Source organism: Archocentrus centrarchus, chromosome 16, assembly GCF_007364275.1.
Source record: "Archocentrus centrarchus isolate MPI-CPG fArcCen1 chromosome 16, fArcCen1, whole genome shotgun sequence".
NCBI classification, from domain to species: domain Eukaryota; kingdom Metazoa; phylum Chordata; class Actinopteri; order Cichliformes; family Cichlidae; genus Archocentrus; species Archocentrus centrarchus.
The window spans coordinates 35,346,285-35,418,373 of record NC_044361.1 but is presented as its reverse complement, the minus strand read 5'-3'; the positions used below and the strand labels follow the sequence as shown (position 1 = coordinate 35,418,373).

The 72,089-nt window shown below is 41.8% G+C and overlaps 2 protein-coding genes, 1 non-coding gene and 1 pseudogene across 4 annotated transcripts; 2 read left to right on the top strand and 2 right to left on the bottom strand.

Annotated features, from left to right (window-relative positions):
* Nucleotides 1-3,108: 3,108 nt before the first annotated feature.
* Nucleotides 3,109-4,902, bottom strand: LOC115794237 (protein NLRC3-like). Its single transcript, XM_030749612.1, has 2 exons — nucleotides 4,782-4,902; nucleotides 3,109-4,658 (listed from the first exon to the last, which is right to left on the bottom strand). Exons 1-2 carry the CDS (start codon nucleotides 4,900-4,902, stop codon nucleotides 3,307-3,309), a joined length of 1,473 nt encoding a protein of 490 aa, XP_030605472.1. The 3' UTR covers nucleotides 3,109-3,306.
* A 4,752-nt stretch (nucleotides 4,903-9,654) lies between these two features.
* On the top strand, nucleotides 9,655-21,904 carry LOC115793793 (uncharacterized). 2 transcript variants are annotated; one of them, XM_030748906.1, is made up of 10 exons: nucleotides 9,655-9,706; nucleotides 10,909-11,002; nucleotides 11,194-11,340; nucleotides 19,389-19,552; nucleotides 19,824-19,960; nucleotides 20,079-20,172; nucleotides 20,280-20,621; nucleotides 20,955-21,135; nucleotides 21,323-21,456; nucleotides 21,555-21,904. In XM_030748906.1, the coding sequence occupies exons 2-10, from the start codon at nucleotides 10,921-10,923 to the stop codon at nucleotides 21,876-21,878; spliced, it is 1,605 nt and encodes a 534-aa protein (XP_030604766.1). In that variant the 5' UTR covers nucleotides 9,655-9,706; nucleotides 10,909-10,920; the 3' UTR covers nucleotides 21,879-21,904. The 2 variants fall into 2 exon arrangements, with proteins under 2 accessions (XP_030604766.1, XP_030604767.1); XM_030748907.1 differs by lacking the exons at nucleotides 9,655-9,706; nucleotides 10,909-11,002; nucleotides 11,194-11,340 and adding an exon at nucleotides 18,698-18,952.
* Nucleotides 21,905-38,563: 16,659 nt separating this feature from the next.
* LOC115795156 (5S ribosomal RNA) lies at nucleotides 38,564-38,682 on the top strand. The gene has a single exon (XR_004021230.1). It is a non-coding gene; the product is annotated as a 5S ribosomal RNA (ribosomal RNA).
* A 2,179-nt stretch (nucleotides 38,683-40,861) lies between these two features.
* LOC115794236 (NACHT, LRR and PYD domains-containing protein 12-like) lies at nucleotides 40,862-66,478 on the bottom strand (annotated as a pseudogene).
* Between the last annotated feature and the right edge of the window lie 5,611 nt (nucleotides 66,479-72,089).

The window sequence follows — 72,089 nt, the reverse complement described above, 5'->3', positions numbered from 1 at the left end:
TGTAAGGCCCATTTGGAACATCCTTTGTCCAGTGTAGTATGTTCTATGGAGAATCTTATATTGTACAAGTTGTATTTGGGGTCTTTTAGTCATTTTGAAGATATTTAAACATATTTCTGTCCATAAATTTTGATCCAGGTTGACAGAAAGATCACGCTCCCATTTTGCAATTGGGAGGGAAACTGAATCATCAGTTTTTATTAATAATTTATATAATTTTGATAACAATTTTGGGGTACAGAGGTTAAGAAATTCTGTTACCCAAGTAGGCATTTCTAGATTCAATTGATTAAGGTTAAATCTTCCCTGTAGGACGGACTTGACTTGTTGATATTCCAGAAATCTACCGTTGCCAATTCTATATTTTGATATAAGTTCTTGGAACGTGATAAAATTTCCATCTTGGATAATATGTTCTAAGTTATTTATACCCTTATCACGCCATAACGGAAAATTCAGCATTTTCTTTTTCTGACAAATATCTGGATTGTTCCAAATGGGTGTTAGTTTACAGGGGATAAGTGAAGACTTAGTTATTTTTAAAAATTCCCACCAGGCTGTCAGAGAGGTATTTATACTAAGGACTTTATAGCAGTTATGATGTTTAATACTGGAACTAATGAAAGGTAGATCTGAGATTTTTATTTTTCCACAAAACGCCTGTTCTAGATCCAGCCATGGGTTGTCTAATGAATTGGATTTGATCCACTTTGAAATATACTGTAATCTACTGCTTAAGAAATAGTAATAAAAGTTTGGTAATTCTAGACCTCCACTGTGTTTTGGCTTTTGTAAAGTTTTTAAGCTTATTCTTGACGGTTTGTTTTTCCATAAAAATTTTGAGATGTTTGAATCTAGTGACTTAAACCAAGGAAGAGTAGGTTTATTAGGGATCAATGAAAATAGATAATTAATTTTTGGTAAAACCATCATTTTAATGGCAGCAACTCTCCCCATGAGTGATATAGGTAAACTGTTCCAACGTGTGAGATCATCCTCTATTGTTTTTAATAAGGGGATATGATTTAATCCTACCAAGTCTGAGAGCCTGGCGGAAAAATTTATGCCTAAATATCTAATATTTCCTGACTTTAGTGGGGTCCTAGAGGTTCTCTGGAAATTACAATTCAGAGGCAAAACTGTTGATTTACTCCAATTGATAGAGTAATCAGATATAGATGAGAACTTATCTATCAGTGTGATAGTCTTCAAAAGAGAGCCTTGTGAATTCCTAAGGAAAAGTAATACATCATCAGCATAAAGGCTAAGTTTATGGTCCATATTTTCAGTTTGAATCCCTTTAATATTTACATTTTGACGGATTGCTGCTGCTAGAACATGTATTTTAACTATGTGATGTTTGTATTTCTGTTTTACATGATTATATTCTACTGATGCTTATCTTAGTCTGAACACCCATAAAAATAAGAGATTTTTAATCTCAATGGATCCTTTCCTTGCTAAAATATCACTTTAGTTTGATTTCACTATAGTGGACTTAAGTATTTTTTCATAGTATCATGTCACTGTTTGTTGATGCACAAAGTCTGCAACAAGATGTTTTTAAAATAAAAGTTTGTAATGCAGTACTGGTGAGACATCAGCGGTTTTATACACAAATCTGCACACAATTACCAAAACATAATGTATTTATATTTTTTTGGGTTTCAAGCGTGTGCTACAGATGAGTCATTGAGCTTAAAAGGAAAAAAAAAAGTCCACACAGCGCTGCTCATAAACCCTAAAACCATCTTTGTACTTCAGCACAGCTATTATCAATATTATTCTTAAAGATAATTACCCGTCTACTCATCTGCTGTTTGATCCGTAAAGACGTTATATGTTCATATATCACAGCAGACATTTCACAAACTCCATGTTGGACACGCAGGACTAGTGAACGTGTAGACACACAAAGTATTTTGTTTATCTCCACAGTTTGTATATCACTCCTATTGTGGTTTTAGTTTAAAGCAGCTATATAAGAGAGAGAAAAGCACGAACTATATTCTAACAGCACACTTGAAAGAAAGCTCAAAGGTTACTCAAACCAGCGCTGCACCGCGCACATCTACTGGGTGAATAATAGTTAGGATTAGCTACTGTACCAGGCGTTGTTTTATGAGTAAAATCATTTGTATTGAATTATATTACTTAAAACTATGAGGTGAAATTAACACATCACACAAGGTTGTGATGTTTATGTATCCAAAAATCAAAACATTCAGCGCTCTGAAAACATTATTGCAGCAGGTTCATTTATACACACTTTACAAGCTTTGTCCCAGTAAAGTTCACAGATTAAGCAAAATGGACTCTAAGCAATGCAAAATCCCACAGAGTGGAGAAGGAGATAACTCAGAAAACCTCATCCACACACATCAACAACAACTACCCCCACATTCACAAATCCTACCAACACCAACAGTAGGCCACCTGTTCTAACATTCTCCTATCACCCCCACCAGACCAACAACACCACTTCTCCCCCATCAGGCCTGTACTACCCCCACATCACCCCATGTCAGCAGTCCTGCGCGTGATTTAAACCTAACACACACAGTATCACCACACGGGTTTTTATTTTGCTCATGAATGGATCTATAACAACTTTTCATCAGTACAGACTATACCCAAAGAAATATGTTTCTCTCCACTAAACCCAAAAGCTTTATAGGAATGAAAGGCCTATGAATTTACCACTGTTTTAATTCCTTTTCACACCACCCATCATGAGCTATGATTGAGTAAATTAGTCACGTATGTTGCACGAGGGTTGCAGGCTTCACACTTACTTCATACCTGATAGAGCAATACCAGCCTCATGTAGTTGAAGAAACAATTTTAAAACATTTATTTAACAAGATACATTCACACATATTTTGTTGTAATTAAAGGGGTCTCTTACACTTAGTTTGTAACCACAAATTTATTCTGTAGTAAACATCATGAATTTTTACGTGTGTGACAGTTTTTAATGATCAGATACACATGAACAGATGTGTTTAATGTCTCTCTGACAAGAAAAGAATCGTTAGTTTGGACATTTGTAGCTGGGAAAAAGATCAGTAAGCACAGAAAAGTCCTTTTCTTTTTGGAACACAAAACTACAGTATAGCTTTTAAGCCGTACGCAAAACGGTGTATCACACCATCTTTATGAACGTTTATTCCATCACATATCATAAAAAAACAACATGAGGCATCAAATGATGACCGATTTCTCCATGACTCTGCTCAGAAAGATGTCCAGAGATGTGAAACACTGATCACTAAAACTGAGAAACCTAAAAATCTTCTCTTTAAATTACTTTGGGTTTGAGTCACTGTGTTTTTTTTCTTTAAAGACGTCCCCCAGGAAGTCCTTCAGCACCTTTGTCTTCCTGTTGGTGAAACAGTGGAACATGTAGACTGCAGCCAGAAACTCCTGAATGCTCAGATGAACAAAGCAGTAGACTGGTTTCTGGAAGATCACACACTCTCTTTTGAAGATCTCTGTACAAACTCCTGAGTACACCGAGGCCTCTGTCACATCCAGACCACACTGCTCCAGGTCTTCTTGATAAAACATGATGTTTCCTTTCTCCAGATGTTCAAACGCCAGCCTCCCCAGCTTCAGAAGAACTTTCCTGTCAGCCTCCATCAGCTCCTGTGGACTCGTCTCATGTCCCTCATGGTACTTGTTCCTCTTCCACTTTGTCTGAACCAGCAGGAAGTGTGAGTACATGTCAGTCAGGGTCTTGGGCAGCTCTCCTCTCTGCTCTGTAGTCAACATGTGCTTCAGAACTGTAGCAGTGATCCAGCAGAAGACTGGGATTCTACACATGATGTGGAGGCTCCTGGATGTCTTCATGTGGGAGATGATTCTGCTGGGCAGCTGTTCATCACTGAATCTCCTCCTGAAGTACTCCTCCTTCTGGGCATCAGTGAAGCCTCTTACTTCTGTGAACCTGTGGACCTGATTAGGAGGGATCTGATTGGCTGCTGCAGGTTGGGAAGTTATCCAGATGAGAGCCGAGGGAAGCAGATTCCCCTCGATGAGGTTTGTCAGCAGCACATTGACTGATGACTTCTGTGTGACATCAGACACGAGCTTCCTGTTGGTGAAATCCAGTGAAAGTCTGCTTTCATCCAGGCCATCAAAGATGAACAGAAGTTTACAGACAGCGAGCTTCTCTGCTGGGACCTTCTGTAATGTTGGATGGAAATCATGGAGCAGCTCCAGAAGACTGTACTGCTGATCTGGGATCAGGTTTAGCTCCCTGAATGAAAGCAGAATCAACACACTGACATGTTGGTTCTCCAAGCCCTCTGCCCAGTCCAGAGTGAACTTCTGCACTGAGAAGGTTTTTCCAACACCAGCGACGCCATTGGTCAGAACCACTCTGATGGGTCTCTGTTGGTCAGGGAAGGCTTTAAAGATGTCGTGGCACCTGATTGGAGTGTCATGGAGGGTCTTCTTCTTGGAAGCTGTCTCCAGCTGCCTCACCTCATGTTGGGTATGAACCTCTTCACTCTGTCCCTCTGTGATGTAGAGCTCAGTGTAGATCCTGTTCAGGAGGGTTCTACTTCCTGTTTCATCACTTCCTTCAGTCACACGTTCACATCTTCTCCTCAGACTGATCTTATGTTCCTCTAAAACCTCCTGCAGACCAGGATCTGCTAAACAACAAGAAAAACAATGAAAGCAAAGAGAAAGAAAACTCTTTAATATCTGAACATCACAACAAGAAGTCCAGTTTTCAGAAATGAGTCCATCAGCAGACAGATGTTCAGTCTTACTTTGTACACAGCTGCACTGACTGGCTGTCTGCAGTCCAGCTCTGGTTCTGGATCTTTCTCCACACTGGGGTCCAGGTTCATTACTGAAGACTGGAGGACGACCTTTGGACCGGTCACTCATCATAGACAGACAGCTGGATACTGAAGACTCTGCTGTGTGTCTGTGCTGCTGACCTCTGGAAACACAAACACAGAATAAAATCATAGCTGCTCTTTTACATGTTCATGTTGTTGGGCACTGAGCTGCTTTCCTGGCAGGAAAAAGGCTGTGAATCTTTTCCTGCTTCTAACAGCTGGTGTTTTTCTCCCAAATCCTGATGGTAGCTGTGAAAGAACTGATGTGTTTGAAGTGGAAATGTTGGAGTGAAGCACTGAGAGAACAGATGACACAGCCCCTCCCTGCCCTGTGAGCAAATCTCTCATTCACAATAGTTTGAATAGATTCAGTTACACAGTTCTTCTGTTTGCCATCAAATGTGTTTGTTTCTCACTTTATTCATATGTTCATGTTGGTAATGTTTGGAATTCAGACTGAATTGATTGTTATCTGCTGCAGCAGCCTCAGCACCCCTCCTGCCCACAGCCTCTCTGGGACGCTCTTTTTAGACCAAATCGTGTTAATAATTGACCTCATCAGCTGGGAGACGTTCCTCATTTCAGGATCTGCACATTCAGTCTCTGTTTCCAGCCTCAAGTTGTTTGACAGCAGAAACATCAGTGAAGAAGCTCAAGTTTCCTCAGTCTGATTTCAAACTGATGGAGCTGTAAATGTGAGCTTTAGCTTTCTATGAAGCCAGCTTTGGGCAGAAGGCTGTATGGTACAGCTGCACTACATGGCAAACATTTTTCTTTATCAAATCTTATAAAGGCTCATAAACTTTCTGATGGACTGGCTGAGGGCTTTCTGTGGACCAGACTGTATGTGGATCTATGACACTTCCATTGTGTGTCCAGTCAAAGTGTATGTGTGTGTCCCTGAATGTGATTCTCATTTCCCAAAGTGGTCCTGAGTGACCCTGATTGTGACAGCCCTGCTTTAACCTCCTCAGACCCTGCGTCCATATGGGGACGTTACATTTAGGCTCTGCTGCACCTCATACTTCATTCTGCTCAATAGTGTTTTAGACTTTGTTCATCCATGTTGACTTTGTTGTGTTATGCTATCAAATAAAGCCATCGTCCCATCTGAGGGCATTTTTACAAAAGTAACAACCATGGAACAAAATCCAACTTCCTGTTCAAAGAGGAAGTTGAGTTTATCTGCATATCAGGTCCATGAGATCACAAATATGTAGGAGAAATGAAAAATGCCTCAGAAACAGGAGCTCAGGTCTCAGGAGGTTAAAGTGTGAATGAGGTCTGCACATTCTCACTGCTCATTCCTCCTTCATGAACAACAGTTTGTGCACGGGAAAAGTCACACACATGCTTTTTGTCACACATCATTTCTACATCCAGCCCAGGTGATTTTTAGCATTACAAAGTTTTTCTCTCACAGCTTTCTTTGAAACGTGTTGCTGACATTAAATTCAGAATGAGGCTTCAGATCAATCTGTGTCTGTGCCAGTTTGAACTCAATATCAGCTTTACATGATTTAGCTTTGCATTTGTTTCTACTTTCATTTCTCACACAGAGAAACTCAGCGGTTGTTTACTGGTCAAATCTCCTTGAATCCAATCAAAGCATTCAGCATTACATTTGGACTTTTACAGGAGAATAAAGTTCCATTTGAGTTTCAGGCTTTTACTGTACTGAGCTTCAAGAAGAGCTTTTCCAAATGTTTAACCCACCATATTTACACAATCACAAGCATCATTTCACATCCTGTTCAACAACTAGAAACACAATCTCAATAAGAAGCACAATTATAATTATCTTTAATCTACAAATAATGGCTGATCTGTTTCTGATTGGATTAAACTGCACAGAGAGTTTATTAAAGGATTTGATGTCATTAGAATTAAACTCAAGTGTAAATACAACTGATTTGTGTGTCAATATTTATGTACCAACATGTGACATTAATATCTTTTTAAATCTGGGAGCTAAAACCTTTTGTTTTTATTATCATCAGTTTGTCTCATAAACACCAAGAATCAAGCTTAAGATGTGACCTTTGACCTCCAACATTGTGACTCTGTGCTCTGTAATAACTGTATTCCTCAGGTATTCTAATGTGGGATTTGATGGATCTAATATGTGACTCATATATGACTCCTCACAGAGACTGAGCTGCACATGTGTACAGATACATACAGGTAGAAGAACTCCTTCATGTGTTTCTCAGTGACTTTGATGATGTTTTCAGTCCAAACTAGTTTCTCTGTGGGAAAATAACCTGATGTTGATCCACACTGAAGCTTTGCTGTGTTAGTGGGAATGCAACAGTTCAGTGAAGCTGATCTAACAGACAGCAGCATTTTGATTCCTGCTCAATGAATCATCTTCACATTTACAGCACAAACAGGCTCTTACTTTGAGTCTGACGGTTCATTACTGAAGTCTGGAGAAAAACCTTTGGACCAATCACTCTTCATAGACAGACAGCTGGATCCAGCAACACCGTCTGAGAACAGAGCAACAACCAGACAAACAAGTCTGTAAAAGACACACACACACACACACACACACACACACACACACACACACACACACACACACACACACACACACACACACACACAGCCAGCACTCACACTTTAAATTAAAATGTTCTTATAGATCGTTCTCACGCAGCTGTTTGAACTGAATGGTTAATTAGGGCTCTACGTAGAATAGAACATTTATTAATGAAACTAGTAACACCTGGGTTTACTTACAATGCTGTTATACCTGCATCCTGCTGAAGTGTTTGTTGTAAAAAAGGTTTCAGTCCACAGAGACGCTCAGAGACTCTGACAGTAGAAGAAGAAGAAGGTTGGACTCACACTCACCTGGTTTTCCTCCTCCTGCTCTGACTGTAAGATGAAGTCTGAACTCTGAATACTTTCAGTTCTTCCTCACCTGTATAGAGTAGCTCCTCCCCTCTCCATTAACAGGTGAATACATGATCTCATCAAAGGTTGTTCAAGATTTTCACATCCATTTTTTCTAGTGAGTAAAGCAGCATCCTGACTGCATGCATGTCTATTCTGAAAGCTCTCAGGCCTTGTGTCATTACAGTTTTTCTCAATTGCCAAAACACTGAATCTTGTTGTCTGAACCAAATGCTCAGTGCCCTGAACCCATTTATTGAAATGGTCACCTTTTTGGCCGAACCTTAACCACTTTTCACCTTGTTAGACACAACTTGCAAACATATTTTCACTCACTAAAACAACATTGTTTGCTTTTGAGCTCTGTTTGAAGTGTTTTGAGGCAATAGTTTGGTTTTGCAGGAAGAGTCAGAGGTTTTGTGAACGTCATTTGAAAATTGAGTTTTGTGTTTACAGATTAGAGACATGGAGGGATGGTTTCAAGAAATGTGTCTTGGCACTTCAGAAAAACTGTAATCTGCATCTGTTTTTGTGTGTTGACCTCCATGCAGTCAGGCTGTATATTTCTTTAGTTTTGGGGGTATATGACAATATCTATCAATGTAAACATCTGAGCAGTTTTAGAGTGAATTTGGTTTTGTAGTTATTCCCATTGCTGCTGTACAAACTAAATTTGATAACAAGGCTCCTTTAAAGAGTGTAAAACAGCCTTTAAGTTGTAGCTGCTCTAATGACAGAGTCATAAACAAGGCAGAGAAGTTGTGGAGCCTGTTTTGTGTCTGATTGTCAGGCTCGTCAGCTTCATGGTGTGTGTTCTATTTGTAGGAGTGAGCTGCAGGGACTGATGAACTGTAGTGTGTATTGTGGTGAACAGCTACTGCTTGAATATCTGACTGTTAAATGTCGGCCACATTATCGGCCTCATGAGTTTGCGACAGTGTTTGTCATGGCTGTTTACATACTGCCGGGTGTTGAGGCTAATGTGGCACTGAAGGAGCGACACAACACCAACAGCTCCTTCAGAGCACCTGGAGGCATTTTATGTGGTTGGACTTTAACCATGGAAACCTGACAGACATTGTGCCAAAGTTTTACCAGCATGTCACCGTACCAACACGGGGGAATAACACACTGGACTGTATCTACACTAACAAATGAGACGCATACAAAGACATCCCCCGCCCCCACCTCGGCCTCTCTGACCACATCTCCATCATACTGGTCCCCCCATCACTCCCTGCTGTCTGTGAGGGAAAGCTGGATCTGGAGGACTATACTTCTGCTGTCCTCAGATACATAAACAAATGTTGGGGATGTTACCACCACCAGGACTGTGTCGTGCTACCCTAACCAGAAACCCTGGCTGGATGCAGAGGTTTGCTCTCTGTTGAAAGCAAAGGATGCTGCCTTCAGGTTTACTGACTCAGAGACACTCAGGAGGGCCAGAATAGAGCTGACTGTTGGCATAAAGAGGGTCAAAGCCACATATGCTCAGAAGGTCCAGGGACTCTTCTAGCAGGATCTACGGAGCATGTGGAAGGGCATCAAGTGCATCACAGACTATATCCCCAGAGATGCAAAATGCCCCACACAGCAAATTCAAAAGTGCTACTTTTCCAGAGTTCGAGTATGTAGAGTTGTTTTTTTTACACTGTGGAGTTCATTAGTAATTAGATACACTTCCAGTGTTGCAACAGTGTCTCCTATTGGTGTCAGGTATTTCTGCAGTGTTAGTGAAGAGTTTATATTAAACTCACTAACTCTCACGGTGTGTATTTGTGATTGAGTCTTCACGGTTCGCATTTTACGTACCGTGCGTGTGCACGTCGGGTGCGTATCTGTTGCGACGTACTCTGAATGCGCATGCACCAAACAAGCAGACGGCGGTTATTTTTCGGCGGGATTAACTAGTTTGGATATAATGCCTTTTCAGACAACAGAAAATACAGGTAAGTACATTGACAGTTATGTATGTACATTTAATTTTCACCAAATGTTAGTGGCATCAGCTGACAATTAAATGTATCGCAAGACGTGCTAAATGTCAACTCAAGGCAGATGTACAATTTATCGGTGCTAGTTGAAAATTTTTTTTTTTTAAACTAAGGAGACAGACATGTCATTATTCCCACTGATTTTCTCAAAAACTGTACTTTCTGTTCCCTCCATGTTCTGTTCGCTGTGTTTGCCCTTCTGTCCTGCTCCTTCACCGGTTGCTCTCGAGATCTAGCACCTGCTGCTGATTAGCATTTCCACCTTTAGTGGCTTCTTGTCTTGTAGCGTAACTTAGGATGCCTAAAGAGTACCAGTCATAGCCGATATAATGCAATGAAAGCCACTATCCCATCCACACCCTAGTTCTTCCGCAATTTTGAAAAACTTGCTACGCCATTTTGACCCAACCCTGTTGCACTGTTCTAGCTAGCGGATGATCGCCAGGCGCCTTGCTGAGATGCCCTTGCACTGGGCTGAGGATTTCACGCTTCACTTTCGGAACTCTGCTGTCACTGAATTTAATGACGAAACGCTATTATCGCTATTACTGCATTTCATTTTAATTCTGCAGCTCGAGTATCACTGTGTAAGCAGAGCATTCCATACTCTCTGTCGCTGTGACGGATTTCCATTATTTGAAAAAAAAACAAAAAAAAAACGACCCTTTAACACGAGTGGATCATCGCTGTTGTGCTGGCTGTGCTGAGAAGGTCAGCTGTTATTTTTTTTTCTTTATTGCAGCTGTAGCCACCAGAACAGGTTGCTATAACCACAGACTCTATAAACACACCTAGTCTCCAGCATGGTAGCCAAGCAGCATATTATTCGGCGCTGAATGGCTAATGCTACACACAAACTATATAAAACTTAAAAATTTTAAACGCAGCAAGAAAAAACAAACAAAAAAACAACACTTAATGGAAGCTGTCTCTCAGCCTTCATTGGGGATGGGCAAACATGGCATAGCTGCTCCCCTGCCTCAATTTTATTTTTTTTCTTAGTTAGATTAGGCATGACCACAAGGGTCTGCCTTTACACTCTATGAACCAGTGACTGTTAAAACCCATAACAGTTTTGCTCTGCTTGTATGGTGGTGACACTGTTAACATGACCAGGTCACCGTTTAAGTAATGTTGAACTTATATTTTTTTCTCAGATATCTGTGACAATGCTCTTTAAAGTCCAATATGCAGGAAAGAAACGCTACATCAAACTCAATGGAGCGTCATATTCAACATTTTTGAGACAAGGTAATGTTTTTTGGTTTATTCAAGTTGACCTGCTTAAAATCCTACATTATATTTTTGCCTGCATTTTTATATATTTGTTCACCTTTTGTCATAGAAGTAAATTTGCAGGAATATTAGTGATACATAAAGAACTGACAGAATTCTATATTTGAACAATTTAGTAATCTCCAAAAATGTAAGTGCATTTACAGCCAAAGAGAAGTTTGACATCCTTGAAGAAACAAATGTATATCTTGTGGATGAAACTGGGACGGAGGTGGATGAAGACGTCTTCAGTGACGTTCTGGAGGAGAAATCCGACATTGTCTGGACTCTCACTGATGCCTCTTCTGTTGAGGGTAACAGTAGCACTACAAAATTAGGCCTATATTATTTCGTACAACTAAAACTGAAGTATAGAAAGTTCAGAAGGTTTTGTTTTTATTTATGTTTTTAGTACTTTGTAACCCGGTAGAGAAAAGTGCTCTATTTCTCTTCTTTTATTTGTTTTATGTATACATTTTATTTTGAAAAACATTTTATTTTGAAAAGAGGAAGTGTTGATCCTCTCTCTTTGAGTTTACATCCTGTTTGACGGTCGTTGCTAATGATCGTGCTGCGTGAGCGAGGTTTTCACCCACACGTTGCTGACCGAGCATCGTAGAAACTTTCCAGTCTCTGAGCACGAAGCAGAGAGGCTGCACGACGATTCCTCTGTTGTGTTCTACTTATACACCATCTTGGCTAGGTTTCTAATGCTGATTTAGAGACCATCTGGTTGGACTGAATGGATTTCTCCTTGACTGGAGATGGCGAGCCTGAGCCCGGAACTGGATTCCTGAACGGAGAACCACATTCGTTTCTTCAGCACTGATTCATCTTGTGGTAACTACTCACCACAAGATCTGGAACACTATTTGACTGAAAAGAAAAAAAAACTGAATGGTACCAGACGACTAAAACAAAGACAGACTCTGACTAAACAAACTATGGGTACTAATGGGAACATGAACCAACCTGATGTGGACTTTTGAATACCAGTTTGTGAAGTTGAATTCTTGTTTATGCTTTTGTTCCATGTTTAAAATATACTAATTGTTTAACTCATTTCCTGGCTCCAGCTATTTCCTTGCGTATCACTCCTAGCTTACAATACCTCATCCGAACCTAGATGCTGGTCTGTTACTCTTACATACTTAGACCTAGTTTAAGTAAAGGGTTACATAAGAGCAAACGTGGCGAGCCAGCCAGGAGGTATTGGCTACTTAATCTGCAGTAGTAATTGCTCAAAATGGAGATTATTCAAAAACAATCAATTAAGATCCCAAATGCAGTGATTGTGAGTGGAATAGCTGGAGATGAGCGAGATGATGAGGTGGTTGACTTCTTAAAACAATATGGATCGGTTGCTAGAGTCATAACTGTAGATGACCACACCTCAAAGCTTTTCCCGAGTTTTATTGTGGAATACAATACAGGAGCCGCTGTTAAAGCTCTAGACCCATTGCCATGTACTCATGTGTCTGATAGTAGTGTTACCTACCAGATACGGTCTCTGGCCGATGTGTACACACAGAGTGTTGGTGATAGCACTACAAAGTCGTATCTCACTGATATTCACAACCTAGCTAAGATGAGTGGGAGGGAATATGCAGACGTCCTGAAGGATGTGATTTCCCAAATTAACGAGTCGATCAAAGATCTTGTGAATAATGTACCCGAACAAGCAGATGTACCTGATAACCTACCTGAGTCTCCACGGGTCGAGCCACAGCTCCCTGCAATGGCCACTAACATTAAAGGTGCACAACAAAATCCTGACAGTCCATCACATTCTGCTCCCAGTAGCTTTACTCGGAGTGTGCCAGCCCTCCTTGCACATGAGCTCAACCCACCTGAAGTGCAGCGTGTCGTGGTTGAGCATATTGTAAAGAGAGATGACTTCGCAGTGCAGCAGTCTTCTCACAGACTACGGCCTTTTTCTGGTAAAGAACCCCGTCTTGCTTCCGAACCTGATTTTGATTCCTGGCGTTCCAGTGTGGAATTAATCATGACGGATCCTGCCATAACAGAACTGCAAAAAACTCACCGGATTCTTGAGAGCCTCTTGCCCCCAGCAGCTGATGTTGTTAAACATTTGAGTCCTAACAGCTTACCTGCTGAATATCTTCAGTTGCTAGATTCAGCCTATGGTACTGTACAAGATGGGGGAGAACTGTATGCCAAGTTTCTCGACACCTTCCAAAATCCAGGGGAGAAACCATCAGCATATTTGCAGCGTCTTCAAGTAGCTTTGAATCTTGCTGTAAAGCGAGGAGGAGCCTCAGGCAATGACGTTGACCGGCATCTTCTCACGCAATTTTGTAGAGGTTGTTGGGACAATTCCCTTCTTACTGAACTCCAGCTAAAACAAAAGAGAACAAATCCCCCAAGCTTTCCTGAGCTTCTGTTGTCGTTGCGTACAGAAGAAGATCAGTATGCTGCTAAAACCAAGCGCATGAGACAACATTTGGGCCATCCAAAGCAAAAAGTGACATCATATGCGCAGTCTGCTAAAGGTTACTTGGAAGATGAGAATGACAACATTGCTACCCTAAGCACAGTTGCTCAAGAGCTCTCTAAACAAGTTGCAGAAATTCAAAGTCAGCTGGTAAAACTAACTGCAAAGCCATCAAGACAGAAAGCCCAAAACTCAAAAAGTATGTCTGCTGCGAAACTGAAAGAGAAACAGAAACTAGATAAAATCGCCAAAGACCCTACTGAACAAACGGTTAAAGCTCCAAGCTCAAAACCTAGACCGTGGTATTGTTTCCAGTGTGGCGAAGATGGTCACATTAAGCCTCACTGCGAAAACAAACCAAATCCAGAACTAGTCACAGAAAAACGGAAGCTACTTAGAGAGAGACAGAAGAAGTGGGAAACTGAAAACCCCACAGTTGCTACTGAACAGTTAAACTGCAGTCAGTCTCTGTTATGGGGCGAATGGAGGCTGTAGCAAGACAATCCAGTCCCAATAAAGCTAAACGCAGACTACATGCTAACCTTAAGCAATCTGTTGCTAAACGGCAAAATTATTTGCCAAAGGGGTTAGTTGGATCCAAATGCACAGCTTCAGTGAAGATAGCTGGTGTTAATGTAAACTGTCTTCTTGATTCAGGGTCACAAGTGACTACCATTTCAGAGTCATTTTACAAGCAGAACTTCCCAGACCAAAGCCTCAAACCCCTCTATAACCTATTAGAAGTAGAAGGTGCCGCTGGACAGCCTGTTCCCTACTTAGGTTATATAGAGATTTCTATTACCTTCCCAGAAGAGTTTCTTGAAATGGAGGCTGAGATACAAACCTTGGCTCTTGTCATTCCAGATGTTCACCCTGAAAGCCAGATACCAGTGTTAGTTGGGACCAACACACTTGATATTCTGTATGAGATGTATTTAGGCACTAAAACACCTGATCACTCACCAGGCCCTTATGGCTTCAAAGCACTTCTTAAGACCCTTGAACTAAGGCACGAACATGCTAACAATGGTACTATAGGGATAGTTTCCCTATCAGGCAAGACTGCAGCTGTCATCCCAGCTGGTCACACTGTAGTTTTAGAAGGGTCCGCCAATGTCCATTGTGCCTTTACCAACAGATGTGCCCTAGTTGAACATCCCGACCAGTCCTCCTTGCCTGGAGGCCTTTGTGTTAAGAGTTGTTTGATAACTCTTCCCTCTCGAGCTCCATACAAAGTTCCTGTGGTTATCACTAATGAGTCAGACCAAGATGTTGCTATTCCTCCTACTCGCGTTATTGCAGAGTTGGGAGCTTTTCAGTGCATTCTCACACAGCACAATGTCGTCAATGCAAGTGAGCCAAGCAGAGATAAAGAGTCCCCGCTGAGTTTTCATTTTGGTGATTCCCCTATTCCCCCAGATTGGAAGGAGCGAATAACCAAAAGGCTCAATGAGATCCCCGAGGTGTTTGCTCACCATGATCTTGATTTCGGGTGTACCGATAAAGTGAAACACCAGATAAAGCTTCATGATGAGACTTCATTCAAGCAGCGTGCACGACCTATACACCCTCAAGATGTTGAGGCTGTTCGCCAACACCTTCAAGAGTTGCTTGCTGCTGGTGTCATAAGAGAGTCTCAGTCCCCTTATTCGTCACCAATAGTTGTGGTGCGTAAACGGAACAATGATGTTCGTCTGTGTGTAGATTACCGCAAACTTAATCTACAAACAGTAAAAGATGCCTATGCACTTCCTCATCTGGAAGAAGCATTCTCAGCACTCACTGGTTCCAAGTGGTTTACGGTGCTCGATCTTAAATCTGGTTATTACCAGATTGAGGTTGACGAAGCAGATAAAGCTAAAACAGCATTCGTGACTCCACTTGGTTTTTGGGAGTTTAATCGAATGCCGCAAGGCATAACAAACGCACCAAGCACCTTCCAGAGGCTGATGGAGCGGTGCGTAGGCGACATGAATTTAAAGGAAGTTTTAGTCTTCCTAGATGATCTAATAATCTTTTCCAGTTCCTTGGAAGAGCACGAACACCGACTCATGCAAGTACTCTACCGTCTTAAGGAGTATGGACTAAAGTTATCTCCGGAGAAGTGTAAATTCTTCCAAACATCCGTCCGATACCTTGGTCATGTGATCTCCGAAAGTGGTGTAGAGACCGATCCTGAAAAAGTCAAAGCCTTAAAGACCTGGCCAAGACCCAAAAATCTCAGAGAACTGAGGTCCTTCCTAGGATTCTCAGGCTACTACAGGCGTTTCATTAAAGGTTACTCAAAGATAGTACGTCCACTCAATGAACTCACTCGTGGGTATCCACCATCCCGCAAAGGTGCCAAGACCAAATCAGTAACCAATCAGACCTATTTCGATCCCAAACTGCCTTTTGAGGACCGATGGACACCAGATTGTCAGGAAGCTTTTGAAACAGTCATTGACAAACTCACATCAGCCCCTATCCTTGGGTTTGCAGACCCCAAGCTGCCCTATATTCTTCACACGGATGCCAGTACAACTGGTTTAGGTGCAGCGTTGTACCAAGAACAAGAAGGTCAACTGAGGGCCATAGCTTTCGCCAGTCGTGGATTGTCAAGAAGTGAGTCCCGATATCCTGCTCATAAATTAGAGTTTCTGGCACTCAAGTGGTCTGTTACTGAAAAGTTTCATGACTACTTATATGGTAGCCAGTTTACTGTTGTCACCGACAGTAATCCCTTAACGTACATACTCACCTCTGCCAAGTTAGACGCCACAAGTTATAGGTGGCTAGCATCTTTGTCTAACTATTCTTTCAAACTTCAGTACCGAGCAGGCAAGCAAAATCTAGACGCAGATGGTCTGTCTAGACGCCCTCATGGTGAACTCATAAATGATGTCCAGTCAAAGAAAGAGCAGGAGCGTGTAAATCGCTTCATTGAGTGTCACTTAGTTGACACTGACGCCACAGAGCTTGTTGATCGCGATGTTGTTCAAGCCATTTGTCAAAGCCATCTTGTTAAGAACCCAGATGACAATAATGACTATGGCATTACACTCGTAGAGTCACTTACAATCTCAGGTGATGCAATTCCAGACATCTTTGGTAAAGAAGGTGAGCATGGCTTACCAACAGTTCCGGCTTTGTCTAAAGCAGAGCTAAAGGACAAACAAAGAACAGACACAACAATCAGAGAAGTGATTGTCCTGCTAGAAACCGGTCAAACTCCTCCACCAGCCATCAGAAAAGAACTCACAGATCTCCCTCTCTTTTTAAGAGAGCTGAATCGGTTGGTGTTACATGATGAGGTGTTATACCGGAAAAGACATAATGGGAATCAGGTGACTTTTCAGCTTGTTCTACCTGAGGAGCTCAGATGTTCTGTGCTCCACCATTTGCACAATGATATGGGCCATTTGGGAATAGACAGAACTCTTGACTTAGTCAGGACTAGATTCTATTGGCCTCGGATGTCTACAGATGTAGAACAAAAAGTAAAAACATGTGATCGCTGTACTAGACGGAAGTGTCTTCCTAAAAAAGCAGCTAGCCTAGTCAACATAACAACCTCAAGACCACTAGAGCTAGTCTGTATGGACTTTCTCAGTCTGGAACCAGACAGCAGAAATACCAGAGACATACTTGTAATGACTGATCATTTTACAAAGTTTGCAATCGCCCTGCCAACTCCAAACCAGAAAGCAAAAACGGTAGCCAAGTGTCTATGGGACCATTTTATCGTCCACTATGGCATACCAGAACGCCTTCATAGCGATCAAGGTCCCGACTTTGAATCAAAGTTGATAAAGGAGTTATGTGAGATTTCAGGAATCAGGAAAACAAGAACAACCCCTTACCACCCACGGGGTAATCCTGTCGAAAGATTCAATAGGACCTTGCTCAGTATGTTAGGAACACTTGACAACGAACAGAAATATCACTGGAAAGACTATGTTATGCCCTTAGTGCATGCATATAACTGCACGCGCAGTGATGTAACAGGGTTCACACCCTATGAACTAATGTTTGGTAGAAAGCCCAGACTACCAGTCGATCTTGCCTATGGACTTCCTTTGAACAAAGATCAGAAAGTGTCTCATTCCCAATATGTGCAAAATCTCAAATCTCGGCTAGAGGAAAGCTATAAGCTAGCATCAAGAAACGCACAAAAGGTTGCAGACAAGAACAAGGCCAGATTTGATCACAGAGTCACAGTTTCTAACCTTGAACCCGGAGATAGGGTTTTGGTTCGGAACGTGCGACTACGTGGCAAGAATAAACTTGCAGATAAATGGGAGGCAGATATACATGTTGTGGTCAGACGTGCAGGAGACCTACCAGTTTATGTTGTGAAACCAGAGTCAAAAGAAGGTCCCTCTCGCACACTACACAGAGATCTCTTGCTCCCATGTGGTTTCCTTCCTGTATCAATTGAGGAGACACGTGAGCCCAAATCTATTCGTCGACCTCGGACTCGTCAAACTGCCAATACAGAGGATACTGAACTCGAGGAATCTAATGAAACCGACCATGAGTTTTTCATCCCATGGGTTGAGGAATCCCCATGTCAAAGGATCACTCGATTTACCACAGTACATGAGTATTCCAAACCGTCACCGAACATGGACATCTTACCTGAACCTTCTGCTGGACAGGATGGATCAGAGGAAAATATTGAACCTGAAGAACTTGAAGATCACTCGCTTCTGGAACTGAGTGTGGCAATCTGCCAAGCCCTAATGAATCTGTGGATGAGGAACCAGGTACCTTACCTGATAAATCTCCTGAGGAGGCAGGAAAGGAACTAGGAGACCATCCCAAAAACTTACCTGAAGGATTACAAAGTGATGATCCTATTACAACTCAACCTTTGAGGAGGTCAGAGCGAAACAGACAACCACCCAGAAGACTTGACTATCAGGATTTGGGAAATCCTCTAGTGACTGTTGTGAAATCTTTGTTTCAGGGATTGAGTACAGCTTTTACAAACTCCCTGAATGACAGAAATGGACACTATGGAATATACATGCAACGAGACGTGCATGATATTCAACAGGGGAGGGTGTAACCCGGTAGAGAAAAGTGCTCTATTTCTCTTCTTTTATTTGTTTTATGTATACATTTTATTTTGAAAAACATTTTATTTTGAAAAGAGGAAGTGTTGATCCTCTCTCTTTGAGTTTACATCCTGTTTGACGGTCGTTGCTAATGATCGTGCTGCGTGAGCGAGGTTTTCACCCACACGTTGCTGACCGAGCATCATAGAAACTTTCCAGTCTCTGAGCACGAAGCAGAGAGGCTGCACGACGATTCCTCTGTTGTGTTCTACTTATACACCATCTTGGCTAGGTTTCTAATGCTGATTTAGAGACCATCTGGTTGGACTGAATGGATTTCTCCTTGACTGGAGATGGCGAGCCTGAGCCCGGAACTGGATTCCTGAACGGAGAACCACATTCGTTTCTTCAGCACTGATTCATCTTGTGGTAACTACTCACCACAAGATCTGGAACACTATTTGACTGAAAAGAAAAAAAAACTGAATGGTACCAGACGACTAAAACAAAGACAGACTCTGACTAAACAAACTATGGGTACTAATGGGAACATGAACCAACCTGATGTGGACTTTTGAATACCAGTTTGTGAAGTTGAATTCTTGTTTATGCTTTTGTTCCATGTTTAAAATATACTAATTGTTTAACTCATTTCCTGGCTCCAGCTATTTCCTTGCGTATCACTCCTAGCTTACAATACCTCATCCGAACCTAGATGCTGGTCTGTTACTCTTACATACTTAGACCTAGTTTAAGTAAAGGGTTACAACTTCAATTACATCACAGACAAAATCATTCTCTCACTGTAGGCACAGATTATGTAATGGTGGTCCACTATCTCTTTGTATTGCTGGTTTCTCCTTAGAATCTCCAATGCAGTCTTCATGCACAGACACTCTCTCTGTGTCATCACGTTCATCGGACAGTGATCTTTCGTTCATGTCCCCTAAACGAAGATGCATTGATGACACCTTGATGATGTCCCCAAGAAGAGATTCAAGTGATGACATTTCCTTACAAGCCAAAGAGGTGATATTTTCACTTTATTTATATAAAATTACTTGGTTTAATTATGTGGGAAATAGTTTCTGAATGGAGTGGGGCCAATCTAATAGCTGTGTGAGACACAGATACTGCATTTCTCCACTATTTTACCTTTCAAATTAAACTTTACATTCTTATTTTAACACAGTTGCATATATTAGCTGCAAACTGAAAAAATGTGAGTGGGTTGACAAATGTATTTGGATGACTGAATAAACCTGTATTTCAATAACTTTGGATGTTTCACACTTTTAAGCTTGTCAAAACACTCCTGGATGCTAAGCCAGGAGGAGAGAAGATACTCAAAGAATACACACAAACAGGGGAGGTTAAAGACCCATTACGACAAAAACTGGTCAACATGGTTGTAGCAGCAATGATTGAGCAGTATGGGTAAGTTGTTTTTGTTACACTTGTAAAGACAGGATACTCAGATACACATGAAAATAAAAATGTCAGGCCATGGAAAAAAGAAATCCTCATCAGAGTCTAATATTAAAATCATGTTAAGGACTGCTCCACCGATGGATGTCAGGACACGTTATGCATTGGGAATTGTCACCCTGTTCCCTTGTCTGAAAGATCCGTACTCTGAAAAAGGATATGTGAGTATTCCCATTGAGTAAAAAGTTTTAGAGAAATATTGTGATAAGTATTTAAGGATTAAACTTTTTTTTTTTTTTTTCCTGGCAAATAATGTTATTCACTGCAGGAGCACTTTTTTGATTCCAAAAGTAATGAAGGCTACATCGCTTGGAAACTGAAAAACATGCAGCGCGAACTCAGCAGTGGCAGCAGGAGGGGCAGCAACACCAGTCGCGATCCATCGAGCAACAGAGGACCACAGTTTGCAAGGGCTGTGACTGCGGAGCATCAGTTGGAGGGTGACCAGTGCAGAGAGGCCATTTCCCTTCTGAGGCACACCACAGATGAAAGGCAGATCTTCTTGAAAATGGAACAAACATTTCAGTACAGACAAGCACTGATTCACGATTCTGAGAAGTGTGAGACCCTCCTCAGCGTGTTCCCAAGATTCCTTGATACAAGAGGCCTGGTGAGTCCACTTTGAACAGAAAATCTTAAGATGAAGGCTTTGCTCTAAAATTTTTTTATTCTTCACAGCTGCTTTGATACATTAATAAATCCAGCAAAGCATCTCCCTTTTCTTAATGCTGACATGTACGCATGTGCACACGCCAATCAAGTTTGGCAGTTCCTTTTAACTTTACCTCCTTTAGGTCACATCAGTAATAGTGGCTAGCTGAACGTTATCTTTTCACCTCAACTCAGTGTATCTTGTCTTGTTTTCTCCTGCATTGATGTTCCATGTAATTTATAATTTAATGTAGATTTTTTTCTGTTCTTTTTTTGTTTTTTTTTCTTTAAGGTGCTGCAGGATTTCCAAATGATGTTTGGAGAGGAAATCTCATCAAAACTAATGGAAAAGTGGGAAACCTCTTTGAGGCAGAAAGTCATCAAAGAAGCAAACAACCTCACTAGGACGCCGATGCTGGAGTCTCTCCTTCAGTCTGCTCAGGAGAACCCAGAGGACAACGAAGAATCATCAGGTTAGTCCTAGCTTTGGCATACTTCTTTTTAAAATGTGCAGATTATTGGAATCACTTTTTCCATTACATTGACAAAATATCACAACTTAGTTGAATGATGCATTTTTTGCAAATAACCAACAAATGTCTTTTTTTATAGAGCAATTATGAATAGCATATCTGACAGTGTTTCATTTAAATCTTGTAGAGTCTGCCTGGAAGAGTGACATGGCAGCACTGTTGCTGTTGGTGTACCTTCTGCTTCCACCTCCTAGTGGGAAGAAGAGGGCTGTGAAAATCACTGTTCGAGAAGCTCTGAGCCACGTTGTCTGGTTTCACAAAGTAAATGGCCCCAATCTTGAGTGAAGTGTGTGTTTATAGTGAAGTTGGAAAGCTGTTATCTGATTTTTATTTTTGTTCCACTGAAAATTTTCTTTCAGTCATGCCGCAACCTTCAAGAGACAACAAGCTCAGTCCAGGGGAGGCAGCCCTACATTTTAGCAGTTGGAACATCGCGTCGCACCATCAATGACTACTACATTGTTGTGGATCGTCAACTCATTCCCTGCAAGGCTAAGTCTTCAATTTCAGCCTTTGATGAACTTTTCAAAGCACACTATGTGTTTGGCATTTCTTATGATCAGGCCCTGCACAATATGTACACATTTGTGCAGACCACCATTTACAATATTGATGTTGGTCTGTGTCATGAAAGCCCCAGGGTGAAGGATCTTAGAGCGAAGCTCCTTAACGGAGTGAACTAAATTAACAAATCGAACAAGATGCTTCAATGTTTTGTTTGCAAGTGTTTGTTTTGCTCTGTCAAAGATTTGGTTCGCCATCTTAAGTTCTCTCATGGCTTTTACCCCGGTTTGAAATTTAAACTGTTATGTGACCAAGACGGCTGTTGTCAGAGATTTTGCACATTTTCAGGCTTTCGAAAACATCTTCATAACAGGCACAGAGCTTGTATTGTGGATAATTTTGAGGTAACACGCCCTAATTTAGCAGTAGATCAGTCATTTGAGTGTTCTTCTGAAGAGCCACCTTGTTCTTCTGAAGAGCCACCACATAGTTTGCAAAGCAGTGAAAGAAATAGGCAAAATACTCAAGAGATGTGTGCATCTCTGATTGGAAAACTGCTTGGCTGCGGTGTGGCAACCACTGTAATAAAGTCTGTTGTACAAACTGTAGAGGAACTTGTAGATGAAGTTCAAACAAATATACAAGATGATGTTCTAAACATATGTTCTGACAATGAGAATTTGAAAGTCCAATTCGAGGATTATTTCAGAAGTGTAGGAAATCCATTCAGTGATGTTAACACAGAGACAAAATGGAAGAAACATTTTGTGGAAAAATGGGGGGTGGTCGAACCTGTCGAGATTGCCCTTGGCGTACGGTATGATGCACGAAGAAATCAAACCTCCTGTACATATGATCAGGTTCCAGTAACAGACAAGTTTGTTTACATTCCCATATTAGAGACTTTAAAATTTATTTTTTCCAACAAAGAGATATGTAGCCATTTTGTTCAGCCTTCAGGTCAACATGGAGTGTACAAAGATTTCTGTGATGGTAGTTATTTTAAATCTCATCCCCTCTTCTCCAACAACAAAAATGCTCTTCAAATTCAGATTTTCTTTGACGAGTTTGAAACTGCTAATCCACTTGGGTCTAAACATGGAATTCATAAAATTGGAAGCATCTACTTTGTTCTTAGAAACTTGAGTCCAAAAATTAATTCTGCTCTCATGAATATCCATCTTGTTGCACTATTTCACAGTCAGGATGTTAAAAAGTATGGCATCAACTCAATCCTGGAGCCCCTGGTACATGATCTGAAAATCCTTGAGTCCTCAGGAATCGGTGTCCCTTTTTCCAAAAATCCAGTTCATGGAACAGTAGCACAAGTCACTGGGGACAATTTAGGTTTGCATACACTGCTTGGATATGTTGAATCTTTCAGTGCTAACTATTTTTGCCGTTTTTGTGTGGCTAACAAAGATGTCTGTCAAAAGCTTTTCACTGATGATGAACCAGACTTGATACTGCGCAACAAAGAACTCCATGTTCAGCATTGCCTTGATATAGAGGACCCTACAGTGGCGTCATCATTTGGGGTGAAGCGAATTTGCTTACTCAATGATCTGCAGTATTTTAATGTCTTAATGTTTTAATGTTTAATGCATGACATACTGGAGGGTGTCGAGCAATTGGAGTTAAAGTTACTTTTTGGTCACCTCTCGGACAATAAAATCATATCCAAATATGAGGCCACTGAAAGAATATACTCATACAACTATGGATATCTTGAACGAAAGAATCGTCCCAACAGAATAAACTTGGAGCAGATGAGTAATTCCATAGGTCTAAATGCTCTTCAGACATTTTGTTTGATTAGAAATGTCCCACTAATATTTGGAGATGTCGTGCCAGAAGGCAATGCTTATTGGAGACTATTGCTGCTGCTGCTTCAAATTCTCAATATTGTGTTTTCACCAGTCATTACAGAAGGGATGACCATTTGTTTGAAGCATCTCATTATTGATCATCATCAGCTGTTCAAAGAGCTCTACCCACAGCAAAACTTGATACCCAAACACCACTTCATGATCCATTATCCCAGGATCATACGAAAAATTGGCCCAATTCTTCACTTTTGGTCAACCAGATTTGAGGCAAAGCACAAGTTTTTTAAGAACACTGTAAAAAATTTCAAAAACATCACTAAGACATTAGCCAAAAAACATCAAATGGCAATAGCGTACCACTGGGAGTCATTGCCTTTGAAAGGCGTTGATTCTGGACCTGTAAAGACAGTGAAAGTGTATGAGTTAACAAATGGGGACATGGTGGCAGATAACCTGCATGCTGACATGAACTGTGAGGTGGATGTGGTGTCTTGGGTTGCCTGTTATGGCACAGAGTATCGCCCTGGTCTCATTGTGTGTTCCAAGATTGAAGATGGAATGCCAATATTTAGTCAAATAAGTGACATTATTGTTTTTGCTGGGAATTATTTTCTTGTTGTTGAACACTTTGAGACGCTTGGATTTGATGAGCATTTTCACTCCTACCATGTGGCGAAGGGAAATGAGTTTGATGCTTCTCTTCTGAGGGTTGACCAGTTGCAGTTTTTCCAACCTTTTGACCTTCAGACAACATATGGTTTTGAGAGGAATGATCTGTATGTGGTTCTTGTACATGTGCTGTTGTAGAAGACATTGACAGAGAATTTGTTCTTGTTTTAGACTAACTCTTTCCACAGACTTGTTCAGTACAAACTTACTTTCCTCAAGTTGCTGTATATTTTGAACTCTGATGACATAATGCTATTTTTAACACTTCAGTTACCTGTTTTAAAAATAAAGTCTACTTGGACTTTCTGTTGTTGGTTGCTCATTCATGTGTAAAATTATCTTTAAAGTAAGAGTTAATATTTCTAATTAATGTTAAATTGTAGCTTTGTAGGTGTGCATAAATGAAAAAGAGGGAGTTGTTGGATTTTAACCCTTTTACTACCGCAGGGGTCAGGGTCATCGTGACCCCTGTGGTAGTAGAAGGGTTAAAGCTATAGTACGCAGTGATACAAGTGTCAAAGATCAAATCTATAAAGCTAGAATTCACTCTGTTTTGGTGATGAATAGGCTCTCTTTTCCATGGTACATTGTACTCCATATCATATAGATTAGACACCCTGTCAGAGTTTATTTTTATTCTCTGTCAGTCTGGAAAGAGTCGAATGATATCATTAAAAGAGTTCATTTATACTCTGAAAGTGAAAGAATTTTACACTATTCTGGTGTTATTTATTTAACTCCAATGTCCAGTGTGTTTTCAACACTCGGAATTTGGACCCAAATGATCACCGAGTTCGGTGTAAACTTTACTCTTAAAGTGTAAAATATACACTTCACAATTTGCTGTGCAGGGACCCCTCTCTGTCTGACACACTTAACAAGTTCTACGCCCACTTTGAGGACCCCACCACCTGAAGAAGAGCCCCTCAGCGTGACCCCAAAAGAGGTGAGGAGGATTCTACATCCTCACAAATCTGCTGGCCCAGACAACATCTCTGGCCAGGTGCTAAGGGACTGTGCAGACCAACTCTCTGGGGAGTTGACAGACATTTTCAACTCCTCCCTCACACAAGCAACTGTCCCCACCTGCTTAAAGACCCCCACCATCATCCAAGTGCTCCACAGTGACAGGTCTGAATGACTATTGGCCAGCAGCTCTCTCTCCAATAGTCAAGAAGTGCTTTGAGAGACTGGTTGTGGTCCACATCAAGGACACCATCGATGTGACTGTGGACCCACAGTAACATCGAAGATGCCAAATCCAGTTTTTAGATGTGCTTTATTTAACTAACAAGCTGTGTGTGTGTGTGTGTGGGGGGGGGGGGGGGGGGGGGGGGGGGGGGGGGGGGGGGTTTATGTGTGTTTCTTTCCTTGTGTGTTCTGTTTAGTTTTATTCCCAGTGTTGTGTCCAGTGTGCGTTCCTGTCTCCGTCTAGTTGTTTCCTGGTTTACTTTGTCAGTCTGTGTCTCTTTTGTTGTGTGTTTAGTTTTCCTTTCTTGTCTCATTGTGTGATTGTGTTCAGCTGTGCTCCCACCTGTTGCCTGTTCCCTGATTCCCCCTCTGTGGATTTATTCTCTCAGTCTTCCACTCGTCTCTGGTGGGATTGTTGCTGTGTTCCTCTCCTGTGCCCTCCGTGCTCCCAGTGTTCCGAGTTAGTTTTCCCAGTCTAAGTTTTCCTTTGTTCAGCTTTGTTCTGTTTGCTTCTGTTTCAGCTGTGATGAAGGCCAGTTTTTGTTATTTATATCCACCTGCTCCTGTGTGCTGTTTTTGGGTCCTCACCTCCACACACCCCACACAGCCTGCTCCCACACGGAGACACAACGGTGTTAAATTCCACAGTAATGTGTCAGACAGCACTGAGAGCAGCCCTTTACTCAGATACTAATTCTATATAACTGCAGTCAGACACAGTATGATGGTCTGTCTCTGTTAACTGTGTTCATCAAATCAACTCTAACTTCAGACGATCTCAGCCTGCATCTTTGACTGTGTCACTCACTCCAAGCTGGACACACACAGGACTCGTGACTGTGTCGTCACTTGTTGTATTTTGTTAAGCTCCACATTTGTGTAACACTCCTGTTTGCTTTGGTTTAAACTGCTGGATAAAAATGTTTAAACGTTGTTCTAACTCAGCGACTCGTTGAAAGGACGATCAGACCTTCACTCAGAGGAGTTTCACACCTTTCAGTCAAACATCAGATTTACTATAAATGCTGAATAACAGGATCTGGATTTGGGGCAGATTTTATGAGTAAATTATCATAATGAACTGCAGCAGTTAAAAGTTTTAGCTGAAATGAACAGCGTCACAGTAAAACTTCTGAATACTCTATTTTATTTGACCAGAATAAAACCTGACAGCTCTGTGAAAACATTATTGCTGCAGGCTCTTATCATCCTTTAATAACCACCTTATAAGTTCCCAAAGTTTGACTCAATAAAGTAAAATCCCTTTGAAACATCACAGGTTAGAGCAGCATTCCCTGTACTGTGTTCACTCTAATAATCAGCTAAAAACACAGGACGCTACTTTTCCATGTGAGCTGTAAACTGTTTTATTCATCAAAGAAACTCCAAACATCACAAATCTGTATTTTACGAAGTTTTGCTGTTTTTGCTCACTGTAACTTTGACAAACCCCCACAGACAGGCCGAGTTCACCAACAACATGAGCACTGCTGTTTTCCTGAACACTAGAAACCTTCAATCAGTAAAGATATGCAGGAGTGCAGCTGTCACACACTGTCATCATGCTGAAAACTGAAGGAAACATTTCTGTATTGTCCCACCTTCCATCAATACTCCTGTGTTTGGGTTAAATCTAGGTCCTGATGGTTAATCCCCACTTTGTTTGGATAATTAAACTTAAACCATCTTAAACAACGAGTTACCCTGCCACAGCTTTAAAGGTATTAACAAAGTCCAAATTCTCCCCCATTACATGCAGAAAAACATTATATATAGTTTTTGATCAACCATTGTCACTAACAAGGTATCCACCATATTCGTGATGTAGCTTCTCTAACTGAGTGTCATAGTGAACCAGCATGTGCAACGTTCGGATCAGTTGGTTTTCATTTTCTTATATACCTGTATGAAGAAACATAGGTTGATATAAGTCAGTATTTTTTAACTTTGTCTGTGTGAGACTCACACTTGTGCATTTCAAATGAGGCATGCTTACAGTTGCCCCCATCACATCCTCCTAGTGGGTCTGTGTTTATTCAAAAAAAAAAAAAAAAGGATTTTCATCAGCTTTTCTTTCAAAACATCAGTTACACCTCATGTCCATTTTTTCTTAAGCAAAACTATTCTGTGACAGTCCCCCTTACTAACATGGTTCCACTCTCCTCACATCTGCAGAAAGAACATAGATGTGAACTCACAGAAAGAGTCCTGCATTACTTCATCATCAAGGCCCGATTCTCTCCCCCTCCTCACAGGCAAAAAAAAAACATGGATAGTTTCTTGATCGGGTATTGCCACAAACAAAGTATCCAACATTTTCCTGATGGAGTTTCTCTCATCGTTTGTGTTTTTAAAAAACTCCAAAGTTGCTACATAAGCAGTGTGTTCATCAAATCACAGCCTGCATCTTTTACTGTTTTGTACTCACTCCAAGCTTGACACACAGAACTCGTGACTTTGTAGTCACACGGCGTATTTTGTTAAGCTACACAAGTTATATAACACTCCCATTCGCTTTTGTTTGTTTTTTGTTTGTTTGTTTTTTTTAAAAAATCAAGAACTGACTGGAGCATGAACTTTCAGCTTTAATTCCAGCTGGTTTTTCTTTTCTTTTAATTTTATTCATGATTTTATATAAATAAAAATACATACAGGTGCTGGTCATAAAATTAGAATATCATGAATCATGAATATCTGCCCACTGAAGAAGAGAAGTCGGAGAAAAAAAAAAGAGTGGGAAAAAAGAACATCAAGCAACAAAGAAAAGGAAAGAACCAAGGAAAACAGAAGGAGAGTGGCTACAAGAGCAGGATGAGGATGAGGGAGACTGAAGATTCATCACCACGCAACCTGCAAAACCATCCAATCAGGTGGGAAGCCAGCTAAGAGCGGAGGCAGAGGAGTTCCAGCCAAGGTCAGCTAACGAAAAGCTGTCACATGCTGTTGTAAGCAGTGAATGTCCAGAGGAGGGCGATGAAGTCAGACAAGAACCGGGTACAGCGAGGGAGGACATCACTGAAGTGAGGCAACATGAGTCATCTGAGGAAGCAAATGAAGGAAATCAAGAACAGGTGTCCTCATCTGATGAAGCAGATGAGAGAGCCCCTGAACCCCCAGCAGCTCTCACAAGAAAGGATCCTTTTTCAATGCAGAAACCCACCAAAGACACTTTCATATAACACCTTAGGTCAGCCATCAGTCATACAAAGAATCAAATAATGTCCACAGCTAAGAGTAAAGGACAAGTTCACAGTCACATGTTAAGTTTATGGTTGTGGCAGTTTATAGTGTTGATAGTCGCAAAAGTTAAGAGCAAAAAGTTGATTATTAAATACATGCAGCATTTAAGTGGAATGGTTCATGTGAATCAGACTGTGAATACCAGAACTCAGAATATTTACACAAAGACACTGGGATGTACGGAAGGCCTACAGTAGCAGATGTGTATCTGTGTATTAGTTTACGGGGTAGAGAGTAGGTGACTTTACAGACATTGCCTGGCCAGTAATGTCTGCTGCTGGAATGCGGCATAAAGCGGGAGTGTATGTTATGCCAAAGACTGTTGCTGTACAGAAAGAAAATCTTCAGAGACTGACTCCCAAATAAGCTGCTGCTGTAACCTTTCTGTCAAAGACATGTGTACACTGGGAAATCTGTAATGTTGGAGGGGAGGGTGTGGGACCCACAGTATTGTTTTTGCTTATTGTTACTGTGTTCATTTATCCTCACACTGACATATACTATTTTAGTAGGGTAATTATGATTCCGAAGAGTGAAACTCACACAGGCACAGCTTGAGGTCCCTTCAGTAAGGTGCAGGGGTCTGGTGTCGTTTAGTGCAAGAACAGCCTGTAGAGTGCAGCTTCTCACTGAGCCCAAGTGCTTGTGTTTCTGTGTTCACAGCACAAATGACAATAAAGTGGAACTGTTACAAACTCATGCACGCCTGGAAGTGTCTTCTGTCCAAGTGTGCAACAAAGTAAAAGATCAAAAAGCATTTTTTTTTCAGTATTTTCAGATCTTTCAGGTTTCCAATATGTGTCCCCTCCAATAGTAAACTCATTCCTGCACCCCTTGCCTTCAGGCACAGCGAGGATGAGTATGGAGGAGGCTCCTGCAATCAGAAGGGCTGTTATCAATAATATTTTTCTCCCAAAAATCTCCAACAGCCATATGGAGAGTAAAACTGACAGTATTTCAAAAACACCGAAAAGGAGCCGAGTCCAGAAGATGTTCAGGTTTTCCATATCTAAGTACATGCTGTAGATGGAGAGGCTCAGTGAAACCTTCAAAACGGGAGAAACACACATTTGATCAGAGAGACAAAGTCCTGCATCACGCAACCATCATTTACACCATGGCAACAGTTTTTATAAAGATCTGTGCCAACATAAAATTATTACAAATATACTTTAATTCCATTTTAATTAACTTATCCAGAGATGTTGAACTTACCATGAAGGTATTAAATACAGAAATACTTGGTCAGCAGTGATGATCTGAAGATGATTTTTATTCCTTCTTTGTTCACAGTGTCATTCATGTCAATCTGTGGCAGAAGTAATGCTTAATGTAATTTCATTTGAATATAATTAATATTAATGGGTCTTTCAAGCGATTTATTACACCTGCTGGCTTTGAATCCAAGGTAGAAAATTGTTTAGCGAAATAAAATTTTGTTTAAAATTGTGTTTTTAACTGTTTGTGTGTAACTGGGAATGAAAGCATGTTGGTTTATGTGGATAAATCTGCAGTTTTTTTCATGCGTCTGTTTAATCAAGATGCATTCAAAGCCCCTGTAAGAGCCGCTTTCCTTCTTTCTTTGTATTTTATGCATTTGGACACTAGGGGGCAATTATCGTGAGTTACTGCATTTATACAAGAACGGGTTCATTCATTTAGGTGCATTAATGTGGAAGCACAACAGTTTCTGATCGTGGTCTGTCTCAGGTATGTCTAGTGATGGTAGGATGAGGCCCCGTGAATGTGTCCAATCTTTCCAGCCAATTGGTTCACCAAAAGCCTGATCACATGATGCCCCTCATTAAGTAGTGCTGACATCTGCTGGACATTTGATGTACAGCATTCCTGCTGTTCTGTTACATGTTGGCTGGTGGATCTTTAAGCATAATTGTGCAGTCATTACGTCAAAATCTCCATCTGAGTTATTATAAAACCAGAATCAATAAATCTGTGCTGATCGTGTTATATCAAAGTATCAATAGATCACTTGTGGTATATCAATAAAAAAATGACAGTGTTGGGGGCTCAGGTAATTCCTTCTTCTTGGCATAAGTTCCCCACCCTTATGAAACTCTCTGTCACAGAGGACTGAAGAAGCAGGCGCGCTGAAAGTGAAGTTCAAATGTGTACAGGTGAGGATCCAGGTGTTTCTGATTATGCACAGTGGATAACAGTGGATCGGACCAGTGATGGGTCGGTCGTGAACTATCCGGGACTTTGATTCCTTTGATTGCCTGTCACTTCTTTTGTCTTACACTTTTTAAGAAGACACTGCACACCAGCTAGTAGCTCTTTGGGAATCACATTGTTGGTGCAAAAATACTATTTTATTCCTTTCAAACTGTGTTATCTTCATAGATTCAACAAAAGTATCGAGACAGATTGAAGCTTTTTTTCCTTCAGCTATTTGCCTGCAACAATGTTAACAAGCAAGCAGTCCAAGGTCAAGCAGATAGCTGTAAGTTACCTACACTACATGAATCCAGTCATGGTTAGTCTGATTTATCAGCCAGATCAGCCCCAGAGGGTAGTTAACCTTACTCATTAGACAGCTCACAATAATATGAATTACAGTAATCAAGTTTGTTTTCATATCACAGTAAATCAGTGTCGAAAATGCTTTACAAAAACACACGATACACATAATAAAATACAAACTGGAAAAATGTTAAAATAATGAAAAGCACAACTGGGCTGGCCTTCTTTTCTTATTGCTGGTGTCTACCTTTTTCAGGTAGCTAGTAGGTGGAGCTCACCCAATTTCAGATGTAGCACAACTGAGCATGTCAAGCTCAGGTGTGCTATCAAGCAGTCCTGCCTGAACCTACTGCAGACTCCTATTTGATCCTCTTGGCGGCTGCTTGGCTGACAGTGTTTTGGCACATTCTCACACATACATCATCTGTGCATTCAAACGTGGGATGCACACTGATATGCTGACAGTTGTTCTTTATCATTTTAATTTTTTAAAAAACTGTCAAATTAATGTTTCCAGAAGCTGTGATTGTTCAAATAACATTTTGTTTAGTTTTGTTTAAAAATGGCAGCAAATTGTAACTTTAAAGTCTTGTTGGTGGCGCACACAGACGCAGCGGCTCACGGCTCTTCCTTCCGCTGCTCTTTATTCAATTTTAACATTTCTGTAAAGGCTATGGACAGAAAAATTGACATTTCCATGGAGTGACTCTTAAATCAATTTATCTGAAAATCCAGTTTTTGGAACTTGTGCTTCTTTCCCAATACACACAGTTGTGCATATTTTCAAATATCTGCACCTGTCCAAGTGGTTACTCTTTCTGATTTGAACATTTTATTGTGTTAGACCAGGACAGCTCTGCTCCTAAATAGACTGCTCAGGATTTGATCACTAGACAAACATTGTGCAAACTTCTACTTAACTGTAAAACACACAGCAGGAAATGCTGGAAGATGTTTATGGTTCTTATCAGCTTTGCAGAGTGTAAATGCTGCTTTTGCTCATGTTCTTAAGTCCTGATAAATACACTGATGTCCTGCCATGAACAGAATTTCATTCTAGACACTAACAAAGAATTTACAATGTAACAGATGTGAAGCAAAGGTAATATTTATTGAAAACTTGTGTTTAGACAGAAGGAAAGTATAGAGAAAAAAAGTGGGTGAAAAAAGTCATAAAGATTGTCAGTCAGTTGTAGGATTGCCAAAGCAACAGCAAAGAGTTCTACGTAGTTTCTGGAAAAACCCCATTTCTTTCTTCTTTTTCTTTTTGGGTTTAATTTCTTCACTGTTCACTGAAAAACTGGAAACTGGTACAAATGTTTCACAAACTGACAGGAGCTGAGCAGGAGGTTCCTCTCTGACATCCACTTCAGATAGGGATGGATGTGAAGCAGGAGGTTCCTGACTGGCATCCACTTCAGATAAGGATGGAGGTGAAGCAGGAGGTTCCTCATGTGAATTTGCTTCAGATAAGGATGGAAGTGAAGCAGGAGGTTCCTCGCTGGCATCCACTTCAGATAAGGATGGAGGTGAAGCAGGAGGTTCCTGACTGGCATCCACTTCAGATAGGGATGGAGGTGAAGCAGGAGGTTCCTCTCTGACATCCACCTCAGAAAAGGTTGGAGGTGAAGCAGGAGGTTCCTCTCTGACATCCACCTCAGAAAAGGTTGGAGGTGAAGCAGGAGGTTCCTCTCTGACATCCACCTCAGAAAAGGTTGGAGGTGAAGCAGGAGGTTCCTCTCTGACATCCACTTCAGATAGGGATGGAGGTGAAGCAGGCGGTTCCTCACTGGCATCCACTTCAGAAAAGGTTGGAGGTGAAGCAGGAGGTTCCTCATTGGAATTCACTTCAGACAAGGTTGGAGGTGAAGCAGGAGGTTCCTCATGTGAATTCGCTTCAGATAAGGATGGAGGTGAAGCAGGCGGTTCCTCACTGGCATCCACTTCAGATAGGGATGGAGGTGAAGCAGGAGGTTCCTCACTGGCATCCACTTCAGATAGGGATGGAGGTGAAGCAGGAGGTTCCGGACTGGCATTCACCTCAGAAAAGGTTGGAGGTGAAGCAGGAGGTTCCTCATGTGAATTCACCTCAGAAAAGATTGGAGGTGTAGCAGGGGATTCTACAGGTACAATAATTTTTAAGCCATCTTCAAGCCTCGATGGGCTCTGAGCTGCAGGTGTGTGACCATCCAGCTCTCTTGGGATGTGGGCCTGAAAGAGCTCACATATGCGTTCCTTTGCTACAACAGCAATTTTAGTGAGCAGCGCTGGTGTGATGTTTGAAATGCTGTTGAGCAGAACATCAAGTGGAAATTGCTCTCTAATTTTTTTCAGGATGCTCTGGACCACATCATCTCTGATGGAGCGCGAGAAGATGGCCTGATTTTCTGTTGCTGCGAGAGTCTTGGAGATCTTGTCCAAGGTGGCTTTTGTGACACTAGTGCAGAGGATGCTTAAACTCTGGGACGCCATATTTAAGAGCGGTTGTGGAGGAAGCTCCCAGAAGCCCTGTAGGACTCTGGGAACTACCTCAACCACTACTTCCTCTGCTGTGTGCATTCTGGAGGTCTCTGTTTCCTGCTGCTTCTGTTTCAGGAGCTCAATGTAGCTCTTGACCAGGCTGCAGAGTTTAGGTGTTCTGTAGATTAAAGTTATATGTGTTGTTTTAAACCCAGAAATAATGAAACATGGTAGTTGAACTGTTAATGACTGTTTGTCAAATGGGACTCACTGAAATTCAGGAGGTGTGGCCTCTGGAAACTTGAGGAGCATCCTGGCCTGGAACTCAACGTCCCTCATTTTATTATTAACATTTACTGCCCACACCTGGAACAAAAACACAATAAAGTGTATTTTTCTGTTGAGGTTTTGTGAACATAACAAAAAAAAAGCATCTACAAATGATTACAAGTCTCATCACCTTTCTAGTCTTACCAGTTTGAGAAGAGGTTTGGCCTCTGTTTCCTCCAGATCCTGCAGTTTAAACTCCCAGAGCCTTCAAAGGAAACAAAACAGGTTTTATCTCCGCATTTACTCTTCATTACAACACTGCAAAACCGCATAACAGTACATCTTAATAAAAGAAGCAAGTTCATTTAACTTAATCTGCTGAAACAGTTGGAGCCTCTCGGTCCCATAAATTAAAAAGAATTCAAAATGAATTGTTGAAGTTCAAAGTCAGTTGTTTTGAATACACTTAAATTTGTTGAGTATTTTAAGTTGTGGTAATATATTTCCACTTAGCTCCCCGGACTCATTTTCTTGGCGTTTACCTTATATCATTACAAAAAATGTGAACACCACTTCATCTTTCATCGTTCAGTTGTTGTTTCTATTTCAGCTGTCAAATAATCACATACCAAATATGTATGCAGATAATTGTTAACGATCCCCCAAAGTGTAAAGCTTTGATGATGGTCATATCAAAAAGATAGAATCATTAATTCAATCAGTAACTGTGAAATAGGTTGATTTACAGAATATTCACTATTTTAACAAATGTTTGTATAGGTACATTTGTAGATTGAATTAAAAAAAAGAGGCACTCATGAGCGCCTGGGTGGCTCGGGTTTGCATCCCGTCCCACGTGACTTCCCTGTCTGGAAAATAACCCCCCCTCAAAAAAATGTTATGTTTCCTTTTAATAAAACCACAACGTTTTTGGCTTTATTCATCCAAGCTGCTTTAACACAAAATATCTGAGATACTTTTACTCATAATGAGTCATTTTTCATGCTTTAAATGTTTGAGTTAAAGAGCTTAAATGATTCAAGGCAATCGGTTTCCTCAAATAATTTGAGTTGAGCTAAGTCATCGGGTTTTACAGTGAAAGAGACTTTCAGGTGTGAGCTGGATGGTCTGCAGGTGTCTCAGTAACTCACTGCTCTCTGACTGTTTTGTTGCTCTCCTGCACCAAAAGGTCTCTCATGTCCTCAGCAGTGATGTTAGGTGGAATCCGATTTTCCTGCTGAAGCCTGAGGAATTCCCTCATTATGGCAATCTAAAAATAAAAGTAGATATTTTATCATGACCACACAGTTTTTCAGAAATGAACATATTTGATGTCAGTTTTTGGCTTGCATGGACAGTGGATCTTACCTGAGTCTTGTAGCCTTTGAGATGCCAGCAGGTGCTCACAGCTGTCTCATATATGGCAGTGCCAAACAACACCTGCCATAGAAATGACAAGTTATTCATCATTAGTTAATTTGATTCTCAGTTTCTTAGCTTTTAAAAAACACATCAATCTCTTTAAATGGTTTAAATGCAGTACAAACAAAACCTCTCATACCCTGATGGGTTTGTAGATTCCTCTACTTCGTTCCATTGAGATTTTGCTGTTTTGTATCTCAGTAGGAAACAGAAATGCTCAAATACACTGTGGAAAGTTTGTGAAAATAAAGCTATACTCCAAAATACTCCGAACTCGATGGTTTCTCTCGCACAAATGAATTGTTTTTGATCTTTGAAGCAGAAAACTGCAGGCAGTTTATAAAGTTCTCTCTTTACGACACAGCAGGTCACCATGGAAGCACTTCATGCACGTTTCATGTTGTTACATAAAAAATCTTTATTTATTTTGCACTGCACTTTATTTCTTTCATAAATAAATACATTTATTGTATGAATAAATAAAGTGTAGGCTACAGCCGTACTTTGGTCACTACTGTGAAAAGTTGGATAAAAATGGCAGCTGCTCAGCACCTTTTTCTTATTGTAGATGTAAGCATGAGCAGTAAAACAGTGGCTTACAAGATTTCATTGAAACACTGGGCTGTGGAGGGGAATGATGGATATATATCTGAAGCCGGACAGCATCTGCTATATATGCAGCTTTGGTCATTTGGATAAACCGGCCCCTTAAGCAGCCCAGACGTAGAGACCTCTGTGTATTCTGTAAATCCCACAGCCCCACAGCACAATATTAATACCCCAAATAATTAATTACTAATTACCAGGCTACCTGTTGCCACATAAACACACGTTTATGATACCATAATCGTACAGCAGATACTGACTTTAGGGGGGAACAGGACACATAAACCTTAAAAAAAATCACTAACAAGTTATCCACCATATTCATGATGTAGCTTCTCTAACTGAGCGTCATAGTGAACCAGCATGTGCAACGTTTGGATCAGTTGGTTTTCATTTTCTTATATACCTGTATGAAGAAACATAGGTTGATATAAGTCAATATTTTTTAACTTTGTCTGTGTGAGACTCACACTTGTGCATTTCAAATGAGGCATGCTTACAGTTGCCCCCATCACATCCTCCTAGTGGGTCTGTGTTTATTCAAAAAAAAAAAAAAGGATTTTCATCAGCTTTTCTTTCAAAACATCAGTTACACCTCATGTCCATTTTTTCTTAAGCAAAACTATTCTGTGACAGTCCCCCTTACTAACATGGTTCCACTCTCCTCACATCTGCAGAAAGAACATAGATGTGAACTCACAGAAAAAGTCCTGCATTACTTCATCATCAAGGCCCGATTCTCTCCCCCTCCTCACAGGCAAAAAAAAAAACATGTATAGTTTCTTGATCGGGTATTGCCACAAACAAAGTATCCAACATTTTCCTGATGGAGTTTCTCTCATCGTTTGTGTTTTTAAAAAACTCCAAAGTTGCTACATAAGCAGTGTGTTCATCAAATCACAGCCTGCATCTTTTACAGTTTTGTACTCACTCCAAGCTTGACACACAGAACTCGTGACTTTGTAGTCACACGGCGTATTTTGTTAAGCTACACAAGTTATATAACACTCCTATTGGCTTTTGTTTAACCTCTGGATAAAAATGCTTAAACTATGTTCTAACTAAGCAACTCAGCTGAAAGGATGATCAAACCTCTGCACCTGACGATCAAAGCATCAAAGTTTTTCTATGAAATGATGAACAACAGATCGAATGGGTCAGTTTTTTCTTTATGAGTAATTGATCATAATGAACTGCAACATTTAAACGTATTAGCTGGAATTAACAGCGTCACAGTGAAACTCCTGAATACTCTGCTGTTTTATTGGACCAGAATAAAGCCTGTCGGCTCTGTGAAAGCTTTACTCTTGCTGACTCTTAAGATCCTTTTCTAGCCACATTATGAGTTCGACTCAATAAAGTCAGAACATAAAGTAAAATCCCTTTGAAATATTGTAGGTTAAGAATAGTATTACCTAGCTTGTGCACACCCTAATAATCACTGCCATGAAGTCTGTCTTACACTGAATATGGTTTTGATTAAATTTTGCATTTTTATTATAAATATTATTTTTTTATTTATTTTTTATATTTATTTTATTATTATTATAAATATAAATATTCCTCCTTCCTCCTCTGGGGTGTGTGCTCGGCTGCCATCAAGATGTATGGCCTCAGGTCTTTTGAGCTCCTGGTGGGCCTTGGATGACCCGGGTCCCCCTGGGTCTTTCCCTGCCCTGCAAATTTATTAATAAAGAAAAACTGAAATATCACATGGCCATAAGTATTCAGACCCTTTGCTTTGACACTCATATTTAACTCACATGATGTCCATTTCTTCTGATCCTCCTTTAGATAGTTCTACTCCTTCATTGGAGTCCAGTTGTGTTTAATTAAACTGATTGGACTTGATTAGGAAAGGCACACACCTGTCTATATAAGACCTGACAGCTCACAGTGCATGTCAGAGCAAATGAGAATCATGAGGTCTAACGAACTGCCCAAGGAGCTCAGAGACAGAATTGTGGTTAGGCACAGATCAGGCCAAGGTTACAACAGAATTTCTGCAGCACTCAAGGTTCCTAAGAGCACAGTGGCCTCCATAATCCTTAAATGGAAGAAGTTTGGGACGACCAGAACTCTTCCTAGACCTGGCTGTCCAGCCAAACTGAGCAATCGTGGGAGAAGAGCCTTGGTGAGAGAGGTGAAGAAGAACCCAAAGATCACTGTGGCTGAGCTCCAGAGATGCAGTAGGGAGATGGGAGAAAGTTCCATAAAGTCAACTATCACTGTAGCCCTCCACCAGTCGGGGCTTTAAGGCAGAGCGGCCCGAAAGAAGCCTCTCCTCAGTGCAAGACATATGAAAAACACATGAAGGACTCCCAGACTATGAGAAATAAGATTCTCTGGTCTGATGAGACGAAGATTGAACTTTTTGGTGTTAATTCTAAGCAGTATGTGTGGAGAACACCAGGCACTGCTCATCACCTGCCCAATACAATCCCAACAGTGAAACATGGTGGTGGCAGCATCACGCTGTGGGGGTGTTTTTCAGCTGCAGGGACAGGACGACTGGTTGCAATTGAAGGAAAGATGAAAGCGTCCAAGTACAGAGATATCCTGGAAGAAAACCTCTTCCAGAGTGCTCAGGACCTCAGACTGGGATGAAGGTTCACCTTCCAACAAGACAATGACCCGAAGCACACAGCTAAACTAACAAAGGAGTGGCTTCAGAACAACTCTGTGACCATACTTTACCTTATGGCCATACCACCCTCAACGCGCCCGATCTCGTCTGATCTCGGAAGTTAAGCAGGGTCGGGCCTGGTCAGTACTTGGATGGGAGACCGCCTGGGAATACCAGGTGCTGTAAGCTTGGGGTGGCTGTAGCTCAGTAGGTAGAGCAGGTCACCTACTGATTGGAAGGTCAGTGGTTCAATTCCTGGCTGCGTGCCAATGTATCCTTGGGCAAGATACTTAACCCCAAGTTGCTCTCCGACCGTTCCGTTGGAGTATGAATGTGAGTGAATGTTAGACGATTAAAGCACTTAGCTTAATTAATTAATCATGGAAGTGCTTGTATGAATGCGTGTGCATGGGATAAATGTGAACGTGTTGTGTAAGCGCTTTGAGTGTTCATATCTGAGTAGAAAAGTGCTATATAAGAACTAGTCCATTTACCATTTACCATTACTTGACTGGCCCAGCCAGAGCCCTGACCTAAACCCAACTGAGCATCTGTGTAGACACCTGAAAATGGCCGTCCACCAACGGCCAACAAAGGGAGAAGATCTGCAAGGAAGAATGGGAGAGGATCCCCAAATCCAGGTGTCAAAAGCTTGTTGCATCATTCCCAAGAAGACTCATGACTGTAGTAGCTCAAAAGGGTGTTTCTACTCAATGCTGAGCAAAGGGTCTGAATACTTATGACCATGTGATATTTCAGTTTTTCTTTTTTAATAAATTTGAAAAATTTCTACATTTCTGTTTTTTTCTGTCAAGATGGGGAGCTGAGTGCACATTAATGAGAAATAACATGAACTTTTTTGATTCTAGCAAATGGCTGCAATGAAACAAAGAGTGAAGAATTTAAAGGGGTCTGAATACTTTCGTACTCACTGTATATGTGTACATGTATATGCATGTATATATATGCGAATGTGTATGTATGTGTAGCTATCTATCTTCTATTTTTTTCTGTTCTCTCCCCCCTTTTTTCCTGTTTTTTTCTCTTTTTTTCTTTCCTCTCTCTATCTCTCTTCTCTTCCTGCCTGTCAGATCTGGTAAGAATAAATAAAATAAAAATAAAACTACAATTGACCAGAAAATCCTACAGAAAACTGATAGAGCTCTTCTTGAAAAAGCAAATAAGTTTGGTACAAAAGTGCATTCAGATCATCATTCTGACTGCAAAAACTGCCAGACTTGACAGCCCCCCCCCCCTCCCCCCCCCCCCCTTCCCCCGAAAAAAAAGAACTCCCCGGAGCAACGGCTCCTCCGGCTCTTTGACTCCACAGATGCTGCTATTGGCAGCCATGACATTTCAGCCTGTCAGCACTTCAGAGGACAGACAGCAAGGCAGAAACAGCTCAGCATCCATTTATGAAGAGAAAAGCCCAAAAACTCAGAGGAAAAGAAGGATTTGTGGAGCAACATTTAACAAAGAAGAAGTGCGACATGGCGAGGCCGGCCCGGATTCTCAGGAAACAAAACCAAATCCAGGAAACGTGGATGAGAAACTGTGAGGTGTGGATTCAATGAAACGGGACACCAGAGGAGGCCGAAGTCATCACAGTAAGATTTGGACAGATTGCAGTGATATGACAGATGTATGGCTCACTCATAGTTAATAAGTCCAAACTTCATTATTGTGGAGTGTAAAATGAAGGATTGGGCATGAGGATGCTGAGATGAAAGTTACTGACTGCATCCAAAGCTTCACATGAGGAGAGGAACTCTGAGCACAGACAGCACAACGCTGAACATAATATTGATCCTGAAAATCACTTTGATCACAAGAAGAATCACAACACAAGTTTTGCTGTGGTTACAATTTCTGAGAAATTATTAAATGATGAACCAGACAGCACGGCTCAAATGAAAGGCCATGAGATGGCAGGCAGAGATCTTCACATTAAAGATGTCCTGGCTCTTACCGCTAAGCTCTCAGCACCAATTAGTTGACTTTACTAGAAAATTGTGGAAACTCGTTGCCTTAAACCATTTCAGTTTTAACATAATGTGAAATTAAATATATTAATTTGTATGAACACAGAATCTTAATTGGATACAGCAGACAAATCAGGAGTACATTAGTAATCTTTACCTCAATTCATTAGTTCACATCAATTATTTCTTTTCTGGAGTCCAACTTAAAATAATCATTATGTTTATTACTACTTAAAATCATTAATAATAATAATAATACACCTAATATCTTTTCTGCTACTTTGATTACACCATTTTTATTTTTCAATTGTTAACAAAAGTAGAAGAAAGCCTCACATATTAATGTTTGAATATTTATATTTTTATTTTGAGCAAACATCCAAAGGGAACACTTGAAATGTGTAACTGCATCTTATTGCAACAATAATAACAAACAAACTTGTGAACCAACAGACGAGTAAAAAGAAGCCTTTATGTCCTTAAACTGGATCCAAGCAGAGTCGCACAATTTAATAAAAAGTCACTGAATAAATAAATGCTGAGTCCATTTGTTTGGTTATGATGAACAACTCACAGATTCATAAAAATCTGACATATTTGAGTTCAAATATAATTTAACATACAAACTAAAAACAGCATAAAGATCACAACATTTAGGCTACAGTACTGTCTTCAAAGGAAGCTGTTTTTCTAAAGGAAATAAGAACAGGTCGCTTTCCAAATAAAAGTTTCTGCAAACTTATCAGGTTTTCTCAATAGTCCAACTAAATCTAATAACTGAAATAAAAACAAAGCTTCTCTGCCACAGAGTGGGAACCTGTCCTGGGTCAAACTCAGCATCTGCCTAAAGATTGCTGGGATAGCCTCAAACGTCTCACAGCCCCGACTAAAGTAGAAATAATGGAAGAGCAACAAAAACTTTGATGGTTGTGAAACCTTTTTCAGCTGAGAACTAAAATGCAGTCCTGAACATCAAACTCTACTTCCTGTCCCTCAGTCAGCTTAAAGAAACTAAAGTGTTTTTTAACTGGCTGTAATCCTCAGAAATGTCGGATTTGTAGCTCTGCTGGTCAAACCATCTTTACTGTTCCTGCCTGTGTTAGAGAGACTTGGGAGCAGAGAAGTGGAATAACACTGCATATACGGCACAATCGTTCATGACTATTTTCAGCATTTTCTATATCGAGGGCTGATTTTTAAACGTTTGTTACCTGGTTTTAGTTCTGAGGCCCTTTGTGAGAAGGGCCACATGAACAGGAATGTGCTCTTCATAGACTCGAGAGAGCTGAGAGGAAGTGCATCTGAAAGTCCAAAGTTTGTTTTTTTCCCATTTTTGGCCACAGCGGCTTTTTATGACAGTGGAGAGAGACAGGAAATGGGGGAAAGATACAGGGGAAGACACAAGGGCAAATCGGCGCCCGAACCTGGGCCGCCCGCACTGCAACGCGGCGTGTGTATATGGTCGCCGGCTTTGCCACTAAGCCACCCAGGCGCCAGAAGCAGATAGCTTTTAGCAGATCTGTAACTCTATCCATCACGACTTGGCCCTCAGTGACGATCTTCAATGAGGTCGGACTGAGATGGACCACAGAACAAGGAGGAGCAACAAGGAGGAGCAACAGTCTCATTGTACATCCATATAATGACAATAAAGAGCAGCAGAGAGCTGATCTCTAATGAGCCACCTGACAAACCCCCTCAGACAGGAAGTCAGCTGTGGAGAAGATATTTGGAACCAGTGAAATCTGAATGTTCACAATGAGGTTTGTAAGAGGAAGCTGATGAGGGAGATTGTGGTTTTTGTTTCCATGTCAGGAATGTTTTTCTTCCTCAGTCTTCAGAAATGTTCAGTGGGGTTCAGGTCAGGTGACTGTGGAGGAAAGTCCATGACTGTCAGCACTTCCTGCTCTTCTTTGGTATTCAAGGATTTCTTAAAGGGCTGAGCTGTGTTTGGGCTCAGTATCCTGCTGCATCAATCCTCTCCACAAACATTCATCATGATAGTAAGGCATGTCTCTGAAGGATGGAGTGCTGCTTCTCTTTGCTTGGACTTGAATCTCCATGTGGCTTTGACCCTCTGTGGTCTCCTTCTCTCCTGTTGCTCTCCTTACATTCACCCTTCTGTTACTGACACTTGTCTCTAAGTGGACTTCATCAGTGAACTGGACTTTTCTCCATCATCCACTGTGAAATGCTGCTCTGTCTGAGCCCACCCCGACTGTCCTGTTTCTCCTCCTGAGAAGAGCTTTAGAGACGCTCCTCATCTTCTGAGTCTCCACAGCCTTCTTCTGACAGGACTTTTGCTGCTTGGACTCTTGTGTTCTTTATTGAGTCAAATCTGGATCTGTGATCAAGCTGCTTACTTCATGATTATTTAGAGACTTCACCCATAACTGAAGCTTTCCCACCAGTGTCCCTCTAGCTCCACTTCTTTTTGCACTTCATAGTAATAATATTCTTTCATCTTGAACTCATTGTTCTGTACATTTATATGCAGATATTGGATTGTATCGCAGGTTCTCCACAAGCAGCCATGAAAGCCTCAAATCTTCTTTGAATGTTCTCCAAGCTGGACTTAATGACCTTAAACTTGTTGCACACTGAGTTTATGTTGTTCTCCAGAGTGACAGGTGAGAGCTGCAATAACTGACACATTTCCACTGTTCACTGGTCCAATATTAAGAAAGTTACAGACCTCAGCATTTGGACAAACAACCAAGTTCTATTCAAATCACATACAGACGATCTTATTAAGAAAGAAAAATATGATCAAACTTCTTTTCTGTACAGAAATACAGCTAACTTTTCTTTGTCCTTTAATGGAGACACAAAGTTCATCAGAAGATCCAGAGGAACACACGGGGATGATGGAGGACTCTGGATCATCAGGACACAGCTCATCCTCTCTCAGCACACACACCGTCCTGCTCACTCTCATCAGGACAAAGATCATCACCACCACCTGTAGAGAGAAGAAGGAGCAGAGGTGATTAATGAGTGTTTCCAGAGATTCTCCATCAGCTGTCAGTCAGTGATGCAGCACGTCCAGTATAAAGAGCAGCAGTGGAGCAGCTGTGGAGTGTATCCAGCTTCCTCTCAGCTCTCATGTTAACATGTTGTAGTGAACACGCTGAGCTGGAAGCTCACAGACCTGCAGAGACTTTTAGCATCAATTCTGTTTCCTCTGCAGATTTCACTCAAGTCCACAGTGGAAACAAACTGCTGAGAGTCCTGAACGCTTCATTACTGCACAAACACGTCACTGATGGATTTACTGCACAAGGACACACACACAAATGTGACTCCTGGACTTTAACAGAGGTTCTGCTCTGTAGAAAGACCACATGGTTACTAAATATAATGATGGTTCTCTGAAATAAGAGCCAGTGATCTGCAGGCTTCAGTCAGACTGATCTCAGAGCTGTTAGAAGAAACTGATCAGCTGTTTAGTGTTGAAATGAGAGAACGAACAGTGTGAGATCAGATGTGATGAATGAGGACCACTGTCTCTATACATGTAAGGCTGTGAGCTGGAATCCAGCTTTATTTCCTGGAGACATCAACACGACAACAGCAGTCGTCTTCACATCATCTCAAACACATGATCACAACAAGCTTCTGGCTGATCTGATTGGCTGACTGTTGTGTGTCTGTCACCATTCTCCTCTCACAGCTTCACTGTGGAAAGCAGCCACTGAGAAGGCTGCAGCTTTACAGGAAACACTGGATCTTTGCTTTCATACTAACTGTGTTTAGTACAATACTGCTGAGAGCAGCACAGACTCACTCCAACCCTCTACTGACCTCAGATCCTTCAGACTACAGTGTGGACTCTCCACAAGATCAGACAGCTGCTTCACATCTGATCTCTGCAGGTTGTTTCCTCTCAGGTACAGAGTTGTCAGATGGGAGGGGTTGGACTTCAGAGCTGCAGCCAAAGATGAACAGCTGATCTTTGTCAAACTGCATCCATACAAACTGAAAAAGAATCAAAGATGCAGATAAAATCAGTGATGATGCACTCAGATGTGTTCAGGTGTGAAATGTGCAGCTCAGCATTACTGTGTCCTAATCAATGAACTTTTCTCTGAAATGAGAAGAGCGACTGTTATTGTGTTCTGTTATTGTGGATCATCATCATGTCAGCCTTAAACACACATCATATAAATGTCAGCACAACATTTATCCATCTTTTCATGTCAGTACAGATCAATCACATGCTGCTCTGTAGGATCAATATCAATGATCAGACATTATTTGTGAAATCACATTGAAATGAACAGAAACAGAAATATTTCTGCATCAAGTAAACTTTCTCATTTTAAACTGATCTGAGTTCAGAGGATCTTCTGCACACAGATGAGACTCTTCATCAGAAATTAGAAGCATTCATTTGGCAGTAATGGTGTATGACTGCCACCTTCTGGCAGTAATGGTGCATTACATTCAACCAGCCAAGGAAAATATGTACACACATATTTTTAGACAAATTTTGGTTAAAAACATGGAGATTGTTTAGGACTTGATGAATATTATTGTAAAAATCATGTCCATCTCTAGAACAGATGCTGATAAAATGGCTGTTTAGAGCCTGCTGTCCTCTTTATACAGTCTATGTGTGGAGCACTTCCTAGTTTAGCAACAATGAAAAAGCCTCAGGTTAGACACAATGATGCATTCAGGATTTGGCTCAAGCTTCCAAGATGGACAAGTGCAGCCACGTGTTTGTGACCAGTCATGTTTGTGCATTTCATGCTGTGTGGAGGATTTTATGTCCAAATTGATGTCAACTAACTGATTCTAAAGATGTGCTCATAACGGCCTTGACCTTCCTCTAGTGTTAGCGTCAGCACCGACCATTTAAATCTGTTTATTGTGTCAAGGCTGTTTGACTTTGTCAGGAACCTTTATTTAAACAAAACAAAACAAAAAAATCTATTTCATTAAATTTTAAATGCTCTGATGAAAACAATGACATTTGTGGTGTCAGGGTCGATTTTGACTCAGTTATAATCTGAGATTATAAAACAATAATTTGTGTCAGAACTGAAATCATAGACACACTGTGACCTCACTGACACTGTCAGAGAGAAGTTAGGAGCTTCCCTGTTTACCTCCTTCCCTGGACAAATATCCTCCTTTATCCCTACTGCTGGTATTGACAGCCTCTCAAACTCTGCTTCCAAAGACTGATTAGATCATCCAGATGGGCACAGACATGTACAGACATGCACAGACATGTATACAGCACAGCAGTTTAGTTTGTTACTTGCAGAGGCCACATCTCCAGTTTGCCAAAATGAGAAGAAGATTTAGAATAAGCCGAGCTCTGGATCATATCTTTGCTGAAGACGAGGCAGAAGACACAGAGCACCACAGTGATGAAGATGAGCCAGTTTCTGATGAGGAGGACAATACTGAGTATCAACCAGAGGACACAGACACATCTGATGAGTCTGATGAGGAGGTCACAAGTGCTGAAGCTGCTCCTGCTGAAACGTACAAATCAAGAAGTGGTAACATCTCTTGGAGTACAACCTCTTGGCTTACATGGCAGGGCAGCTGCTTCAGATGTCATCAAAATGACTGCTGGGATGGAAACGTTTGCTGTGACAAGAATAAGTCATCATTGCTGTGACAAACCTTGAAGGGAAAAAGTGCACATTTGGAATGATGAGTACTTGGATGTTTGGTGCTCTTCTTCTTGCTGGAGTGTACAGATCCATCAATGAGGCTGCTGATAGTATGTGAGACACGTCAACAGGCAGAAATATTTTCTGGACAACAACACCACTTCAGACCTTTCCAATGATATCAAGAGTCTTTAGATCTGACAGCAGAGATACTGGAGCAAAATCTGACAAGCTTGCTTCCACTGATGTTCAACCTAGGGTCAGAGGTGACAACAAATAACCATTTTTTGTCCCTTTCCATAGAAAATGCCCCTTCTGGAATACATGCCCAGCAAGCCAGGAAAATATGGCATAGAAATCTGGACAGCTTATGATTCAAACACCAGCTATGCATGGAATCTACAGATTTACACAGGCAAACCTGCGAGTGCCATACCTGAGAAAAACCAAGAAAAATGTGACCCTTAATATGACCACTGGACTCTGAGCTCACAATATCATGCGCAGTAATTTCTTTACCACCTTTGACCCTATAGAAGGACTTCTCAGGAGCAAATCTGCCATGATGGGCACAAACCCAAAACCAAACCCTGGCTGCCCCCTGAAATTTAGCAGGTCAAAGACAAGGCTCCACTTTCTTCATACTGAGCTTTTACAGGCAGTAACATTGTTGATGAGATACTTGTTCTGCTTTTAGTTTATATTTGTATTGATGTTCTATTTTTGAAAGGAAAAACAAACTTTTTAGGATTTGTCTAGAAGTAAATATATTTGGGTCAAAACTGACCCGTAACACCCGAGATGTTACTATAGTTAATAATATTAAAATAAAATAAAAATACAACAATTTTTTTAGTGATATGTTCTAATAATTTTTAGTAATATTAAACTAACATTACAACATTTTATTTATTTATTGAATTCTCTTGAGGTTCATTTTACCATTTTTTTTAGACAGAAAGTGAGAGGTACGCTGTTTTTGTGTGTGTGTGTGAATGAGGGGCAGATATTATAAGTTTATACTTCTTTCTGCTCCTTTTCATTCATGACTTTTCTTTTGGTTGTTATAAGAATTATTTATATGTTGATGGAATGATTGAATGTTGATATATGTTGATTTATATGTTGATTTATCACCATCACTGACACACTCACCTTTCATCAAAACACACTTCATTTCAGACAAGAAAAAAAGATGAAGAAGAAGAAATTTCCATGTTGAAGGGAAGTTATGTCTGAAGACAAATGAGGTTCACCTGGTAAATAAGCAGATAAGACAGAGAATAGAAACACAGTCAGTGAACTGACCTCAGAGTCTGCAGTCTACATTCTGGACTCTCCAGAAAACCACACAGCTGCTTCACTCCTGAATCCTGCAGATTGTTGTCACTCAGGTCCAGCTCTCTCAGATGGGAGGGGTTGGACTTCAGAGCTGAGCTCAGAGACTCACAGCTGATCTTTGACAGGCTGCAGCTCCACAATCTGAACAAAGAATAAAACAAAGAGATCAAATCATTGATGATCAATCAGATGTGTTCAGGTTTTAAATGTGCAGCTCAACATTATTATGAGATAATCAATGAGCTTTTCTATCAATGAGGAGCATGAATTTGTCCTTCTGATACTGTGAATCATAATCATGTCAGCTTTCTGCGCACAGCATCCAGATGAAGTTTTTGGCACAGTTCAATCATGAAGATCTACCTGCTGACCTGCATTCCTGTCATTGGGCTGCTTCTCTCTTCTTTCCATCATTTCCACTTTCCCACACTGTCAAACTCAATTCTGTCCTCATCAGCTGTTCCAATAATCTTACCCGCATTTGTGAGCGCATTACTTCCTGTTTCCTGTCCTTTCAAACTAAGAGCCATTCTGTCATTCTGCCTTTCACACTCATTTGTGCAACAGCCGTCCTCAGAGAGCCTCATCCAAGCAGGGCCAGATCTAGACTGCTATGTTTGGGTGGGCAGCTAAAAATGATTGGTGCGCGACTTTGTTGAGATGAAGACTGGAGGTTTGAGCAGCCGACTAGTGACCTGCAGGTTCCCGGTTTGAGTCCCTGTTCAGATGCTACCATCTCTGTATCTCTGTGTATCACAACACATCCAACCACAAAAGCTGCTACAACAGGTCAGTGAGAACTACAAAGAAAAATAAAACTAGCAGAAAAACTAAACTGGCTCAGCTGCACATGTTAGAGCAGGTTACAACTCTGTGTGTGTGTGTGTGTGTGTGTGTGTGTGTGTGTGTGTGTGTGTGTGTGTGTGTGTTTCTTCTTCTGTGTTTGTACCTCTGATCACATTAAGATGGTGGCCAATCACAGACTTTGGAGGCGGGCTGTAGGCTGACCATCCAATCAGACATTAGAAACTGTATTCATAGTTTCTGTGCTGCTTTTTCCTCCGGCTGAACAAAGGGACATTTTTAACTTTTGGTGGGCTCAGCTCACTCTGACCCACTGCTCCAACCGGCCGAGCAACCACGTCTCCATCTGCTCCACCGCCACCATCAACACGGAGACTCCAGAGGCGGCGCTACGGAGCAGGATTCCCTCCTATCCAGGTAACTTCAGGGTTGATCCTGGGTTTTCTGGACTATGAAGGTGACTCACTTCTTACCGGGTTTATCTCCATATTTTGTTTTGTGTGTTTTTTGTGTGTTTTTTTTAAACAGGTGTAGCAGTTGATGAACATTGTGGTTTTCTACTTGTGCTCTGTCCTCTCTGTCCCCTTTTTCTATTTTCTCCTCTCTCTTTTTTCTTTCTTGCTTTTTCTCAGCCTGTCAACTCCGGCGTTGCTACAACACATTTATATTTATGTAAAAAAACCCACAAATAAATAAATAAAAGGACAAACACTAACAAGAGGAGCTTATAGAGAATCTATAGATCTCATCTTGGAAGAGCAAATATGTTTGACACAACAGTTCATTCAGATCACATGACAGGATAAAAAAAAATTCCCACCAAATTTCCTGTATCAAAGGGGATATTTATTTATATTTTCTATGAATCTAAATCTCCAAACTAATGTTCCTAAAGCCTTAAATAAATATGGTCTAGTACACCCCATGCCCCCCTTTAGACTCACTGCCATATAAAGCAGGACGGCTGCCGTCAGCCTTCAGCCTGATTTAAACATGGTGTCAGACTAAGTTAAAGTTCATCTGCAGTTTTTATTGTAACTTCTGGATCTTTACTGCAGATTTTCTCTGTGTGGAACAAACGGCAGTGGATGGAGCAGCTACAAAGTTCTTTTCTTCAGGCTGCAGTTTGTTGATCAGGTGGATGATGAAGGAGCTCCAGCTGTTTCCCAGTAAAGGTTTAATGGTGGTTACAGGAACAAGTGCTGCTGTTTAGGATGCTAGAAAAACGTTTTCTTTGTCTCCACCTGAGCTCACGGTCTCAGTAACGGCCCCGCCTCTTTGCTCTGCACCGTGTGATTGTAGACAAACTCACGTTAAACTGACGTCAACATCTTTGGTGCTGTTATCAGGCTTTTTGTTGGAAAACTGGGGGCTGCACGAGCTTAATGTTGGAATACTTTGTATTCACACACGTGCTCCTAAATAAGTTTCTATCACAGGTCTGTTTTTAGTCGCTAATGTGGCTGAAACACTCGCGCTGACATGGAGACACCTGAGCGCTGCAGAGTTTAAACGAAGCATCGAAGCAACAAATTGTGTCGAGGATTTTTTATAATGGAATTATTGGAGTTACTCGATGAATCGTTGCAGCTCTGATCTCAAACAGCAGCTTGTAGCAGCTGCTCAGGGTCTGCTAAAGTCAATAATATTGATGAATATTATTGTAAAAATCATGTCCATCCCTAGAACAGATGCTGATCAAATGGCTGTTTAGAGCCTGCTGTCCTCTTTATACAGTCTATGTGTGGAGCACTTCTAGTTTAGCAATCTCTGAGCTCCCTTCCCAGACGTCTCAACCCCCATTCACACCTTTGTTCCAGTGACCTCAATAGGCCACAGGAAACAATGGAGCGGAGTCCTAAATTGGTTTCAACTGAAACCACTGATTAAATATGACCCACGCCCCCTTCACACCTGGGCACATGTGTTCACGCACATGATCAATAGAGGGTCATAACCACCTCCAGGGGACTACGCCCACAGGGGTTTAAATACCTGGGTCTCTCCACCATTTGGTTGAGAACTGAAGAAGCCTTTCGGATGAGAGGTGAAACATCTTTAAGAAACAAAAAGAAGTCCAGTCGCCTTTTTCAAGCTCCAGAGACTACTATGACCTGGATGACTGAGAATCTACACAGACTCTAGTTTAGCAACAATGAAAAAGCCTCAGGTTAGTCACAATGATGCATTCAGGATTTGGCTCAAGCTTCCAAGATGGACAAGTGCAGCCACGTGTTTGTGACCAGTCATGTTTGTGCATTTCATGCTGTGTGGAGGAATTTATGTCCAAATTGATGTCGACTAACTGATTCTAAAGATGTGTCATAACGGCCTTAACCTTCCTCTAGTGTTACGGTCAGCACCGACCATTTAAATCTGTTTATTGTGTCAAGGCTGTTTGACTTAGTCAGGAACCTTTATTTAAACAAAACAAAAAAAAAAAATCTATTTCATTAAATTTTAAAATGCTCTGATGAAAATAATGACTTCTGTGGTGTCAGGGTCGATTTTGACTCAGTTATAATCTGAGATTATAAAACAATAGTTTGTGTCAGAACTGAAATCATAAACACACTGTGACCTCACTGACACTGTCAGAGAGAAGTTAGGAGCTTCCCTGTTTACCTCCTTCCCTGGACAAACATCCTCCTTTATCCCTACTGCTGGTATTGACAGCCTCTCAAACTCTGCTTCCAAAGACTGATTAGATCATCCAGATGGGCACAGACATGCACAGACATGTACAGACATGCACAGACATGTATAGACATGCACAGACATGCACAGACATGTATAGACATGCACAGACATGCACAGACATGTACAGACATGCACAGACATATACAGACATGTACAGACATGCACAGACATGTATAGAGCACAGCTGTTTAGTTTGTTACTTGCAGAGGCCACATCTCAAGTTTGCCAATATGAGAAGAAGATTTAGAATAAGCCAAGCTCTGGATCATATCTTTGCTGAAGATGAGGCAGAAGACACAGAGCACCATAGTGATGAAGATGAGCCAGTTTCTGATGAGGAGGACGATACTGAGTATCAACCAGAGGACACAGACACATCTGATGAGTCTGATGAGGAGGTCACAAGTGCTGAAGCTGCTCCTGCTGAAACGTACAAATCAAGAAGTGGTAACATCTCTTGGAGTACAACCTCTTGGCTTACATGGCAGGGCAGCTGCTTCAGATGTCATCAAAATGACTGCTGGGATGGAAACGTTTGCTGTGACAAGAATAAGTCATCATTGCTGTGACAAACCTTGAAGGGAAAAAGTGCACATTTGGAATGATGAGTACTTGGATGTTTGGTGCTCTTCTTCTTGCTGGAGTGTACAGATCCATCAATGAGGCTGCTGATAGTATGTGAGACACGTCAACAGGCAGAAATATTTTCTGGACAACAACACCACTTCAGACCTTTCCAATGATATCAAGAGTCTTTAGATCTGACAGCAGAGATACTGGAGCAAAATCTGACAAGCTTGCTTCCACTGATGTTCAACCTAGGGTCAGAGGTGACAACAAATAACTGTTTTGTTCCTTTCCATAGAAAATGTCCCTTCTGGAATACATGCCCAGCAAGCCAGGAAAATGTGGCATAGAAATCTGGACAGCTTATGATTCAAACACCAGCTATGCATGGAATCTACAGATTTACACAGGCAAACCTGCGAGTGCCATACCTGAGAAAAATCAAGAAAAATGTGACCCTTAATATGACCACTGGACTCTGAGCTCACAATATCATGTGCAGTAATTTCTTTACCACCTTTGACCCTATAGAAGGACTTCTCAGGAGCAAATCTGCCATGATGGGCACAAACCCAAAACCAAACCCTGGCTGCCCCCTGAAATTTAGCAGGTCAAAGACAAGGCTCCACTTTCTTCATAATGACCTTTTACAGGCAGTAACATTGTTGATGAGATACTTGTTCTGCTTTTAGTTTATATTTGTATTGATGTTCTATTTTTGAAAGGAAAAACAAACTTTTTAGGATTTGTCTAGAAGTAAATATATTTGGGTCAAAACTGACCCGTAACACCCGAGATGTTACTATAGTTAATAATATTAAAATAAAATAAAAATAAAACAGTTTTTTTTAGTGATATGTTCTAATAATTTTTAGTAATATTAAACTAACATTACAACATTTTATTTATTTATTGAATTCTCTTGAGGTTCATTTTACCATTTTTTTGGACTGAAAGTGAGAGGTACGCTGTTTTTGTGTGTGTGTGAATGAGGGGCAGATATTATAAGTTTATACTTCTTTCTGCTCCTTTTCATTCATGATTTATCTTTGGTTGTTATAAGAATTATTTATATGTTGATGGAATGATTGATTGTTGATATCTGTTGATTTATATGTTGATTAATCACCATCACTGACACACTCGCCTTTCATCAAAACACACTTCATTTCAGACAAGAAAAAAAGATGAAGAAGAAGAAATTTCCATGTTGAAGGGAAGTTATGTCTGAAGACAAATGAGGTTCACTTGGTAAATAAGCAGATAAGACAGAGAATAGAAACACAGTCAGTGAACTGACCTCAGAGTCTGCAGTCTACATTCTGGACTCTCCAGAAAACCACACAGCTGCTTCACTCCTGAATCCTGCAGATTGTTGAAACTCAGGTTCAGCACTCTCAGATGGGAGGGGTTGGACTTCAGAGCTGAGCTCAGAGACACACAGCTGATCTCTGACAGGCTGCAGCCATCCAAGCTGAACAAAGAATAAGACAAAGAGATCAAATCATTGATGATCAATCAGATGTGTTCAGGTTTTAAATGTGCAGCTCAACATTATTATGAGCTAATCAATGAGCTTTTCTATCAATGAGGAGCATGAATTTGTCCTTCTGATTCTGTGAATCATAATCATGTCAGCTTTCTACACACAGCATCCAGATGAAGTTTTTGGCTCAGTTCAATCATGAAGATCTACCTGCTGACCTGCATTCCTGTCATTGGGCTGCTTCTCTCTTCTTTCCATCATTTCCACTTTCCCACACTGTCAAACTCAATTCTGTCCTCATCAGCTGTTCCAATAATCTTACCTGCCTTTGTGAGCGCATCACTTCCTGTTTCCTCTCCTTTCAAACTAAGAGCCATTCTGTCATTCTGCCTTTCACACTCATTTGTGCAACAGCCGTCCTCAGAGAGCCTCATCCAAGCAGGGCCGGATCTAGACTGCTATGTTTGGGTGGGCAGATAAAAATTATTGGTGGGCGACTTTGTTGAGATGAAGACTGGAGGTTTGAGCAGCCGACTAGTGACCTGCAGGTTCCCGGTTTGAGTCCCTGTTCAGATGCTGCTATCTCTGTATCTCTGTGCATCACAACACATCCAACCACAAAAGCTGCTACAACAGGTCAGTGAGAACTACACAGAAAAATAAAACTAGCAGAAAAACTAAACTGGCTCAGCTGCACATGTTAGAGCAGGTTACAACTCTGTGTGTGTGTGTGTGTGTGTGTGTTTCTTCTTCTGTGTTTGTACCTCTGATCACATTAAGATGGTGGCCAATCAGAGACTTTGGAGGCGGGCTGTAGGCTGACCATCCAATCAGACATTAGAAACTGTATTCATAGTTTCTGTGCTGCTTTTTCCTCCGGCTGAACAAAGGGACATTTTTAACTTTTGGTGGGCTCAGTTCACTCTGACCCACTGCTCCAACCGGCCGAGCAACCACGTCTCCATCTGCTCCTCCGCCACCATCAACACGGAGACTCCAGAAGCAGCGCTACAGAGCATGATTCCCTCCTATCCAGGTAACTTCAGGGTTGATCCTGGGTTTTCTGGACTATGAAGGTGACTCACTTCTTACGGGGTTTATCTCCATATTTTGTTTTGTTTGTGTTTTGTGTGTTTTTTTTAAACAGGTGCAGCAGTTGATGAACATTGTGGTTTTCTACTTGTGCTCTGTCCTCTCTGTCCCCTTTTTCTATTTTCTCCTCTCTTTTTTTCTTTCTTGCTTTTTCTCAGTGTGTCAACTCCGGCGTTGCTACAACACGTTTATATTTATGTGAAAAATAACACAAATAAATAAATAAAAGGACAAACACTAACAAGAGGAGCTTATAGAGAATCTATAGAGCTCATCTTGGAAGAGCAAATATGTTTGACACAACAGTTCATTCAGATCACATGACAGGATTAAAAAAATATCCCACCAAATTTCCTGTGTCAAAGGGGATATTTATTAATATTTTCTATGAATCTAAATCTCCAAACTAATGTTCCTAAAGCCTTAAATAAATATGGTCTAGTACACCCAATGCCCCCCTTTAGACTTACTGCCATATAAAGCAGGACGGCTGCCGTCAGCCTTCAGCCTGATTTAAACATGGTGTCAGACTAAGTTAACGTTCATCTGCAGATTTTATTGTAACTTCTGGATCTTTACTGCAGATTTTCTCTGTGTGGAACAAACGGCGGTGGATGGAGCAGCTACAAAGTTCTTTTCTTCAGGCTGCAGTTTGTTGATCAGGTGGATGATGAAGGAGCTGCAGCTGTTTCCCAGTAAAGGTTTAATGGTGGTTACAGGAACAAGTGCTGCTGTTTAGGATGCTAGAAAAACGTTTTCTTTGGCTCCACCTGAGCTCACGGTCTCAGTAACGGCTCCGCCTCTTTGCTCTGCACCGTGTGATTGTAGACAGACTCACGTTAAACTGACGTCAACACCTTTGGTGCTGTTATCAGGCTTTTTGTTGGAAAACTGGGGGCTGCACGAGCTTAATGTTGTAATACTTTGTATTCACACACGTGCTCCTAAATAAGTTTCTATCACAGGTCTGTTTTTAGTCGCTAATGTGGCTGAAACAACATGGAGACACCTGAGCGCTGCAGAGTTTAAACGAAGCATCGAAGCAACAAATTGTGTCGAGGATTTTTTATAATGGAATTATTGGAGTTACTCGATGAATCGTTGCAGCTCTGATCTCAAACAGCAGCTTGTAGCAGCTGCTCAGGGTCTGCTAAAGTCAATATTAATCTATTGATGAATATTATTGTAAAAATCATATCCATCCCTAGAACAGATGCTGATCAAATGGCTGTTTACAGCCTGCCGTCCTCTTTATACAGTCTATGTGTGGAGCACTTCTAGTTCAGCAACAATGAAAAAGCCTCAGGTTAGACACAATGATGCATTCAGGATTTGGCTCAAGCTTCCAACATGGACAAGTGCAGCCACGTGTTTGTGACCAGTCATGTTTGTGCATTTCATGCTGTGTGGAGGAATTTATGTCCAAATTGATGTCGACTAACTGATTCTAAAGATGTGCTCATAACGGCCTTAACTGAGCATGCTCACAGTGACAGCAGATATTGGTCTTGTTTGTGGAAACATGAGGACACAAACATCTTTCTGCTGCTTTTTACACTTTTCTTTTTGTTCTGAGCTGGACCTGTGTGTCTGAAATAAGGCATTTATCACCATCACTGACACACTCGCCTTTCATCAAAACACACTTCATTTCAGACAAGAGAAAAAGATGAAGAAGAAGAAATTTCCATGTTGAAGGGAAGTTATGTCTGAAGACAAATGAGGTTCACTTGGTAAATAAGCAGATAAGACAGAGAATAGAAACACAGTCAGTGAACTGACCTCAGAGTCTGCAGTCTACATTCTGGACTCTCCAGAAAACCACACAGCTGCTTCACTCCTGAATCCTGCAGATTGTTGTTTTTCAGGTCCAGCTCTCTCAGATGGGAGGGGTTGGACTTCAGAGCTGAGATCAGAGACACACAGCTGATCTCTGACAGGCTGCAGCTCCTCAATCTGAACAAAGAATAAAACAAAGAGATCAAATCATTGATGATCAATCAGATGTGTTCAGGTTTTAAATGTGCAGCTCAACATTATTATGAGCTAATCAATGAGCTTTTCTATCAATGAGGAGCATGAATTTGTCCTTCTGATACTGTGAATCATAATCATGTCAGCTTTCTACACACAGCATCCAGATGAAGTTTTTGGCTCAGTTCAATCATGAAGATCTACCTGCTGACCTGCATTCCTGTCATTGGGCTGCTTCTCTCTTTCTTTTTATTATACAACCATCTGCAGACTGCTTGATGCTCAAACTCTGTTATGACACAAATGTCATTTTAACCCTCATCCTACCCACTGGGGTCCATGCAGACCTCAGAGGGAGATTTCTGTCATATCTCACAAGTGGTTTTATTCAATCATTCAAATATTTTATTTTGACTTTTTCCATCAATTTGTTCTTAATGATGTCACATCATTGTTTTCTATTTCTGCTCTGATTGATTAGTGCTTTATAAAAACACTCCAGTCTAAAGCAGCCACTTCCACCTCTGCAGTTTTTCATTCATTTCTTTTTAAAGCAACAGCAGACCAAAGAGGTGTGTGTGTGTGTGTGTGTGTGTGTGTGTGTGTGTGTGTGTGTGTGTGTGTGTGTGTGTGTGTTAATCAGCACATGTGACTCTGCTCTGTAGTTTAAACTCTTTGTGATCCTTCTTCTATCAGCTCAGAGCATTTGTTCTAACTAAAAACTCTGTATCTCCATTTTTCATAACTCTGTTAATCAGCAACAGTCAGTGAACTCACAGCAGAGTCTCCAGTTTACAGTTTGGACTCTTTAATCCAGCAGACAACAGCTTCACTCCTGAATCCTGCAGGTTGTTGATAAACAGCCACAGCTCTCTCAGATGGGAGGGGTTGGACTTCAGAGCTGAAGCTACAACTTCACAGTGAGTCTCTGAGAGTCCACAGCTAGAAAGTCTGAAACACAAGAAAAGCAACTTAAAGTGATTTAGAAACAGAACATAGAGAACAACCAAAGATAGGAAAACATGACAGACTCAATAATAATAATAATAATAATAATAATAATATTTCTTTAGTGCTTTGCTGAATGGTGTTGGTGATCATGGTCCTCCAGCATGCCCTCTCTCTCACACAGTGCAGCAGCTCATTTGGTGTTCTTAGAATAAAATTATACATTTGAGATAAAAATGCAATAAACAATATCAAGTTAAAGAGAAAAGAAGACCCACTTCACTACATGATAAACATGTAAATGAATTTATCAAACACAGAATGAAAAAGATGAAAATATCATCAATTTGGCAGTAAAGCACCTCTGACATTGAAGTTCTCACACATTTGATTTGACTTCATATTCGACCCCTCTACTGATTTCAGTTGACAGACGCTGTAAAAATGAAACTTTTTCTTGTCTTTTTGTTTTTGATGCTTTAACAGTTTATACTTTACTGCGATCAGTAAGCAGCTTTAAATGAGAGCACATAGAACTCACTGTGAACATTAATAATAAAGTTAAATAAGTGAGTTCACAGGATGAACAGATACAAGTTTTAGAAGTGCAGCAGTGCATAAAGTGCAAACAAAGGCAGCTTTAAGGACACACACTTGTTTTTCTCCATCAGTGGTGGTCTTTGGGACTTTGAGTCTCTGTGAGATGGAAACTGTCAGCACCATCTCATATCTCATTCCACCACGTTCACCGACTCAGAGCTCGAGGAGGAAACAGGAAACGTCCCATCATTGCTAAATTTGAACATTTCCAGCAGAAAGAACGGCTTAAAAGCAAGAAGCAGGAATTCAAAGGAACATTGTTTGGTATGAAGGAGCAGTTTCCCAAGGAAACCAACAACAGGTGGAAAATACTATATCCCACTGTGAACACAGACACAGGGGTAAACGGGCCCCCCTCATCATGGATCAGCTCTACACTGACAGACAGTTACTCCAGGATCCCACAACCACCCTGTGGCTCCTCTGAATGGACAAGAAGGCAAAGAAAAGGATTCATGCCTAAATACTCAATGATGATCACACACACACACACACACACACATACACACACACACACACACACACACCTGTAAGGCAGGTATACCAAACTCAAGTTCAGTAGCATCAGCTTGCTGATATAACACTGTCTTTCCTCCAGCTTGGTACTAAATAGCTGCATGTAGCTAACAGAGGTGTCAGGTATCTATTAAACTATTAAAGCATCTCTTCCCTCTCATGATGCTGAGAGCAGAGCGGCTTTGCTAACAAAGCTGATGACTGAGGTGATGTTAGCGGTTTTAGCTTTTTAGCAGAACAGCTGTTAGCATTCAGTACACGTGCTTCTTTGGATTCAGACAGATTTCTCTGTTCAGGCGTCCCTGCAGTCACACACACTTTTCTTTCTCTCAGCAGATTCATTCAGTGACCTGTTGGTGCAGGGGCTGCTGTGAAAAGGTGAGTTAAGGAGCATTTTAAGGATGTTCAGACTGTTTACGGAAACTGTCGTGGGATTTATTGGGAAAGTTGTTGAAGACACTTCACTTAGGAGGACCATCAGGACTTTTCCCAACCAGAAGCCGTGGGTGGATAAATCTGTCCGCGACGCCCTGAGGTCCCGCACAGTTGCCTACAACTCCGGCCTCGCCTCTGGGAACATGGAGGACTACAAGGTTGCATCATACAACGTCCGCAGAGCGGTGAAAGAGGCAAAACATCGCTACGGCCGCAGACTGGAACAGCAACTACAACAGTCTGACCCCAGGGGACTGTGGCAGGGACTACGCACCATCACGCACTACAAAGCACCACACACACACCCGGTGAGTGCCGACGCTTCTCTGGCTGATGAACTCAACATCTTCTTTGCGCGCTTTGAGTCGGGAAGCCGACAGCCCGCTGCGCTCCCGGCCGGAGGGGCGGAGACACTCACTGTGACGGAGCGCGACGTGAGGAGGGCGTTTAGACGTGTAAACACCAGGAAAGCGGCTGGACCAGACGGTATTAGTGGACGTGTCCTTAAGACCTGCGCTGACCAGCTGGCACCTGTGTTTACACTGATATTCAACCTCTCACTGAAACTGTGTGTGATTCCCACCTGCTTTAAAAAGTCCATCATAGTCCCTGTCCCAAAGAAACCACACCCCAGCAGCCCCAATGACTTCAGGCCCATAGCACTCACCTCTGTGGTGATGAAGTGTTTTGAGAGACTCATCAAGACATTCATCACCTCCTCACTGCCCACCACCCTCGACCCACTACAGTTTGCATACCGGCCAGACAGATCCACAGATGACGCCATATCCTTCCTCCTCCACAAGACCCTTTCACACATAGACACTGGTAAGGGGAACTATGTGAGAGTGCTGTTTGTAGATTACAGCTCAGCATTCAACACCATAGTTCCCTCCAGGCTGGTCTCTAAGCTGCTGGACCTGGGCCTGGGCCCATCCCTGTGCAGGTGGGTTCACAGCTTCCTGACCAGCAGACCACAGGTGGTACGAGTGGGTCACCTCACCTCATCCTCCCTCACCCTCAACACTGGATCCCCCCAAGTCTGTGTGCTCAGCCCTCTGCTGTACTCACTGTACACCCATGACTGCGAGGCCACGTCAGAGTCCAACGTCATCATCAAGTTTGCTGACGACACTGCTGTTGTGGGACTAATCTCTCACAATGAGGAGACAGCCTACAGGAGAGAGGTCTCCCGCCTGGAGAACTGGTGCCAGGAGAACCACCTCCTGCTCAACGTCAGCAAAACGAAGGAACTGATCGTGGACTTCAGCAGGAAGCAGCAGAGGGACTACCATCCACTTGTCATCAGTGGTGCTGAGGTGGAAAGAGTGGACACTTTCAAATACCTGGGAGTGACCATCTCACAGGACCTGTCCTGGACTCATCACATAACATCACTGTGAAGAAGGCCAGACAGCGTCTCTACCTCCTCAGGCGGCTGAGAGACTTCAAGCTCCCACTCAAGGTGCTCAGGAACTTTTACACCTGCACCATCGAGAGCATCATGCGTGGGAGCATCACCACCTGGATGGGAAACTGCACCAAGCAGGACTTCATGGCCCTAAAAAGGGTGGTTCGTTCAGCTGAACGGACCATCAGAACCACCCTCCCCAACCTGCAGGACATTTACACCAAGCAGTGCAGGCTGAGGGCCATGAAGATCCTAAAACAGCCCAGCCACCCCGGACACTCTCTCTTCTCCCTGCTCCCATCAGGCCGGCGTTACCGCTGCCTGAGGACTAAGACTGAAAGGTTGAAGAAGAGTTTTTACCCACAAGCCATCCGTCTGCTCAACTCTGAGCCCTAACTGGACCATTATTGCACAATGTAAATATTATAATTTATAAAAGTGTGTATAGTGTATAGTGTGAATTACTTTTTTTTATTTTTATTCTTCTTCTTATTTATATGTGTGTGTATATATGGTTGCAGGTACAAAATACATTTCACTGTGCATTGTACTGTGTATAACTGTGCATGTGACAAATAAAACACTATCTTAAATCTTAAATCTAAAATCATAGCTGTGGTGTTTCTGTGAAAACCCTAAAAGCTTATTTACACATCATGAAGTATGCATGCTGTATAGCAGGCTGCAAGTCTCACTTCACAGATTACAGTGCTTTAAATGTTTCCTTTACTGTCACCATCAACACCAACCAGACAAGACACCGACTCTGTCCACCAAGAGGAGCCACCCTGAAGACTTCCCGGATGTGGTGTCTCTACATAGCAGCAACCAGGTGGACATGTTGGAGTCCATAAATAAGAAAGTGTCCAGCTCTGACGGCCTGGCCCTGCTGGAAATCCTCCACAGAGAGTTTGAGGCTCTGCGGGAGTCTGTGGATTTCAGCCCGCAGCAGGTGGAAGCACCCACTGTGGAAAACACTGTTCTCAGGGAGTCGGAGAAATGGGAATGGACGTGAGAGAATGAACAAAGACGTAAAAAAAAACCTAGAGGGTCAAATAAGTTTGCACCTGAAAAAAGCTGAGCACAGCAAAGAGCGAGGACCCAGGAGGGAACAAGTCCCAGCTTTTTATTTGTTTCTGTCGGCCGGCAGCGCTTGTAAAACACGGGGACACAACCACACGGTAATGAACACATAATGCACCTGCACAAGCATCAATGCAGCAACACGGGCCACTTACGTAGGTCACAGCGCAGCTCTGCAAAGATTCACTGCAGAAGTCTAAATCTGAACAATTCGCTTAGATGAGCCATTTGTTCAGTTTGCTTCTTCTGACATTAGAGGCTCATTAAATGATTCAGTCTCAGGTGAAAAAGCTTTGAACTGAAAACCCAGAAACAAAAACATGCACGTTACAATCAACAAAACATAAATACCAAGCAGAATATAAGTACACATCTGTAAATACTGTGAACCACTGACCCTCAGTGACCTACGCCATTCCAATTCTCAACATTAGTCTCATTAAATGCAATAACAACAATATTCACCACTGTCACACCTACAAATATATCAACAAGTGATTATTGAATTTGTATTTTAACAAAATATTCAAATATTTACAAACTGCTCACAAGAAAGCTCAATCATGGAGTCCATTTAACCACGTTTCCCACAAGCAGTGGCGGTTTCTGATATGGGCGACATGGGCAGCCGCCCAGGGCGGCATTTCATCTAGGGCGGCATGAGCGCCCCCCTCCCCCCAACGCATTGCGATCGCCGCAGCAACGCCTACCGCACTGCTCCACTTGTGGGATAATGGGCGCCCTCTGCTTGCTGTGTATTGCATGTAGCTTTCTGCCATGGTCAGACAGGTTGTAACAGAAGAAAAAGGGCAGGCGGGGGATTCTCTCTCTGTCTCGCTGTCACTGCTTCACTCGACCGTCACACACACAGCGCTGCCCCGCCCCCTTCTCCTCTCAGCCTGGGGTGCGAGTCGAGTGAAGCAGTGATGGCGTGAGAGTGAGACTGTCAGCCGGGTTCATTCATTCATGCCTGTACAGTTTGGGCCTGGTTACAGCCAACAGTAACCGCTGAATTATAAATAAAGGTGACTTTTGCTGGCAGTCTCTCGCCAAACCTTTCATCCTCACGGACACTGCCATATCAAGATTAACGCGAAGTGTATGTCCTAATATTGAAAAGTTTTGCGAGATCTCGCAAAAGTAACTCAGGATCTCGCAAAACTTTTGCGAGATATGCAAAACTGACTCTTTTTTTTCCTCCCATGTTCCACAGAATGAATCTGTGCGTCTAATAAAATTAGATGCACACAACTGATAGAACACAAAGCCAATTTCATTTATAATACTGTAAATATGGTCATTAAATCACAGTATTTGTGTGAACCCGAATCCTGATAAAAAAAATAACACAAATACGAATCTAGACAGTTTGGACAAATGTTGGTGGATGGCGCAGTGTTGCCAGATTGGGCAGCTTGTGAACACATTGGGGTGGAATATTATATAGATATTTCTATATAATTATAAAATTATATAGATATATAATTTTACAATAAAAACTTCCTAAAAACCTACCAAATATGGTGAAAAGCAGCCAAAATTTTAACAAGTTACCCAAAGCTTGTATATTTAAATATATATCACACCTGGTGCTATTAACATGAGTTTCAGTGGAGGTTTTGTTGTGTTGGGCTGGCAACTGTCAGTCAGATCTGACAACCCTGGGGATGGGCGGTGGTGGTGGCGAATTGTGGCAGATGGAAGGGAAAAGGTCAAAGCCATCAGGTGCACAGTTTAGGAAAAAGAGAAAAGAAGAAGAGGAGAAACAAGCAAAGATAAAGGTAAGCAGAAGCTGTGTAATATTTCAGTTTCTTCCATGTTTTTTCAAATAAAAATTTAAAAGAAATTCTGAGTGTGCCTGTGATGGTGGGGGGGACCTTCTGTTAAAGCCTGTCTGTCAGACCATGGCAGAAAGCTACATACACCACACAGCAGTCGCTCATTACCCCCCCAAGTGTAGTAGTGCGGCGATCGCTATTGTGTGTGTGTGTGTGTGTGTGGGGGGGGGGGGCCGGCGGGGATATTCGCCCAGGGCGCCAAACAGGCTAGGACCGCCACTGCCCACAAGCCTCTAACATACTGATAGAAATCAGATGTTTAATGAAATAAGTCAAATGTCCTGTAACCTAATTATAGTTAATAACTCCACATTACAATCAGCTTTCCCCGTGCTTATTACTTATACAAACAACAGTTTTCACACAGATGATCACCAAGGCTGAACAACTGAGCCACAGCAGAGATTAAGGAGACTGAGTGAAGCTCGTTTGGTGAGTCACTCTGAAAATCACACGACTTCCAAAGCAGCCATTTGAATGCAACTGCTGCATTGTGCTAGGCTAAGTGTATTTTGCATTGAGTGTCTGATAGTTCTGTGAATGTGTACCAGAATGAGCACCAAAGGTACTTTTTGCTGTGCCAAAAACTGCAGTAACAAACAGCAAGACTTCCATTGACCCCAGGACGGGTCAGAAGTACAGATTTCATCAGTTTCCTACCAAAAAAGAGGTGAGTGACCAATGCTGAGAGTCACTGAGTCAGTGAGTGTGAACAGTGAAAAGCTGAGTTCAAACTGATGATGAATGATCGATGAAAGGTCAGTGAATCAGAATGTTTGTTTTGCTGATTTCAGATATATTTGTGAAACATGATTAAATCCTGCAGCTAGCAGCCAGGCCCCTGTAGTCAGTGCAGACCAAGGTAGCTTAGCCACCGTTAGGTCTCCCCCAGCAGATCCCGAGCAGCTGGGAAATCAGGCCGACTGGGTGACAGGAGGAAGAGTAGTCCTACACAGAAGCCTATTCGAAGTCTAATAATAATAGATATTATTATTAGGCTTCTAATATTGGAAGTCTAATAATAATATCCTAATAATATTAGATTTTGTTAGGATATTATAATAATTCACATCAACAGTAATGACACCCCGGTTACACCAATCAGATGTCACTAAAGTTGATGTTTAATCGGTGTGTAACTTTGCCAAAACAATGTGGGATTGGTAAATGGGTAGCTGACCCGCAGCATAAAGATCAATGATACCTAAGCTCGTGGCAGCAGTGATCTTCAACATTTTACTTCTGTCATTTATGTCCTGTTAATGAGACAAGCTAATTAGCTGCTGATGAAGATGTCATGAAACTCTCTGATGTCAGTTGGTTAATATGAGTAACAGAGGAAACTGTTAGAATGAAGCTGTGGGAGGGCAGCCTTCTGCTGCTACCAGTTAGTGTGGGTAAAGAGAAACATCACAGAGAGATATAATACAAGTATGATGCTATTTTTACAATAAACACCTGGAACTCTGTTTAAGAATGATGAGAATGTCACAGTGTGGATATTTAAAGAACTACTAATCTGCACTAACTGATAATGTTAATCACATCTGGACTCACTGAGCCTTCCTGCAGTTCCTCACAGCTGGGATCAGTCTCCGTCGTCCCTCATTGATGTGTTGTAATTCTTCAGGTCCAACTCATCCAGAACCTCCTCTGACATCTGCATCATGTAGGCCAGAGCTGAGCACTGGATCTCAGAGAGTCTCTCTGATCTGTTCTCTGACTTCAGGAACCATTGGATCTCCTGATGTACTGAGAGGTCCTTCATCTCCATCAGACAGTGGAAGATGTTGATGCTTCTGTCAGGAGAGATTTGATCACTGTTCATCTCCTTCAGGTTGCTGATGGCTCTCTGGATGATTTCTGGGCTGTTCTCTGTCTGACCCAGCAGACCTCCTAAGAGTCTCTGGTGGACTCCAGAGAGAGGCCATGAAGGAAGCGAACAAACAGGTCCAGGTGGCCGTTTTTACTCTTCAAGGATTTCTCCATGACTCTGCTCAGAAAGACGTCCAGAGATTGGACAACTCTCTGAGCAGTGATTCCAAAAAAATGTGAAATGTTGTTTGATTTTAGGAAGTCCTCCACCACCTCTGTCTTCCTGTTGGTGAAACAGTGGAACATGTAGACCTGCAGCCAGAAACTCCTGAATGCTCAGATGAACAAAGCAGTAGACTGGTTTCTGGAAGATCACACACTCTCTTTTGAAGATCTCTGTACAAACTCCTGAGTACACCGAGGCCTCTGTCACATCCAGACCACACTGCTCCAGGTTTCTTGATAAAACATGATGTTTCCTTTCTCCAGATGTTCAAACGCCAGCCTCCCCAGCTTCAGAAGAACTTCCCTGTCAGCCTCCATCAGCTCCTGAGGACTCGTCTCATGTCCCTCATGGTACTTGTTCCTCTTCCTCTTTGTCTGAACCAGCAGGAAGTGTGAGTACATGTCAGTCAGGGTCTTGGGCAGCTCTCCTCTCTGCTCTGTAGTCAACATGTGCTCCAGAACTGTAGCAGTGATCCAGCAGAAGACTGGGATTCTACACATGATGTGGAGGCTCCTGGATGTCTTCATGTGGGAGATGATTCTGCTGGACAGCTCTTCATCACTGAATCTCCTCCTGAAGTACTCCTCCTTCTGGGCATCAGTGAAGCCTTGTACTTCAGTGAACCTGTGGACATGATTAGGAGGATCTGATTGGCTGCTGCAGGTCGGGAAGTTATCCAGATGAGAGCCGAGGGAAGCAGATTCCCCTCGATGAGGTTTGTCAGCAGCACATTGACTGATGACTTCTGTGTGACATCAGACACGAGCTTCCTGTTGGTGAAATCCAGTGAAAGTCTGCTTTCATCCAGGCCGTCAAAGATGAATATAAATTTACAGACAGCGAGCTTCTCTGCTGGGACCTTCTGTAATGTTGGATGGAAAACATGGAGCAGCTCCAGAAGACTGTACTGCTGATCTGGGATCAGGTTCAGCTCCCTGAATGAAAGCAGAATCAACACACTGACATGTTGGTTCTCCAAGCCCTCTGCCCAGTCCAGAGTGAACTTCTGCACTGAGAAGGTTTTTCCAACACCAGCGACGCCGTTGGTCAGAACCACTCTGAGGGTCTCTGTTGGTCAGTTAAGGCTTTAAAGATGTCGTGGCACCTGATTGGAGTGTCATGGAGGGTCTTCTTCTTGGAAGCTGTCTCCAGCTGCCTCACCTCATGTTGGGTATGAACCTCTTCACTCTGTCCCTCTGTGATGTAGAGCTCAGTGTAGATCCTGTTCAGGAGGGTTCTACTTCCTGTTTCATCACTTCCTTCAGTCACATGTTCACATCTCCTCCTCAGACTGATCTTATGTTCCTGTAAAACCTCCTGCAGACCAGATCTGCTAAACAACAAGAAAAACAATGAAAGCAAAGAGAAAGAAAACTCTTTAATATCTGAACATCACAACAAGAAGTCCAGTTTTCAGAAATGAGTCCATCAGCAGACAGATGTTCAGTCTTACTTTGTACACAGCTGCTCTGACTGGCTGTCTGCAGTCCAGCTCTGGTTCTGGATCTTTCTCCACACTGGGGTCCAGGTTCATTACTGAAGAATGGAGGAAGACCTTTGGAGTCGTCACTCTTCATAGACAGACAGCTGGATACTGAAGACTCTGCTGTGTGTCTGTGCTGCTGACCTCTGGAAACACAAACACAGAATAAAATCATAGCTGCTCTTTTACATGTTTCATGTTGTTGGGCACTGAGCTGCTTTCCTGGCAGGAAAAAGGCTGTGAATCTTTTCCTGCTTCTAACAGCTGGTGTTTTTCTCCCAAATCCTGATGGTAGCTGTGAAAGAACTGATGTGTTTGAAGTGGAAATGTTGTGGAGTGAAGCACTGAGAGAACAGATGACACAGCCCCTCCCTGCCCTGTGAGCAAATCTCTCATTCACAATAGTTTGAATAGATTCAGTTACACAGTTCTTCTGTTTGCCATCAACTGTGTTTGTTTCTCACTTTTTTCATATGTTCATGTTGGTAATGTTTGGAATTCAGACTGAATTGATTGTTATCTGCTGCAGCAGCCTCAGCACCCTCCTGCCCACAGCCTCTCTGGGACGCTCTTTTTAGACAAACCATGTTAATATTGACCTCATCAGCTGGGAGACGTTCCTCATTTCAGGATCTGCACATTCAGTCTCTGTTTCCAGCCTCAAGTTGTTTGACAGCAGAAACATCAGTGAAGAAGCTCAAGTTTCCTCAGTCTGATTTCAAACTGATGGAGCTGTAAATGTGAGCTTTAGCTTTCTATGAAGCCAGCTTTGGGCAGAAGGCTGTATGGTACAGCTGCACTACATGGAAACATTTTTCTTTATCAAATCTTATAAAGGCTCATAAACTTTCTGATGGACTGGCTGAGGGCTTTCTGTGGACCAGACTGTATGTGGATCTATGACACTTCCATTGTGTGTCCAGTCAAAGTGTGTGTGTGTGTCCCTGAATGTGATTCTCATTTCCCAAAGTGGTCCTGAGTGACCCTGAATGTGACAGCCCTGCTTTAACCTCCTCAGACCCTGTGTCCATATGGAGACGTTACATTTAGGCTCTGCTTGCACCTCATACTTCATTCTGCTCAATAGTGTTTTAGACTTTGTTCATCCATGTTGACTTTGTTGTGTTATGCTATCAAATAAATCCATCGTCCCATCTGAGGACATTTTTACAAAAGTTTGTAACAACCATGGAACAAAATCCAACTTCCTGTTCAAAGAGGAAGTTGAGTTTATCTGCATATCAGGTCCATGTGATCACAAATATGTAGGAGAAATGAAAAATGCCTCAGAAACAGGAGCTCAGGTCTCAGGAGGTTAAAGTGTGAATGAGGTCTGCACATTCTCACTGCTCATTCCTCCTTCATGAACAACAGTTTGTGCACGGGAAAAGTCACACACATGCTTTTTGTCACACATCATTTCTACATCCAGCTTTTTGTTTTTATTATCATCAGTTTGTCTCATAAACACCAAGAATCAAGCTGAAGATGTGACCTTTGACCCCAACATTGTGACTCAGTGCTCTGTAATAACTGTATTCCTCAGGTATTCTAATGTGGATTTGATGGATCTAATATGTGACTCATATATGACTCCTCACAGAGACTGAGCTGCACATGTGTACAGATACAACAGGTAGAAGAACTCCTTCATGTGTTTCTCAGTGACTTTGATGATGTTTTCAGTCCAAACTAGTTTCTCTGTGGGAAAATAACCTGATGTTGATCCACACTGAAGCTTTGCTGTGTTAGTGGGAATGCAACAGTTCAGTGAAGCTGATCTAACAGACAGCAGCATTTTGATTCCTGCTCAATGAATCATCTTCACACAAACAGGCTCTTACTTTGTGTCTGACGGTTCATTACTGAAGTCTGGAGGAGGATCTTTGGACCGATCATTCTTCATAGACAGACAGCTGGATCCTGGAGACTCTGCTCTGCCCTCCTCTTCCTCCAAACCACTCATCTTCAGTCAGTCTGAGAGAGAAACCAGCAACACCGACTGAGAGCAGAGCAACAACCAGACAAGACAGTGATGTTACATCTGATACTAAAGTCTCGAGGCCTGTGTCGAGCAAAGGGGGCGTTTCCAAATGACGTATCACGTGATAAAAGTCAACCGAGGCGCATCACGTGACCGCCTCAGGCCTCGTTTACACGGAGTGTTTTCAGTGTTAATGGTGTCGTTCAGACGGAACTTTTCAGAAACGATCTCCGTTTGCACGGAAACGCAGGACGTTGAAAAGGATGCAGTTCTTATTGTCAGGCCACAACTTGGTGGGGCGGTATACAGTAGGCGCCGCAACCATAGTGCGCATGTGCGAGTACCCCATTTTCAAAAGTGTCGTTTTCATACCATTCTTGTGTTAACGGAGCCTCATTATGTGACTCGAGTTGGTGAGAAAGCCGCAGGAAACAGAGGAAGTGTTCTGTCTGAGCCCAGCGCTGTACAATAGTGATGGCAGAACGAGGATTTGTGAAACACTGAAGCGTTTGAAGCATCTGTGGCGAATTGTATCGAAGCTTTGAAACAGTGTGAAACCCATCTGCACAGTGACACCTGCTGGCCAATTTGGTTATTGCCACGTCTTGGTAATGCTGCTCGATGAAACAGCTCTGCACTAGTGATGGGAATTCCGCTCTTTTCAGAGAGCCGGAACTTTCGGCTCCCAAATGGCTCCTTAGATTTTAATTTTTAAAAAAAAGAAAAAAAAAGTGTAAAATGAATTACTAATGTAAAAGCATACATTAGGCCTATATCAAACGTTTGTTTATATACTCAACATATAATAGAGTGCTCCAAATATTAATTATAAAACAAAAGATTGGAAATAAGAAAAAAACGAGGGCCTTTGAGGAGTTGACCCTGTTTCTCCTGCCTGATGACCTGCCCTGTTTTGTTCTTCTAATAATACTGAGGGATGAACAATTCATATACAGTATACCTATGTAGGTTGTTTGTGCAGCCTGCTTGATATTAAATTTTAAATTTGCAGTCTACACTCTGTCTGTCTATCAGAATAATCCTTTAACACCAGGCGATCGCTGCTGAATCACGGGTTTCCTGACCTTACAAGGTGCGAACAGCTGATTAAGACATAGCATCTCACTGCAGTCAGCTGGTCCAAGGAACTTGATCAGCTGGCTTTTCACCGTAACTCCATGACCATTCGTGCTATCGAAAAAATTCAAACGGTTCCTGAAAGCTCAGAAATTACACTTCACAGCCATGTAGTGGTATTACGGTATTTTTGACCGGAGGTCCGCAAACGCCGGCACTTTTGAAGTACGCTGTGTCTCGTTCGACATGTTTGGAGGTATAAGGTTAAAATGTGTCCAGTCTTTGCTACGCTTTCTGCCACTCATTTTCCTCACCGTTCTTGCGTGTAGCCTCTATGTGACGCGCAACTTCCTCTGGCTCTTTCCTGTCTCCGAGCGAATTTTGCAGGAGCCCCTCCCTCTCTGGTGTTTGTTTACTCACTGCGCAGTGTGTCCATGGACCCTCCCCTCCCGCTCATTGTAGACGATCATATGCTACCATTCATCTTAACTAATCATGTGCGGCCTCCACAAAAAAAAAAAAAAGGAGACTAACGAAAAGAAAAAAAACGGCTCACTACCGGGAGCCGGCTCCCGTCGTTCACTTCAAAGAGCCGGCTCTTAGAGCCGGATCGTTTGCGACCGACCCATCACTACTCTGCACGAGTCCAAACAAAGCTCCTGTTATACCTGAGTACAGGGGCGGAGCTTCTGTAGGGGCTGGGAGGGTGGCATGCCCCCAGCCCGGGGCTAGCGGGGGTCCGGATGGGAGAGAGGAGAGGAGAATAAGATTTCAGGTAGCCAGGCCTCTGTCACGTCCGAGGCGAGGTGGAGAAGGAGGGCCCTGTCTTGATTATATCGCAATATGCATGGCTCAATGTGCACACTATACAACCCACTATACATCACCCATCATTCATGTTTTACACGGGGGTTTTAAAGGTTGCCACAGTCAGGACTGAGTCATGGTTGCTCAAAACTTTACAAGACCGACTGACTTTAGTGATGTAGTAGGTGTAAAATATTGAATAAGATGTTGTACTGCATGACTGGCTTTATTTTCACTCTAAAGGCCGTTTCACACCGGATGCGTTGCGTAAAAACGACATGAAATTCTGAATCTTTTGGATGTGAACTTGTCGTGTAACCTATATACACACCAGACGTGCTGCGTTTTTGCGAAAAAATCAGAGCGCTGCATTTAGCAACATGTGAGTTCATAGCTCAAAACGCGCACTGATGTACTGAATATACAGTGATGGGAACAGTAAACTCGTACTATTTTACCTCAGACACACGGCTACACGCTGTTCTGAGTCTCTGAAATTATTCTCTGCCTCCTCACATGTGATCCCAACTCTGCCAACAACAACTGCCCACTGATCATATGAAATGTGCGCGAAAGCATCCGTGATGCAGCTTCACTCAACTCCTGGATCAAACCAAAAACGCAAAAACGCATGGCATCCGGTGTGTATGTAGGTTACACGACAGCTTCACATCCGAAAGATTCGGAATTTCATGTTTTTACGGAACGCATCCGGTGTGAAACGGCCTTAAAGGCCTTAGGTGGAGTATTTTTACGGACTAAGCTAACATGAGTGGCACTTCATAACATACACATTCCCGCTGTTCTGGGCATGTGTATGTTATAAAATGATGTTATGATGAGCTTTATTATTTGGGTATAAAGGGCCCGGTCATTTGCCCCGCCCCCGGCCCGGCTCTGATTTGTTCCGCTAGTGCCTGAGTATCAGTAATTATGATCAGCACATGTTTTGGAGAAACAAGGAGACCGTTAAAGACAGACACTACTTTCTCTCAGTTAACATCCGTGAGGCTGTTTCAGCTGCTTAGTAATTCAGTGGAACACACTAAACCAATTTCTAAAATATAAAACACTGAGAAAAGATGCTGTGTTTACTGTGGTAACCACACAGCTGTCTTTGGCCTCAGACGGTTTTTTGTTGTTGACAGCTCTGGAAAAAATAAATAAATAAAAGTTTGGATGTTTTTGGTTGACTTTTAAGCTTTCTGAGAGTTCGTGTCACCAGGTTTTCACACTGTTAAACAAAGCTAGAAGCTGGTGCAGCCTTTGGCTTTATTTTCTATTCACTCAAAAATAAATCCTAAAGAAAAACAAGATCTTTTCCTTCTTTAAAATAAAGGTTAAAATGAAGTTTTCGTGGGCTCATTCTGGCCAGTCTCAACAGTCATTTTCACATCTTCACACTGACCAATACAAACACTGTTTGTGAGATATTTATACCAGAAGCCGCAGTGGGATCAAAAAGAAATAAACCTCATTTGTCATGAGTTAAGAAATAGTTAAGAAATAGTTCACCCGGATGTGTTTTTTCTTGGTTTAAAAACAAATGTATTTATTTAGAGCAGGAACCTCCTGCTGTGCAGTGTGCGGGTCGCAGGTCGCAGCATCAGCGTTATGGACGGTTTCAGAGGTCCAGGCCCGTCCAGTGAAGTCACTGTGACCCCTCAGCTGAATTCTGCTGATACAGTTCAACTATAATTATACAAATTCATACAATATGGTAATGAAAAATTTAAATGTTTTTTTTGTTGTGTTCTTTTTGTTCCACTCTAGCTTACATAGAAGGTGTGTCAA

What these genes read in the sequence shown, in the direction of transcription:
- LOC115794237 (XM_030749612.1), bottom strand. Translation starts at nt 4,902, where the DNA reads ATGAGTGACCGGTCCAAAGGTCGTCCTCCAGTCTTCAGTAATGAACCT. An exon ending in TCAGTGCAGCTGTGTACAAA is followed by an intron (nt 4,659 to 4,781) that starts GTAAGACTGAAC and finishes GTTGTTTAGCAG; the next exon opens with ATCCTGGTCTGCAGGAGGTT.
- LOC115793793 (XM_030748906.1), top strand. Translation starts at nt 10,921, where the DNA reads ATGCTCTTTAAAGTCCAATATGCAGGAAAGAAACGCTACATCAAACTC. An exon ending in TGATGCCTCTTCTGTTGAGG is followed by an intron (nt 11,341 to 19,388) that starts GTAACAGTAGCA and finishes GTTTCTCCTTAG; the next exon opens with AATCTCCAATGCAGTCTTCA. An exon ending in GGACAACGAAGAATCATCAG is followed by an intron (nt 21,136 to 21,322) that starts GTTAGTCCTAGC and finishes TAAATCTTGTAG; the next exon opens with AGTCTGCCTGGAAGAGTGAC.